The 70,480-nt window shown below is 43.3% G+C and overlaps 7 protein-coding genes across 8 annotated transcripts; 4 read left to right on the forward strand and 3 right to left on the reverse strand.

Annotated features, from left to right (window-relative positions):
* Positions 1–12,561: 12,561 nt before the first annotated feature.
* Positions 12,562–21,607, reverse strand: LOC131269050 (uncharacterized). Its single transcript, XM_058271362.1, has 4 exons — positions 21,569–21,607; positions 13,522–14,634; positions 12,862–13,470; positions 12,562–12,816 (listed from the first exon to the last, which is right to left on the reverse strand). Exons 1-4 carry the CDS (start codon positions 21,605–21,607, stop codon positions 12,562–12,564), a joined length of 2,016 nt encoding a protein of 671 aa, XP_058127345.1.
* A 9,508-nt stretch (positions 21,608–31,115) lies between these two features.
* Positions 31,116–35,304, reverse strand: LOC131269609 (syndetin). Its single transcript, XM_058272068.1, has 4 exons — positions 34,974–35,304; positions 32,141–34,852; positions 31,937–32,049; positions 31,116–31,867 (listed from the first exon to the last, which is right to left on the reverse strand). Exons 1-4 carry the CDS (start codon positions 35,022–35,024, stop codon positions 31,525–31,527), a joined length of 3,219 nt encoding a protein of 1,072 aa, XP_058128051.1. The 5' UTR covers positions 35,025–35,304; the 3' UTR covers positions 31,116–31,524.
* Positions 35,305–36,187: 883 nt separating this feature from the next.
* LOC131269611 (inhibin beta chain) lies at positions 36,188–38,492 on the reverse strand. The gene is made up of 2 exons (XM_058272069.1): positions 37,185–38,492; positions 36,188–37,111 (listed from the first exon to the last, which is right to left on the reverse strand). Exons 1-2 carry the CDS (start codon positions 37,560–37,562, stop codon positions 36,287–36,289), a joined length of 1,203 nt encoding a protein of 400 aa, XP_058128052.1. The 5' UTR covers positions 37,563–38,492; the 3' UTR covers positions 36,188–36,286.
* LOC131269612 (galectin-4-like) lies at positions 37,928–39,489 on the forward strand. The gene is made up of 5 exons (XM_058272070.1): positions 37,928–38,089; positions 38,160–38,332; positions 38,405–38,653; positions 38,722–38,884; positions 38,976–39,489. The coding sequence occupies exons 1-5, from the start codon at positions 37,998–38,000 to the stop codon at positions 39,259–39,261; spliced, it is 963 nt and encodes a 320-aa protein (XP_058128053.1). The 5' UTR covers positions 37,928–37,997; the 3' UTR covers positions 39,262–39,489.
* Positions 39,490–39,878: 389 nt separating this feature from the next.
* On the forward strand, positions 39,879–41,601 carry LOC131269051 (connectin-like). Its single transcript, XM_058271363.1, has 4 exons — positions 39,879–39,896; positions 39,979–40,774; positions 40,843–41,012; positions 41,095–41,601. The coding sequence occupies exons 1-4, from the start codon at positions 39,879–39,881 to the stop codon at positions 41,599–41,601; spliced, it is 1,491 nt and encodes a 496-aa protein (XP_058127346.1).
* A 4,189-nt stretch (positions 41,602–45,790) lies between these two features.
* Positions 45,791–47,744, forward strand: LOC131269024 (E3 ubiquitin-protein ligase Hakai-like). Of its 2 annotated transcripts, none has more exons than XM_058271333.1 (3): positions 45,791–45,988; positions 46,047–47,136; positions 47,199–47,744. In XM_058271333.1, exons 2-3 carry the CDS (start codon positions 46,116–46,118, stop codon positions 47,384–47,386), a joined length of 1,209 nt encoding a protein of 402 aa, XP_058127316.1. In that variant the 5' UTR covers positions 45,791–45,988; positions 46,047–46,115; the 3' UTR covers positions 47,387–47,744. The 2 variants fall into 2 exon arrangements, with proteins under 2 accessions (XP_058127316.1, XP_058127317.1); XM_058271334.1 differs by having other exon boundaries at positions 45,957–46,019; positions 46,082–47,136.
* Positions 47,745–48,694: 950 nt separating this feature from the next.
* Positions 48,695–56,444, forward strand: LOC131269694 (protein virilizer). Its single transcript, XM_058272185.1, has 4 exons — positions 48,695–48,932; positions 49,233–53,989; positions 54,092–54,993; positions 55,146–56,444. The coding sequence occupies exons 1-4, from the start codon at positions 48,873–48,875 to the stop codon at positions 55,694–55,696; spliced, it is 6,270 nt and encodes a 2,089-aa protein (XP_058128168.1). The 5' UTR covers positions 48,695–48,872; the 3' UTR covers positions 55,697–56,444.
* Positions 56,445–70,480: the final 14,036 nt, after the last annotated feature.

Genomic DNA, 70,480 nt, shown 5'->3' on the forward strand with positions numbered 1-70,480 from the left:
AGGGGCGGTAAGGTTTCGCGGTTTGCGGTGGGCAAAGGTAAAGCCAGCAGCGTCGTTCGATGTATATGTATCGTGTCACACTAGATAACGTATATGACCCCGTGTAAGACCTCCCCCCCGCCGCCGTTCGCAAACGAATGGTGGATTTTGAGCCATCCACCGAAATATTTCTCCAGTGTCTACGAGGTGTGCAAGTGCGAGTGTTCACAGGGTATTTACCTATTCGTTATAGAAGCTCGCCGAAACTACAACTGGGCGACGATGTAATAGACACTTTCGGGATGTTCAGGACACATCCAAAATTATGGTGTTAATATAGTTTTCATCGGATACAACTGAATTCTGGAGCTAAATTCCATCGAGGCAGCTTATGTCCTAAAAGCTCGTTGATATTCTCTTGGAAATAGAGTATCATGGTCTAAACAATCTGTTGTAAGCCCTTGTTTGCTATGAAAATATCCATTTCTAACTCATACCCTCTGATACGACTATGAAGTTTGTACTTTAGTTAATAAAATAACTTCATTTGAAAGAATTATTTCTCATCTTTGCGTTACAGTATTCAGATAAATTGGACAGCACTGTAAAATTTTGTTGTCTAAACCAAGAGTTGGCACAAATTTTCTGGATGGCGCCAGATGATGAAAAAGAACCCGAAACCGCGGGTCAGTAACCTAGAAACGATGATTACATGTTTTGAAACAGAAAATAAAACCCGTTTTAAATCGACAAACACCAATCATAGCTAATAATATATTTTGAACCCCATTTCCGTCGAGTTTTGCACTTTTCACCTTATAACTATTTGTTTTTTGTATTTTCAATTCATCTCTTTTATTCTACTGGAAATAAATACTCTGCTCAAATTATTATACTAAAGGATATTTTTACCACCACTGTTACAATAGTGTGAAAATTTTAGATCATTTGCAAATAGTAAAAATGTGATCTAAAAAGTCAAATATGATTAAATTAGAAAGTTGCCTGCTATTGAACACCTCGTTCAATAGTTTCCTGGTATATTTCTAGGAAAAGGAATTGTGTCATCAGAAAACAATTACAATTCTCATATCAGGTATCAGAAAAAAACACTCAGGAATTACTAGACGCAAAAATATTGAACAGAAGAGAGCTAAAAGAAAAAAGAAAAGAAAAAGATTTTATTCAATTGGTAAATGTTTCGGAAAAATCAGTTTATAAGCTCAACCAAGTAGAGTGTACTCTTAAACGTCGGAAAAGAAATAGTCAACCTGACTGGGAAATCGTAAAAACCTCAAAACCAAATCTTCAAACTCCAACAAGGTGTTTTTCAATTTCATTAGTGAATTATAAGAATGGAAACTGGTTTGTTTTAATTACCAGGATACGTAAAAACAAACTAAAACCAAGCGCCTCCCCAGTGTAACAATTTTCTTCTAACGAAGTTTAAGGCTACCTTATCGAAGATATCGACTCGGTTTCGCAGTGTAACGATACACTGATGGGTGTAGCTGTACCCGGTAATGTAGATAACAACTAATTTTCATTTTCGAATTGCTTTTACGCTTAGCCTTGTTCTCAAAAACTGGTCTTAAATGTTCATTCGTTCTTTCTTTATGTTTCAAGACAATGTTCTGTATAAGAAAAGCATATTTTAACAGCGAATGATGAAAATTAAAACTAGTTTATACTACGAAATGGGTTACCTGTAAAACTCGAATAGTGAAAATCATTCCAGATGCACAATGGATCGTTGTATGCGCCTCTTCAAAGAAGTCTTCAACATAGTAACAAATAGAGAAATATCAGGGTATTCGGAAGGTCTATCGAGAAAAGAAGTGAAAAACCAAAGCATAAAGCATACAACAGGACGTGTATTTGCACACATGTCAAGTTTTAACAAACATTTTCTTTTCCACCTCGACCGTCTGGCTGAGGCGACGTCGAAATATGCCTCCATATCGTTACATGCGCTGCCCAAAACTGGAAAACCCGACAATGAAGCAATTATTATGTTTATCATTCGTACGTCATCATTCGAAAAATCGAATATAGCTTTCATTTTCCGTATCCTTCGCTCGCCTATATTCGTCTGCCATTCATTTCACGCTGTGGCCGGGGCCGGGTATTTGCCCGGGCCCGCTCCAAGGGACCCCTACAAATAGCCCTCTGTGCACCGGAATACTCGTGCAGGACATTATTTTTAAACTAATTGTCACTCCCATTCTAGATTAAAGGAAAGGTGACAGCTCGCTCGGAACAAAGGGTGAGTGAGCCGCGCAAAAGGAAACAAACACCGTCCCACCGACCGGGCTCGAGACCTCGGGCAAGGGAAGGGGTGTGGGGAGGGGGCGAACCCGGGAAGAGGCCGGAGAGAGAGAGAGAGAGACAGAGAGGGGGGAACAGAAGCTGGAGCGTGAGGACGAAGGGCAGAAGAATTCCCGCAGGGCTAATCTTTCCTTTTTATTTTCCATTGATTTGTTTTGTTATCGATGTCAGCCGTGATTTTTAGCTTTTTGTGCCGCCTCCCGTGTGTCCCCGCTCCCATTCCTTCCCTCGCGTCGGATCCCGCCTCCTCCGGCGTTTGTCAGGCCGAAAACCGTGGCTTGTTTAGGTTTCGGTATAATTATTATTCTCCTTTTAAATCATTCACTCCAGCTTGCTTTGGACCTTGTGCAAGGAGGAAAAAAAAGCAAGCCGACCTAAAACCAGTGCTCATCACTTACATATGACGGTTCGTATTTTTTTTTTTTTTTTTTGTTCGTGACAAATGCGTCCGATTTCGACTCTGCCAAGCCCTATGCAACTGCATACATTTATTTTGGCACTATATCGCATTTTTTTTTCTTTTTATAATGTGAAAAGCGCGTTTATTATTTCTTTGGAAAATTCGTTGAAAGATTCGCACACGTTGATGGCACTTGTGAAAACTTATCAGTTCCCAACTCAGTATGGACGGTCCATTACTCTGTATAATAACGATTCTGCATTTGAACAAACACAAAAAAAAACAAACAAACAAACAAACAAACAAACAAACCACCAACTCGAATGTTAGAGAAAACCGCATTTTCGAACTGTCAAACTGGTCTGGAAAGACTGAATGCATTTTGTAAACATTGGAAAATCTATGAAAAGCTTACCTTGGTTTTATTCTAAAATTAATTCCAAAGAGATGCGTGTGGAATATGTTAACGCTTTATTTTACTTGGAATGTATTTTATGTATCTGAATTTAGTGTGAGAACTCCTGTGTGGTTGCTTAAACTGGATCGTTTACCCCTTTTCGTACCGAGAATTCAATGTTTTCCAATATTTTCAACAAATTGCTTTGATCGGTAAAAAAGTTCTCGAACGGGAGCAAACTTATGATAATAATTGCAAAAGACGCAGTGATAGTAGTGCTTGTCAAATAGAAGTCATTTGCGTACTGAATGATTCAACCATAAAAGTCCACAAAAAAGACTAGCTTCTGAACAATACTAAATTTACCATGTAAGACTAGTATTATGTACAACTTAGGAAAATGGAGTATCAAACAGTGACAATTATAAAACGCGATTGTGCGTTACAGTGCCGTTGTATCGGTGAGTTTAGCGTTCATAATGCACACATAAGTATTGCGTTGGACCATCCGAAAGGGGCTTGCAAGAAGAGCTTGCCTCGAGAGCCAAACACAATCCCGTAGCTCTCGAGGGCACAAAGGACGCGTTTAGACGTCCCAGGCGAACTCGTTCCGTTGGCACTGTTGGGTTTGAAAATCAATAACCTACGTTCCCGAACCGAAGCAACCTTACAACCAGCAAATAAGCAGGAAGATTTTCAATGGCGCAAGAGATCTTCTTCCGCTGCTTTAGCTGTTCCGGCATCCTCCCGCTTCTGCAAATGAGATTGTTTGTTCCGCCCTAGGTGAGAGGGGGGGGACCTTCTTACACGAAAAATGGTCGAACTACTCAGTCCGGGTGATTACTGGCGGGCGGCGTGTTTGCGTTTCGCCATTTCGCCATTGTCGAGGGGGCCAGGACTCCAGGGATGCAAGTGGATGGCTTCAAGTGGAGTGGCCTTTTTTTTTTGTTGTGTGTGTACTTTGTTCATGTAGCCTCTCTTCAGATGTGCTGTTCCGTCCCGCAAAAGGGACGAGACTCACGGAATGCTGATAAGGTGACGTAGAGGGAGTGAGAGGGGAGTTAAAGGGGGGGGGGGGAACAGAATAGGAGTGTGATATTCCCGGCGAGCCTCGAGTCGTGTTTTCAACTTAAACCTTTTTTAAATATTTACAAGCCCTCGTCATGCCGTGGCTGTGGTTGTTCGGAAAATCGGAGTGCTTCAGTTCAAACAAGGAACGAATGCGTTGATGGAAAAGCGGTCCCAAATAAGCAGCTAGTGAGCAAGCAGGCAGTCAGCTACATTGCGCGTCTACCTTCTTGCTTTTTTCCTTCGTTTTCTTTTTTGTTAGTCAGATATATTTTCTTACGAACGAACTGAACTCTTACCTACGTGGAAAGGAGTCAGGATTGGAAAACCGCTGGGTTAGAGGAGCAATGCCCCACCAGGTAGCATTGTTAACCCCTCGTACAACAAACCTAAGATTGCTCGTTCTCGTAAGCTATTTTTCCTTTGCCGCACCACAAAGGGAACGCCTCCTGATCGAACCGAAAGAGGCGGAGCTTAGAACCAGCGCGAGCTAACGAAAGGCACCTCGGCTCGACGTATCGTGCCGTCCCGCTCTTGCCTTCCCATTTTACGTGCGTTGTTCAACCGCTTCGCTTCGTGCCGCCTCAAAACACACAAACAGAACCACGCACAAACGCGAGGACACCGAACCGCTGGCACCCAGACGAATTCGGTAGCACGACAACTGACGCCGACGTCGGGATGCATCGAATCGAGCCCGTGGATAGATCAAACACAGCTGCCTCACACAGCATCAGCGCTTCTTTGTGTGCCGAAGTTTTCCCCCCGCTCATCTCATCCGCTTTCGGTCCCTTGCGCGTCCTCGTCCGACCCAAAGCTATTGACCAAAGTTTCCTGAACCAAAAACCAAAAAAACCATAAAAACACCACGACGACGCCAATAAAACGGCAAGGAACTACTGTGTTACTATTTTACGGGCCAACGGCGCAAACCTTCCCCCCCCCCCCCCCCCCCCCAAAAAAAAAGGAAAAAAAATGGCCCCCAACAACCAATCGGGCACAAAATCGAAGAGATTTTCCCTCAACCCGAGGGGCACTAATGAATATGTTTTCGTTACAGCATAGTTACTTTGTTCGCACATTCCTCGGGGAAAAACGGTTGCCGGATTTCAAACAAAACCCCCTCGTCCGCTGGTAACTTTTAACTTTAAAATTAAAGAACATAAATAATCTACAAATGATCCCGGGAGTGTGACTATTTGTAGATTTTTGAAATCGAAACACTTATACGGTTTGAATGTACTTTAACTAGCGTATTTTTCCGTTTATAATAACCCCGTTAACCGGTCGATTTAAAGTTTGACGTTTCGAGACTTTTTGGCAACTTTGTTTATCACATATTTGTGGACAACTGATTGATTTTAAAATTAATTTTTGGTATTCATCTTCAAAATCGCACAATTTAAGCAGCATTGCCACGCATACGAAGAGAACTTCGTATAAATCCATTTTCAAGTTTGATGTGATTGAATACACAAAAGTCATACTCATAAAAAACAATTCATATTCGCAAACGGCAGCAACAACTTTTTATGTATAGAGTTGTGGTATAAACCGAAACCTATGTAAATCTAGTGAAATAACACTCCAATATTGTCCACTATAAGAAATAAACAAACTGTAAACTGTAAACACAAAAGTGAATATAAATCATGCAGCAGAGAAGCATTTTAGATCGCCTCCAAAAAGATCTCCTATCATAGAGTGGAGGGTACAACAGGATTAAAAATGTTTGAACTGGTGAAAATAAGAAATTTTGTTGTTGATAAATATTGAATAATTGTTTAGGGGGGTCGTTATACACGGAAAATACGGTACTTGTACTGTTTGAAGCTACAATTTTAGGTCATCTCCCAACGGAAAGATTCACTTTATAGTCATGTGTATTAACACTTTATAGTCATGTGGGTCACGAAGAACAAAGTTAGCATTAAGCATTGCAACATTATGTAAAGAGTGTTAGAAGACGGGATGCAATCTTTATCTGCAATCAAATAAAACTTGACACAAGACATCTACAATGTTGCACTGATATGAAGTTATGGCTTGTTTACTTCACTGGCAGACGAAGGCAATGCAATGAGGAGCTCAAATGTTATTCCATTGCAATGAAAGATTGCATTTTTCTTCTACCACCATAACAAACTGTAATCAAGCACGTCGTCAAACGAAATAGAAAACATGGAATTCCAATATAGAGTTTAAATCAAATCATTTCCTTTAGGTCAGTAACGAGGCCGAAAACATTTAATTTTGGTTGTTATGAAACATCCCATTTCCCAATTGTAGAACGCATCAGCTTGATGCAATCAGGAAGAGCGATCCAATAATATACCGCCGGGGTTGGCAAGAACCCCTTATCGTACAAACGGAGGAAAAATAAACGGAATCTCTTACAAGGCATTCCGCGGGCGTCTAATTTGTTCCTGCGTATCCCGAGGTTTCCGCGATACTATCAGCAATCGCTATCAGCTAACAACAACCTCTTCGGCAGCTCATCATTCCCAGCAATTCGCCCGCCTGATGCCGCTGCGTAACGAAGTGCTCGTTAAACCCGCCTCAAAACGACACAACCCCAACAACCGAACAGTGAAATATCAAATATAAAATCTCCGAACGCCGGGGAAAAAAGAACCGGGACCGGTGCTCGCAAAAGGCGCAAAACGAGAACGTTACGCCGCCACATCATCATACTAATTATCCGAGGTACGGCAACGCAGGCGACGACGTTTTGGTAGCAAGAGCAGGGGCAGCGGCAGCAACTGCAGCGCTAACGATAAATGCGATAAACATCATTAGTTTCACCAGTCACCGGCGCCCATTATAACGACTCGGATGAAACGGGGTTGCCGAGGGGGAGGAGAGGGAGTTCGAAAAATGCATCATTTTCCGGGCATGCTACTGGTATTGTATGCGACCATTATGTCATATGTCTGGCTGGATATTACTTTTACATTTTTCCAACTTCTCCACTGCAAAACCAATGTTCGTGGAAATTTATTCCACTTAGTTCTCCGCTTTGATGTCACTTAAATCGAAGGTACTTAGTCAATTCCTTCTCGGTAACAATCTACGTAAGGAGGAAAACTTCGGAGTTGCGGCAGAACAACATTCTTCCCAAAATTTGAAAGCACACGGCGTTCCATATATTCTCATACACTTTTCTCATCGAGTCTTAGAGTTCACTCCATAGCTCATAAACTTTCTACATATTTGTTATATATATTCTACTGTGTTTAGATAAGACATAAACATTTTTATAGTCAATAAACGATGACGTAGTTCCAGGATAAGGTGAAAAAAAACGCTTCGGTGACATGCTAACAGAGTGTTTGTCTTTTTCGTTAAAAACCAATTGTCCTCAGACTGTTCAAAGTGACAGATATTGGTCTAATAGGTCCAAAGATCTTACATATATTAACAGAAAAATTGGACGTTTCGTAAAGGTCGCGATGGTTTAGGGAGGGATATTTCAAAATAGTCCAAAACTACCGCTAGTTTGCGTCCAAAAACGGTTGGGTCAACGCTCTTAATTCTATAATCGGGTATTTAGAGCACACCGAGAAGACAAACATATAAAAATGTAGGTGAAGGATGATAAGGTGTTGAAAGTTCTTTTAACACTGCTTATTTGATGCTTATCTGCTAACGTGCAAGTTAGACTGACTTTTTTTATCTAGCAAGAGTGGCTTAATAGTACGGAAGAAGACTTTAGTATATCTCAATCCAATGAAATATTTTGAGTATCCATATATTCTATCTTATATAAACAAGCAAAACATGACCACTTTGCCCAGTCCAATACCTCGAATGTGAGAGAAAATAGCAATGGAAGTTAGTTGTATGTCATAATTGATGTTTTAATTTGTATCAGCCTATATTGAACACCGTGAACTGGCGCTTTTTCGCAGTGTCGTAAACACAGACCTAGTTCTTCCTACACGAAGTAGGATCAAGCAAATCTGGGTTGTAGGAAAATCAGGCATAACTCAAACGTATCAGAAACCAATCAGGAGTCACCATCCGGCACAATTTTCGCACTTCATCCCTTTAGGGTTCCTTGCAAGCAAACACCCTCTAGCATTGATTGAAGTTTCCCATATGGTTACCAGGATTTAGCCTACCTATTTGCTCATTTGTGAACTCATTCATATTCAGTGGCGCATATTTTCACTATCAACTCCAACTCCATCCCAATGTTGCGTCGCGTACTCCTACAGGCGCACTCGCCACTAGTACGACTTCTCGACGGAAAAAAAACAAAGGTACTTGACGTCTGTACTGGCGCCAGCTGTGTCCTGGTGGCACACGCAAACCGGCTACTTTTTCCCAAATGCCAAAGGAAAGTGGTCGCCAACGCGTGCTGTTTTATTTGTTGCCGAAGGCGAATGTTTTTGCGCAATCAAACATTTGTTCATTTAACTTCGATATCCGACTCCTGCTGCGAGTGCCCTAGTGCTCAGGTTCCTGGCATACTTTCCCCCTTTTCGGTCGCATCCCCTTCGACACCCACCCCGTTTTACAATGAGGATCACGCACAGTTTGGCGGTGTTTGAAAGGGAGTTTGTTGGTAAAAATCAATGTGTCTGGGCCCCCTGCCCGGTTTACAGCTCAGCACGGTCGTGTGCTACTGGTTACATTTCGACACCCGATACGCTTAATATCCACGGCTCGAAGTGGAGTTTCCAAGGGGTGGGTGGTGAGCGGGAGAGGCTGTGTAATTTGAGCCACTCCCCGCACCGCAGGACTTGCGCGCTAAACACTCAGGTCCTTAACGGCGCAGACCGCACGCTGATTTCAAGGACCTTCGCAAGGACCGTCAAGAACTCCAAACAATAGGCAATAACCGCAGAACCGGGCACATGTTGCTGCAGCCCTGCCCACCCCTGGGACCGCACTTTGAGATGCATAAATATACATTCAAATCGCAATCGAAGCTCGAGTGACCCATAGACCTCATGTGGCGAATAATATTGCCACCGCACCGAGAGCCGGCCGAGAAACCGCAACAGCAGCAGGCAGGTGGGCTCCGCAAAAGGTACACACACCGAGTGTGTCAACACTTGATAGTAGTGCCTTCAGAATATTCAAGATTTGGTGAGGAATTGGTCATCTATAAATAATGCGGCCTTAAAACATACCACCAAAATATTAGGCACAGGTGCAGGTGTACAAAACTCCTGATCAATAGTTTCGCAGCTTGTTCACCAAGTAAATATATTCTAGATATTAAGTGTTCTTCTCGTTTGAAAAGATAGTAGAGCTAAATCTTATGAATCTTTACGTGAGATTCATTCATATGCATCTTTCACCCCGGATTCATTCGAATTGATGTAGAACCCTTAGGAACTCTAATTTCAAAACATTCGTGAACCTCGAAACATTCAAGAATCTTCACAAATCTTTCCTAACTATTTCCCAGGTCTTGGTGATTATTTGATTGACGTGGATCAAGCGACAAAAAGCCAAAGGTGTCTACTCTTCGTATTTTGTTGACTTGTTCCGTAATTAACAGATTCATCGATCTCAGAATGGAAGCAAAAACTCAATCAGCTGCATGAATCTAAATCTGGATTACCCAACTACAGAAGAAAGTCATTTGTTTTCGGTCCCGCTAACGACAAACGAATTTGTAAAAGACATCAGAATCGAACAGAAATCGAACCAGACTGTCTCAAATAGTAAAGCTGCTCCAAAGTGCATTCAAATGCAACCTATCAGTATGTAATTGCAGCAATTGTGAGGCTTTTTCCGTTTCCTTCTTCAAGGACGAATGCTGCCACTGATTATTTAATCAATCCTTGATTAAATCAACTTCATTGCTACCGTCCGCATCTAGCTTTTGGAGACCAATAGAGCGAAGACACAAACCTTTCGCCATAACTTATGTTGCTTGGCGTTGAGTAATCGTTGTACACAACATTGCAAGCAATTTCTATGCTTTTCTTATGTTGGCGCAAGAAGTTTTTCAATTTTTCGCCTTCGATGCCCTATTTACAGCTCGATATGAAGGCTCTATGTAGCATTTCAAATGTACTTACCTTTCAAATCGAATATTTCGATACCGGTTTGGATTTATAGCTTACTACGTCAATCGCATGAAACATCTTGGGAGCTTTGAAACATAAGCTTTCCTTTTTTGCAATGCTGTTTCTTGCATCGAACAATTGCTACCAACCTTTAATAAGATTCTGCATCTTGAAAACAGGAACTGTTGATAACCTGAAGGAATTCATGTGCAAAACAAGAGTGTGAACAAACCAGGCTCACTGTGGGTCTCTTCCAGAAACAATTATCACAGTGCAAGCATACAATTGACTACATTTGCAGTGGCTTAAGAAGAACATGTTCTGGTTAACATGAGCAACATAATACAACTTGTACGACCACACAAGTAGCAAGTATGAGATGAAATGCCAAACAAGTAAGAATTACTTACTGAACTCACTGTTCAACAATCGCTAAATGCGTGTAGTAGTCCGTAGATTAGTTGTTAATCATTGTTATTATCGTTATTTTGTTTATTATAGTTGTAAGTTGTGCACGTCCTTTTTGTTTCTTCTTTTTTATTAGGTTAAGGTTAGGGTTATAAATCAAAAACAATTGCAGGGTTTTTTTTCATTTTTTCAAATCTAACTTGTCAATATGATCACTGATCATCGATATAATTTAAAAATATGGAGTTAAGGATATGTATCCAGTACCGAGAAATCACTAAGATACAAATATTGTAGAAACATTATCTTAAATAAAACAAACTGAAACTGTATGACCCCACCTTGGTGCATCCCCTCTCTTTGTGATACAACGAGTCCAATGGCTTTGTTTGCTAAATAAATTCTCTGCTAATTTACCAGGGACGATTAAAACTTTTATTACGCAAATTGAAGAGTTGATAATGGGCTCACATTACAGCGATGGAATAAATTCGGCAAACATTCGCACGTTTGACAAAACGAAACGAAACTTGCATAGGATTCGCTCTAAGTATTTTTAAAATTATTCCACTTTCGCCTTCTCATCTCCCCCACCCCCCTCCACTGCATAATCTTTATCATAACTATCTACCGCAGCATATTATGATTCCTTAGTGCTACACCCCCCCACTATCCTAAATTCTAATACATATGCCAATGAACACGTTCATTTTGTAGCGTACTGTTATTTACGAACCTTATTACATCAAAGAACGCCAAAGTAGAAAAAAGAAATTCGGTCCCTTTTTGAGTAGAGTCGGTTTGTGTGTTGCATTATATCGAATTTTGTTTACACTATTCTATCGAGGACGGCAGCACGGGCATCGAACGTAGGAGTAGCATCGACGGCAGCGGGAAGCTACAGACATTACCTAGAGGGCTAGAGCTATTCATTTGTTAAAAACAAGTTGAGCAAATGCTCCGTTCCGGCAGCGTGAATGAAACATGTGGTTGTTAAATTAACCTAATTAAGTTAAGTTAAATATGTCTACACTATTATCACATTTAAAATCGATTGTTAAGGAAAGTGTCAAGCGTAAAACATGTATGGTTGCATGGCAGTTTGTGAAATGGTATGTCATTTGATTGGATACATCATAGCGGGTTTTCGCAAAGGAGTGTAATCGAATTATTTATAATTACACACACATAAGGGGGGGAGATGTTTCGTCAAAACCATACAGTTGCTTCAGTTGAGTTGACGTGCCAGAATAGAATTGTTACAACACCCCGCAACAATGTATGTTCACACAATTTTTGCTTGAAACGAACTGAAAAAAAAAGTCCACACGATCGGCTTAGATGAAGTGGAAAGCTTCCGGGCCATAGCAGTAACTTTGAAAACAAAACACACACACACACGCACAAACAAATGAAGGATAATGTTCCCGATAGCACGGCTAACTGGTATTTAGAAAACACGCAGCTTAAGAAAATATGGCATCAACATTCAGCAAACACATCCCAGGCACCAACTTATACTTGAAGCAATTGTTTACAAACTTTTCCTCGTTGTTTCTCGTTCTCTCTTGCTCTTTCTCTCGTTCTTTAACTATCCCTCTCTCTATCTATTGTTTTCTCTATAACTTTCTCTATCGCTACATTTTCCTCAATAGTTACTTTCTTTCGTAATCTTATTCGAAGGTTTGTATAAGTTGGATGCAATTGATACAAGCAGTTATTTAGTGTTGTTTTGCTCGTCTTCTCGGCGTGTGGACGAGAGTTTTCCACGGCGCGTCCATAGTTTACTGGTTTTTCGTTGCTTCTTCCTAACTTTTTGGCTATGTATGACTCAACATAAATCTTCCCTAACGCCACCCGCACATATTATACACATACACACAAATATACATTCGCACACGGTCGGAGTGCTAGGAGAAAGAGTCCGTGGCTGTTCCGTCCGCCGCAGTCGCTTATAGGGAGAGAAATTTCAGCAGTGCGTCGTATATGAGACGGGGATTGATGTCCGAGTCGGCCGTATAGCGAACGCCACGCAGGTTGCCATCGTTGTGCGAGAGTACGCCGTACTCGCCCACTATGAAACCGTCCGGTGTCTTCTCCTCGACACGATACTTCCGATAGTTGCGCCCCTCCACCACGTACCCCACCTTGGCGTCATCGCCGGAGCCAACAACCGGTGTCAGCGGCTGGACAGCTGCAGGCGTTTGCTGGTCATCCGGTTGTTTTGTCTCGTACACCGTGTCGGCACCGACGCGATGGGCAGCGTCTAACATTTTCTGACCCGCCAGCTCCCCTTCGTCGCTGCCCGTGGTGTGGCTTTGTTTCGGCACGAACTTCCCGATGGCGTTGTGTATGGAGTCGGTGTCACTGTCGACCGTCGGTGCGTTCAGCTGGTCGTAGGGAATTTTGTCGAGTTCGTTGAACACCAAGCGTTGCCGTTGGTGCTGCCCAAGCCCGTTCGAGTCCAGCTGCTGCAGTTGCGGCGCACCGGTGGTGGTGGACGGTATCACACCAGCAGGTGAGGTGTCATCGCTCGTGGCAGTTGATGAGACTGTAGTCGCGCGCTGCTCGTCCGTCGAATCGGTGATGGCGTAGGCCGTCTGCCAGTAGCTCGATGGTTGGGAATAGATTTTGGCCGGCTGCGAGTACACCTTCGCCGGTTCGGAGTACACCTTCGCCGGCTCCGAGTACACCTTGGCAGGCTCCGAGTACACCTGGGCTGGCTGCGAGTACACCTTTTCCGGCTCGCCGTAGATCTTGGCCGGCTCCGAGTACACCTTCGCCGGTTCGGAGTAAAACTGCGCTGGCTCGGAGTAGAACCGGGCGGGCTCGGAATATACCATACTTTTGCGGGTCTCCTGCTCAGGGGCAATGTCGGCCGGCTTGACGTTGCCACCGAACGAGGACGGTGCAACTGAACTGGATCGCTTCCGGTTCAGTGAGTACTCGTCGTTAACGTCTCGCCAGGATTTGACCGTCGGTGTCGTTTCCCCCAGGTAGCTGTACGACAACGAGGACGAACTTTTCATCAAATCCTTCCGCTCGTGGTAGACGATCGACTGGAACGTCCCCTTCGTGTCTTGTTTCCGCTGCATTCGATTGCGTTGTTGCACAAATGGTGATCCGGCACTGCCTTGCATATGGTCTATATCTGATGGCGCTGGTGTCGTCGGAGAAGCGGGAGTCGCCCGCAGTACCTCGCCTACTGAATCTTGTCCCTCCAGAACGGTTTCGTCCCTGTTGATTGTCGGATCGAGCTCTTCTACAGACAGTTCGCTTCGATGGGAATTTGAGGAGTGCAACATGCCTTGGCCACGTTCGTCCGACACTTGAGTCACCTTTGCACTCTTTGCGCTACGAACATTCGACCTCGGTACAGGCACCACCGTTTCAGTCGATATGGACTGCTCATCAAGGGATACATCAGTAACTGCAGGAGGCGAGGAATCACTTCCATGTGAAGCTGTACTTCCTTCCGTAGGTACTGCGGTGGTATTGGAAATGTCATCTTCCATGGCACCTGCAAACTCTAGAGCCATTGGAGCGGAAGCCAATGTTGTTGCCTCAGGCGGGGAAACGGTTGTTGTTTCCGACTCATCTATAGCGTTCGTTTGCAACGTTTCCGACTGCGCTGCGGATGGCAAGGTGATGCTCTCCGAGTAGCCAACCTCAGCGGGAGACTGGCGCTTGGGTTCTCCACTGGCGATTGTCGGCTGCTGGCGCTGATCCCTACGATTACCATAGAATTGCGTACTACTAGGGGACATGTCTTCCTTTGAGGTAAACAGCGCCTCGATCGGCAGAATCGTATCATCATTCTCTGGCTGCTCGTAGAAGAAGTGTCGAAACTTCCGGACACCTCGGAAATTCCTAACAGGTTGCTGTTGGTGTTGCCGCATTGCTGTGGATGGGTTCTGCGGCTCAACCTTCGTGCTGGTCGGTGTCAGGAGAATCGACAGGAACTCCCTTCCAGATATTATGTCACTCGATGCGGACACACTGCCTACTCGAACGTTGGTGAAAAGCTGTGAAAAGAAATGGAAAATGATGAGTCTGAGAACTGATTCCTCGATTACATCATCACATAAGAAATCGTTCCCGAGCAAGTCAAGCTGTGTACCCCGGAAAGGGTCGAAATACCATATCAGTACTCTCATCTTAACAAAGCACAGTGGGATACGGTAGAACAATCAAGTGGACATTTCAAATTTTTGATGAATTTCTCGAAGGTTTTGAATGTTTTTGACAGAACCTGATTAAAAAAACATGAAAAAAATATTTTTATTTCCGTTGGAAATTCAGATGGCGCGTCGGTAGTAAAGGCGTGGTACTAGAAATGTATGCAGTGAATTGACATAATACAACAATTCCATGCGATATTTGAAAAAGCTATGTCTCTTACGTCGTCATAGCATTACTTTTAGCGCCTTCTTTCTATTCGATTGATACGCTACCATAGCTTTGGATCATGAAGCACACACCACACCAGTTGAAAGGTCTTAACTTAAATTTCAAAAACCGGAAAATGAATTTTTCAGTACATGTGTTTTCTTATGTAGTTAAAATCTGATTTTCTTCATTTTCATTACCAACGTGTGAATTTTTTTTATTTTCAGCAAAACCATGTTACCATGTTCAAGCAGTTGAAATGATACATGACAATATTATAGCTACATTCTTAAACATCTTTTCAACATGATATAACTCTAAGAAAACATTTAATTCGTTTTAAATTGACTAACCCACACGTATTTCCAAATTACTTCAAAAACATTTTCGAAAATGACAGGTTTTAACTCTTCCAACTTTAGCATACAACAGCTAGAATATTGAACAAGCAATTGCATTGAAATTAAGGCCTTTTCTTAGTAGACTATCTGACTATCACTTAAGCTTGTTACGTTTAACATACAAACACTTCGCTTTTGTTCCGAAGTGTCCACCTATTCTCACCACGGTGCCACGCCAACAGAACAAGTTAGTGCTAACCGTCAACAGTCGGCGGGCTCGTTATTCTTTTAGGCAGTTGGCATTTCCGCATCAAATCATTGCGTTCCATGGCTGCAGCAACACTCCACACTCCCGGCGCTGCCGTAAAACCGCTCCGAAAATACTCTATAATTTGCACGGTGAACATTGTTCCCTCCCCGAAGAGCAACCATTAAGTAAGGACAGGAAACTGACCCAAGCAGAAGGCGAGATTCCCGGCAGATAAATCATGCAATTGTGGCACGGGCGAAAAGGTGTGCCCGAAGCTTCGGTTGAAAATGATATGACATTTATATGTTTGTTTTAGCCTTGTTGTGCCTGCAAACACTAACGACAACCAACAGCATAGAAAATAAAATAAAAAAAACCTTGTTTACCTTAGCAATAAAATTAAGAAATTTTACAAGTGAGTTGTTTCACCACTTAAAAATCAGCATAATTTACTAAATCAGCAACCGCACACTAATTATACAGATGAATAAAAATGAATTTAAAAAAAAAAGCTACCAGGTGTGAGGGATGGAAAGCAAAAATCAATCACATTCGATTAAATTACTATTACTAATTTGATCCACCGATTAGGCCGCGGCGACCGATTCGACTCCCTTCTCAAAGCCATCCATCTTGTCGTCCCTTCCTCGGCCGGCGACGAACCATGGCGTTTCGGTTCGCAAATACAACAAAGACCTAGAGCCTACCGGATGGCGTCCGGCAGGTCTGGTCAAACTTCACACCAGTCGGTAGCGTCAGCTCGGGGAGGCGACAACCGGTCAATCAGGGGGGGGGGGGGGAGCCCGGGCTACCTACCAGATCGGCATCGACCAAAATGCTCCTTCGTCCGAAAAGATCGAATGCCAGCACAATAACAGCAAACCATGAAGTAGAACGCGGTTGCTTCGGAGTTGCGACGAACAAACAAACAAGGGAGAAGAAAAACGGGGAAGCGGAGCAGGGAAGGGGGCAACAAAAGCGGAAAAAAAAGAAAAAGAAATCCAAAAACCCACTGGTATGAAACATTTGCGATGCGTTCTAGTGTGTAATGCCCCTACTACGAAAAGGCACGGGGCGAAAACTACCTTATGGGACGTGAACCAGCGCGCGCGAGAACTGATGGGTCGTGCGCGAGTGGGCAAGAAGCGGCCACATTAATTTCACGGCCATTCAAGGCCGTTCAATGTCGTTTTTGTGAAGGCACGCAACGCGTCGAGGTACAACCGAGAGGTGCACCGGAGGCAGGAAAGGTTTCAGCGTGCCGTTGTTGCCCACCCGGTCGCAATAAACAGAGAAAGAGATAATGGAAAGGGCGGTGGCCCGGGCTCAAAATAACTGCCGAGATCTTCGCTTCGTTGCCAAAGCCGCGAAGCACAACAACCAAACTGGAATGACCATTCGGATTTCTCCAAGCAAGTAAAAACGTCTCGTTCCTGCAGTAATGAAACCTCCGGCCCAACTGGTTATACATTATTGGCATATATCGAATGCGATATGTATAGACATTTATATATATGTATGTAGCGTATACGCGTAGTCCCCTTCTAGTTGCCTGAAACAAAAGCTGCCCAGACGCTGGACGGGTTTCTTATTACCCGAGGCGGCGGTAATGGCGGCAACACCCGGGAGAACTTAAATCGAAGGATATACTGTGGTAAGCGACGAATCACATACGACTACAAAAAATATCAATCAGAACTATGCGGGACAGGCGAACGGCCATGTCGTTCTGCGGTCTTTCTACTGCCCTTGGATCTGCCACTAATAAGTCAATGAAGCTTGAAGAAAAAGGGTTAGCCATTAGAACCGCTATCTTTTTCATCCTTATGTCTGCTTTTTCGCTATGACTCAGAGCTTAAAATATTAGAGAGTAGTAGTATGCTAACACATTGTCGGCCGTACATCGTTCGTCCTGGCGCATATTTTGTCCGCTCCAACAACACTTGATCTAGAAAACAAACCCATTTGGAGCTCTGATGCTCGACTCGACTAACAGGATAGGGCACACAATTCAGGAATCATTCACCACGACCCCATTATTGCACGTGCTGACGTAAAGACAATCGCATCGGAGAGTAACACAATGCAAGGGTTCGCCGCAAGTCGCTCGATATGGCTCGATAGAAGTAAGGGAAAGTGTGGTAAGATGCCCCGGTGGGGTAAAATGCACCGGTACCTTTTTAACTGAATTAAACAGTTGAACACAATTAAAGGTAATAGAATGTAAGGTAAATTTCACGGCTCTGTATTAAGATTTAATACAGACATAAAATTCCGCAATCCCTACAATAATGCAATAAGCTATAACAAATGTTACTCAACAAATACTGAAAAGAAATGGATTGGAATAATTCTTACGTTCCTGTTGTGGAGACAAACATTGAAACATCATCAGTTAGGCAAACATTCAAGCTTTCAAAATGTTCTCAGTATGAAACTGCTCCAACTAAATAAACTAAAAGTTGCACATATTCTGCTTCCAACGCAAACATGATGAATTATCGATGCTTTATATTGAAATATATGAAGTAAAGTTCATTTTACTTTACAAAAATTTTACTAAAAAAATGATGCCTTGATATATATTGAAAAATGAAATAATTATTAAGGGCGTGCGTTCCACTACACCTTTTATTCCATTTTGCCACATGATTTTAAATTTCGTGTGGTAAAAAGTGCTATAAAAATTCTTCGTTTTATTGACAATCTGTGAGTTTTAATGTCATTTCACAATTTTTTGATAGTAGAAAAGAGAGAAGAAAATCTTTCGGAGAGTTGAATTATTTTTCTTGCGTGGATTGCCGGAAATAAAAGTTTAGAGCTCAAGGGGGGCATTATTGCCTCACGATATCTTACCAAGAAAATCTCACTCGCTCGCTGTTACTCGGCAAAGCGCAACGCTGTTGTCGTTTTACGTCATACATCGACACTTCCGCAGTGGTACGGCACGCTTCCCGAAATCGATCCAAATCGATCCTGTCCTCTTGGAATGGCTTTCCTAAAGCGCCATTAAACCATTAATCGTGACGCAAATCATCCTTTCCAAGCGCTGAAGCGAACCGATCTATATGTGATTTGCTGCTGGCATGCCACGTGGATGACGCACGTAAAAAAAGGACGCGTCACCATTTGTAAATCTGGGTGCGGCCTCAATCTTCAATCGGAAGGATCGTGATCTCCCCAAAATAATAACCCGAGGCGTGTATGGATAAAGCGCAGGAAGGTGATTCAACGGATCTATTTAAGCGCGTTTCGTCCTTCTCAATTATCCTAACACGGTTTTATATGCTGGAGGTTTTTTTAGATGTTGATAAACAGCATTCCATCTATACACCGACCTCTGATGGGTTTATGAAACGTGAAGACCAACGCTTGTTCGAAGGAAAAGTTGGCCAATGTCAATGGTAACAGTAGCTGGCTAGATTGGCCCCTTCTATTCATATTTCGCTCCCTCTCGCTCTTTTCTTCTCTTTCTTTCCCTCTTGTTTCATCTCATTCCATCACTTTCTACAGCCTTTTTCCCTCAATCCAGGCTTCGGTGGGCCGTTAGAATTAGAATCGCTGTCGGAAATCCAACCCCGGCGAGTGAATCCGACTCTGCTGGACTCATTTCAGTGCGGCCTTGCTCTCGATGCTGTATGACACTGCTTCCACGGGTACAGGTTCCGAGTGCAAGCACGCACGCCTCACTTATCCCACCAGGTCCTAGGGGCCGAACTCAATCCATTCGGCTGTTGCGGTTGCAGCTACAAACGGCAACACCGTTATCGCCGTATCTGGCCAGGGAACCGTATTTAAACAACCATCAGGCCTGATTTAAAACCCACACTGGAATCGTTTTGCCAAACAACGAGAGTTTGCAGTGTGTTTCCTGTCCTGTGCAGGGGAAGGAACGTGGAACGTGAGCTGTCCCGGATGTAAACACCCTCCGGTCCAAGGACCACCGTACCTGCCGGGGTCATTCATATAGGTACCAAACCGCTCAGGAACCAACGATCTTAGCTTAGCCCAATTCGCCCCAACAATAGAGCAAACGGAAATGTAAGTGCTGGTGTGGTCGGCCTGTCTTGGAGCTCGCAAAAGTGCCGACGTATTACCACCGTCGCGAAAATGCACCGAGTTGCGAGTGCGGCGTGGCGTTGGGCGTTGGTGTTTTGCCGCCGTTGTTCTATATGTATGCTCACGTTCCGGCATTCCTATGTGTAAGTAGAAAAGACGCAAGAAACCTGTTTTTCCTTTCAAGTTCAAACCGTACCGACCAGCTCGGTCGGCCCCGGAACGGGGCGAAACATATTACAAACCGAGCTGGGCGTTTTGGACGCTGTTGAAGTATTCGTTACGGTCGGCAGCGAACAGCCACGCACCGCCTCTGCGTTCTACTTTATGGCAGTTCCTTGCCTGGTCCCAAAACTATAAACTCAATAGGACACGAGTAAGGAAGGCGAACAATAACATTCAAGTAATTTTGTCACCAACTACAAGCGAATGACAAATTGAGTATCCACGGGGGATCTTCATTGCTCTGCATCACCAGGTGGAGTATTATTTACGACAAAGCAAAACGTGCCAAGTCAACAATCATCAGATGGATAAGATTGGACTTTTTGAAAGTAACCAAACAAATTCCCTCCTTAGTCCTTAAGCCACTCTTTAGACAGTTTGTTTTCGTCTTCCAGACTTTATTCGAAGGAACTCAAGTACCTGCACACTTTCATACGACAATCCATTCTGACGCCCAGCTATGTCCCGCTCCCACCACCACGAATGCTACAAAGCCGCTTGTGAGCAGGTTTCAATAAAAAAAAATTAAATCAAGGTGGAATACTAATTACTCTACCCGCTAAGAGTCCTCTCCTATCTAAGAGACACCGTGGCATAATAAAAAAAAACGCGATCAAAGCCGCTGGCTCATTCCTTCGATGTGTGCGACTGGGCGCATTACCATTCCCAGAGGCACTGTGCGTCGATTCGCTTAGCATACCATCAGGAATCACTTGGCGAAACCACTCATTCTAGTTCGCCTGCCTATCGATCTCACATTGGCACACATTCTCTTTTTCGTCATCCGACACATTGACTTTCTTTGGTTTTGTGATTATCTTTATCATTGAGGAACCAGCCAGGGTTGGGGTTTTTGGAAGCCCAAGAATCCGGCAAGCAAGGTGTTACTTTAGAAGTTCATGTCCACCCGCGACGCATGGTTTGCCACAACGAATCAATAGAAGGTGGCAAGGTGGCAAGGTGTGTAGTAAGCGAGGGTGATTTTAACTCTTGCGACCGTCTCGCGTGCAACTATGCACCGAAAAGCGTGTGTGCACATGCGGTGAGGGCCGTCTTCACGACTTCCATTCGCCGACCCATAGGCCAATTAGTGGGCACTTTTCCGCAGCCCTTGGAGCTAGCCCACTTAAGCGCGAGGCGTTCTTTCGCGCCGAAGGAAAACGCTGCTGAAGCGTTGCGTTCTTCCCTTGCCTGACCTTGGGCCGTGCCGTTTCCTAGCCGCATACCAGCGCTCGGAAATCGATCCTATCCTTATGCAATGGCATGTCGTGGTATGTAGATTTGGCATGACAGTACCGGACGCGCTATGAGATGAGACCCCGTTTCTTGAGGTCCTTGTGTCAAAATGAAACAATCAATCCGATTAAGTTCAGTGTCATGCGTTTCGATAGAAGTACTCACGGAATAGGCCAAGAGAAGAAGTAAAACTAATTAGGAGAAAAACTATGTGAAAAAGAAAGTAGATAAAGAATATTCGCGTACTAGCAGAATAGGAGAATGGAAGAGGATCAGAGAAAGAAGGAGAAGAAGCAAGACCCGAACGAGATGGAGAAAAACAGGTGGAGAGGGTCTAATGAATAGCAGAAAATCCCAATTCCCGTAACTCATTCCAGAAAATCCCAATCGCTGGTGACGTACCCATGCAGTAGACTCTCGGCTATGTAAGGTATTCACAAAAGGGCGCTAACTAAGACTTACCAATGAAAAGCACACAATCACAGTAACGATCTGTTCCATCCTCCTGGCAGTATGATAAGGGTTGGTTGTTCTATGAGGCTGCTCCAGTTGCTGATGTTTGCTGGACACGGTCAGAATCAGGCCCCGTGACAACTAAGATGAGCTCTCCTAATTGCCCGTGCTCCTTGAGGGGGGGGATCTGGATGTTGGCAAATACTGCCGAGTTTGCGCTGGTTGGTTGAGCTCGAGCGCGTCCTGCTAACGGGTCGGAAGGGTCCTGCTGAAGGATAAAACACGCGGCCAATTTGGAACTGCTGCTGCTGGATGCTGTGATCCTACCACATCCATGTGGTATCCACATACACACGCACACACAAACACACTCTGAGTACTGAGACACAAACCGGGCGTTCGATCCTAATGTTTCCTTCTGTTGAAACCAGTTACTTCCGGCGGCGAGGAAGTATGGCAAAGAATTGAAACAGTAGTCTGTACTGCACGTCACGTCACAGTACAGCTAGCATCATTGTCACTTTCCCGGTTATACTTGAAGTGCAAGGCGCAAGGGTGTCCAGAGAATAGCTACTCCCTTTGTTTTCTTCCTTATCCACTCGTTCCTGCTGGGTTTCTTCTCACCGTTTCGATAGTTCAACTTTTTTGGGGAACTATCTTCTTGTCCGTTTCTCGGTCTCGGTCTCTTGGTTCCTAATAAAACATTCCTGCTAGACTCGTCGCTGTACCCCCCCTCCCCCGTGTTTCCTTTTTTTCTTCTCGTGTTCGCGACATACACGCGCACAAACGCACCGTACCCGAATGCTGCGGTTCTAGACGTTCTAAGGGCCTAGAGTGAAGACTCTTCTGCCGTGTAACCGGGTCCACTGAACCACTAAAATTTGACTGAGCCTGAACTGATGGGGCGCCTCGAAACTTTTAGGTCAACACACCGCGAGTGGTTTGAGTGCTGCACATGACTGGTACTGGTTGCTACTCCTGTGCCCGCTCGAGATGGCGTACTACCATGATGCCTTGGGCAAATGGGCCACGGGTTAACGAATGCGGTTGGGCGACACTGACCATATTCCGAACCCTAACGGGTGCGAGCATGTGTCGGCATACTTCCTTTTTTTTTGTTTTGTTGACACTGACTGCAACCCTAAAGGCTCAATGCACAAAGTTGACAGGATCGGATGGAAAGGCGAAAGCTGTTGACAGGTTGAGCACGCTGGGCTGAGGAGCACATAGGTTGATTGGTGGATGACTCCTCCCCCCTCTCTCTCTCTCTCATGGAACGTCACGCGCTGCTACTTGCCGAAAAACAAAAAGAACCTGTAACCGAGGGAAAGCGATTGGGGTGTAAGGACCCAGCCGACACGCGGGACGCGATTCCGGGTGACACTTACGGCGGCACTCTAGACAGGCTGCTGGATGACCGGTGTCACGCTGATGGAGTGGAGAGCAAAACCACCCAGGCAAGCACTCGGCGTCGCGGATCGCCTACGAGTGGTCGGCAGTGCTCGGGCGGCACGAGCACGTCGGCACAGGATTCGGACTCGGAGCGCCACACACGTGCACTATAGTGCTGCTACCGGGCGTATGACGGAACGCATACCACTTGCACGGGCCGACGGTGACGGTGACTGCGCCGGATGCCCGGATAAACCTGTTCGGCTGGAGCCGATGGAAGGGCCCTCTAACCACTACCACGAGGCGGGGTCGCGCGCACCTTTGAAATCGGAAGTGAAGTCGCGGGCCACGATTCGAAAACTAGCAGCAGCGAGCAGTAGCAACAACGAAAAAAAAAACAAAACAAAACAAAACAAAAAATAAACCCAAACGGAGCCAACTCCCGTGGCATCTACTCGACAGCGCGAACGGTTCTGCACTGACAAACGCTAAGTGAAACAGAAATTAAATTGGCACGATATACATAGTTTGTTTCCATTCTCACTACTGTCGCGGTTTGCCGACTCGTCCTCTCCTCCTTCCCTTCCTGCCCCCCCTAGTCACCTGATCGATCCACTGGCTTTTGCGGGGGGGAGGGGGACGGGGGGACAGGGGGTATGGAAGGGAAAGGAAAGGTGATCAGTGGTGACGGTGGTGGTGGTGGTGGAGAACGTTCGGACCAGGGTGTGGTAGAGCAGGCAGACAGGAAGCGAAGTACGAGGAGGAGGGCAGAGGGAGTGTGTGGCGGGGGGGAGGGATGGTCGAAGGAGAACAAAGTGGTCGCACGCCAAACGGTTTTGCTCGCTCTCGTTCTCTCCGGTGGTGATGGTGGTGATTCGCAGCTCCCTTCGCTCCGCATCCGATGGTTTCTTCCAAGTGCGCGCGCGGTGAAGGTTTTACGTGGCCGGCGAATCAGGACAGGGCCCGGAGGCGACCACCATCAAGGAATGCGTGCGGGGACGAGGGTGGGGTGCGGGGGAAAACCTAGAGCACAATGGCAGCGCAGCGAAGCACTCCGGACGCTCCAACTCGAATGGTTCCGCGCACTCGCACTTGCTCCGCGCGCTGTTGGGCGGAGCGCGATCGAAATTGCGACTGCGCAGGGGATCCGCTCCCAAGCAGGAAGAACGTCGGGAAGCGCCGGAGAAGCGACGGGGCTGGCGAGGTTCAATCCTCGCTATAAAGATCCGCAGCTCCGGAAGGCTGGTTCGGGTCTCGCTATGCCTAGGGTCAAGTTTGGCTGACTTCACAACGCACCTATATCCCGGATCTTACCATCGCGGCTCCGAGAACAGGTTTACTTCGGTACGGATTGCTTCTTCTGGGTGTGCAGAATTGCGGGTCATTTTGTCTAAGTCCCCATGCCGGGAACCGCTCCGGACGCTTCCGGTATCGAAACATCAATGAGTCCATCTTAATTCTAGCCAGTCAGGGATACCAACGCTACCGCGGGCAGAACAGGGGGCCGCTCCAATATAATATGCGTTCGTTCCATTTCCATTTCAAATCACTGTAGCAGCGAAGGCGATCGCCTTTCACCCGGTCGGTCGCTCAGTCCGCGTAGCTGTTGCCAGGGCGAGCGATCGCCCGAGCTCTACAGTATGTCCCATAAAAATATGCGAATGCTTTCAATGCTTATATTTGGGTACCATTAAACATTATTATTATGTGTGTGTGTAATCATCTGGTAGTACACTCTGAGACTATGTCATCAGAACAGTGGTTCTCGAGTAATTAAGTTGAGCAAAATGTTCATAAAGGAGATTGTAACTAGTTTGGTATTCGCCCAAAAGCTTGTGACTTAAATTGTACCGATTGTGGGATGTCACCTGGCTACCGTTAACCCTTTCTAACGAACACTCCTTGATGGCAGTGGCGGATTTACATTCTTGGTGCCCCCGCACTACCGTAAAAAGTGACAGATTTTCGTCTTGTTTATATGCTTTTCAATAAAATCAATGTAAGATATTATTTTATCATCAAAAAGTTTTCTGGCTGACTCCTCGAAGTTCTATCTATACGTTGTTTAACAAGTCTTATGGAATAAAGAATTTTTATTAAAAATGGTATGCAGAACAAACGCATTGCTTATATTGAAATTGTTTAAGTTTTTCATTCGCATTATTTTATTCTTATGCTTGATATATTCTAATATTTTGTTGTTTTGATGCAAACACATGCTTGTTTACAATTAATAAACTATAAAAAATGTATCCTCTGTTACTCTTCAACTCTGATTATATACCGGAACAAATTTTTCTTTATTTTATTATGGTTCTTAGCATTAACTTTTATAGGATACAGTAAAATTATCCACTATTGACCTGTTACAATTTATTACTTGTCGATCATAAGAGCAAATTAATGAATTCTATCAAGTATTTGTTTAGGTATGAATTTTACAAGCTTGGCCGCTGAAGCGGCCGCTCAGTCCGCGCACCGTTAAACCCGCCACTGCTTGATGGACCACGTCTCCGAAAGCCAGGAAGTGGCCATCCACGGTCCACCCACATGCCGTAGGTCATCTGATCAATCAGAGGTTAGGTGAGATAATATCGTATCAGATCGATCCAGAAATTGGTTAAGGAAGCAGATATTTAAAAATCTACCATGCATCGGTTGATCAAACATACCTTGAAATGTTCTTCTAAACTCTAGAGCAAAAGTGTCACCTTGTAACAGACCGAATCCAATGTCCAAACATTTGGTGTCAACATTAAAATAAAAGAATACCGCCATCGTATTCTCTGATGAAAACAATGTTCATCATCGATCCCGTATCTAACACATGTACAGACAAGTTTATATCGCCGAAGAAGATTGAGGATGTTCTAGAGAACCTAAAATTCAAGTTTACAACCTAATATGCGGCCAAAGTCATAGATTTTAGGGTGGTTGCTCCAAATAGCTTGAATATGTTTCCAGTTTTTAGCAAAGTTGAATTAATATTTAATACCGAGGTTAATATGACCATTTCAAAGGACCACGTTCTGCCAATGAGGAAACCCAACTTTGGAGCACAAAAACACGTCATTTTCTAATATAATGCAAAGCACCGTGACGCACCTCGAAAAGGGCTGAAGCGTGGCTGAAGAAAAACATAGAATTTTGGGAAATTACCCTTGACCTCGCACCAGCCCAGACTTGAATCGTTTGGATTAAACAATCTGGGCATATGTTCAGGTTGAGGATGGTGAACGTTCTAGCCCCATTGTTGGATCCCTGACAGCTTCAATTGCCAAGGCATGGATCTCTAAAAATCTGACTCATACATTGAGAAGGTATGCTCTCGATTCCGTGCCCGTTTGGAGAACGTGATCGAGAAAAATGGTAGACCTATTGACTATAACTATTTTTTTATCATTTTGTATGAAAAAAATTATTTCGCATTTTTTTATGGGACATACTGTACTTCTTCCCTCGGTTGGAAGATATATATCGGCAGGCGGACCTCGCAAAAACAAAACCTGAAGCTCTCCAAACGGGGGTTTACGTACGTTACGCTGCCCTTCACCGAGCCACTTTCAGCTGCTGCCAAGTTCAAGGGTAAAAATAAAACCCTTCGCTGCATGTACATTGAGGGTGAGGGGGTGGGCGGGGGGGGGGACGACTTCCCGTCATATGCAAAAGGAATAGATGATACCTGGAACGATCATATTCGTTTTATTTTTAGTACAGCGTGCGGTATTTCCAAGCGGAGAACACATATGGCTAGGCGCACAGTCATCGAGCACTGCACAACCCTTGCAATCCCCACCCTTCTCCACTAGTCGGAAGTTCCCCCCACCTCCCCGTCGTTCGCCACGCACAAACTGTCCTCAAGATCAAGGGCTCCAAAAACTGGTTTAAGAGGCCCGTGCTCTCGCCGGATCGTCGATGCAGCACCGTTTATCGCCTATGCTGCACGCATATGCGTCGGGAGTCGTCGACTGGCGATGGGCTTGCCCCCCATTGCAGCATCCGACGGTCGCTGCGCCTCGGCCTTGCTTGATTGACACTGGTACACTGCGGCGGCGGAAAGGTGGAAAGGAACGCAGAAAACGCAGAGGCCATCCAACCCCGACCGCGCAGAGAGTTCAGTGAACGGTGAGGAAGACGCAGCACTCGTTTTTCGCTCACCAGCTGCTCAGTACATCATCGTATCATCGCCGTCTGCGACAGGGAGCAGCGATCGAACAACTGCAGCCGATGCGATCTCACTCGCAGGATCTTTGTCATCGTTAATAAAGTGTACGATGTTTAGAAATACCCCAACTACAGCCTCTAGTATCTGGGGAGAAAAATATATATAAATCTGGTACTTCAAGATACCCAGAACATGATTTCTACGACTTCCTTATATGGCAAGTTAAAAGCGACACGCGAATGCAACCTGACGCGTGTCACAATGTGCGATCGATACCGAGAGGGGATATGGTAATTGGTCAAGGTTTCTTGTGGAGCAGCTATTCTGGCTTCTGGCAATGAATTCTGAACGAGAAAAGTCCGCGTCTGAGTACTGGTTGCGATAGCGCATCTGCTATGTGTTATCGCCCGGATAACTCACGCTTCAATTAGGGCTCTCTCTTCCTATTGGGCTAATTACACAAATCCACCTCTTATTCCTTCGCCAGATATAGAAGTTCTTGGTAAATAACCAAACCATACCAAACTTATCAGCTTCAACATTAGACTGGTATGACAGAGGTGGAGTAAGCTATACAAAATAGTTTCCATACCAAAGACCATTGTTGAACTTGTTTGTTTTACAAGAGCTTGAATCGAGTGTACATGTATGCAGTATTGTCATACAGTTGTTATGTTTTTCAAAAGAAATATAATCCATAAAAGTATTTTGTTATTCTTGCTAACTCGGACAAATATTTTGTAACGAAAGTTAATTGGTCTACTTGGGAAATATCAGGAGAAGAATGTATTGCTGTAGTTTGAAACAGCTTTGGTTTGTTTTTTTATCTATATCAAATGAGATGGTTCCAATTATTTCTATATCTACCTTTTCCACTATTTGCATGTTTGCTTTTATATGTAACTCATCATATTCACTTAAGCAATCTTAACAAGCTAAATTAGTTTCCTAATATCTAAATCTTGCAAACCGAGAGCGCTAAATCATATATTTGATATTCTATTGTTAATAGAATGGTTGTAGAAAGTGTAAATAACATTGAAGAGTTTAATTTGCAACGAACAAAAGGTTATAAAGGGGGAAAAAACCAAATTCAACGAAAAAAGTATAAAAATGAATTTTTAGATGTAACACATGGCAATAATTACAAAATTGATAGGGATTTAACAACACCTTCAAAACATTAAATCATCTATTAACGTTTCGGGTTCTTTTTCGATTCGGGGTACAACCATTTGAACTTACTCCCCTGATTTTCCAGCTGGCCATTTTCCTTTCTTGGGACATGCCCATCATTTACTTTAATATTTGCTTCCTCGTTAAGCCGTTTCATTCTCTCTGCCTAGGCCATGGTTTGGTTTTTCCTATAGACCTAAACAAACAATTTATCAACAAATGCGGTGAGAAATCAGGTTTAAATCATTAGTATTTACATATTACTGTTATAAATTCCAAAATTGTAGCACTACATACCGATTATCTGCCTAAAATTTTACCTTTTTATGAAAATTTACCTAATAATTACCTTTTTATGAAAATATAGAATATGATGTGGGAATAGAGAAAGATAGATTTTTCCTTAGAACTCGGGACCGTTGAACACTTTCTCGTCACGCTGGAAAATTAAATGGTCACCGAGCATTTACCAATTTATTTATTAGAATTATCACCCACACAGTCGATGTGGCGCATGGCTATCGTTTTAATTGATCTGTTGAACAATCTGCAACACGCACTATAATTAGGCGTGTAGCAGGCGCCCGAGGTCAATTCCTTGTGGTTAAAAACAATTAACTGGAGCGCCAACCAACCTGTCTGAATGAAAGGGTACTTCAGGCGCTTGAATTATAGTCAATTAGACATTTCGTTTACTCTGAAGCCCGTTTCATTGGTAAATGATGCATAGGATTGTCAACCGAGCCCCGACGCTGTCCACTTATGAGAAGACTTACTACCGATGCCAAGGAAAATCATGGAAATTAACGGACGGAAAGCGCTAGCGGACAGGAAGAAGATAAAAGTGAGATCATTTTGAAAGTGTTTATACACACTCAGATGAGATATTTGAACCTGTTTCGAAAGCATTGGAAAGGTGTCTGTTTACTTAGTTCGCGAGGTTGTTGACTACGATACATAACACTTAAATGCAAATAATTGCTATTTTGAATGGTAAGCAATTTTTGATTTTAATATCTCGAAATATATTAAAATAATTAATAAAATATATTAAAATAATGACGAAAATATTAAATTAATTAATTGTATGAAAAATAACTGTTTTCCAAACATCACAATATTATAGCGCGCTAAAAGGAGCGGACAAAAATACCGCTGAAAAGCTTACAAACAAGATTCCAAAGCAATGTATTCTAGTGTTAAGAAGCACACCATAACGCAACTGTGCTCAAGCACAAACATTATGAAAAATGGATGCCATATGCAAGGAGAGTTACATTAAGGAGTGGTGTAAGGATTGTAAAACACATGGTACTTTGCTGCAAATTTCTTCATCTGCCCTAGACTGCCAACTGTCCAAAGGATATTTAACCATTCCTCGTGAAATGAAATGAAAAATTCCTATTGAGAAATAAATCTAATTTAACGTTTGACATGCAAATCCTAGCACAATTTTCATAGGTTTTTTCTTTTATCTCAACATTTTCATGCGCATTGCAGTATTTTCAATTTAAAATGATTTAGTAAAACATATAAAATTTCCAACATTTTCATGAAGTGAAAACAGAATTAAAATAGCCAATATCGATTGGAAAAACCGAGAATGATTATGTCGGCTATTAACGAACCTGACTTTCATTTGATTAGTTCAGATCGTTAGATTTCTCGTGCTTGTTCGATAGATCAGTATTTGCGGCAAATTCCATGAACAACTCCTATGAGAAGATGTTGTACCTGGGCGTACCAGCATTGCGGAGTACCAGTTTTCAAATGAAACGGTTACCATTTACCATATGATTCAGGCGTGGAATCCTAAGTTGAACGCTGGGTCCAGGACAAAGTGATCACGCGCAATGTGACAGTACCAGCAGTCGTTAAAACTGTAGCCGCATGGACGGATTACTGCGTACCGGGCAATAAATATGAATATTATTGAGGCCAGTAGCGGTCCAATGGACCAGGTAGTGGATCAGGCCGCTCTGCTTTAGCAGCGTGCACTGCTGGAAACTGAATCAAGAATGTGCGAACAAAATTTACGTAACATTAGTAATCGGAAACGGCATCCGGTTATAGCACCCTAGCAGCTATTCTACTCTCATTACCAACAGAGTTTCGACGACCGCTCGTTTATAGTACCCACTTGCTGGAAAGCGTGGGCCAGAAAATGCAATTGAAACAGATCGATAAACGCACCTCCACGTTATTCGTGCCGATTTGCATGCGATATGCGCTAGGACTAGGTTTTACATTCTGTTATATGGCCTAAAGGAAACGGTTTGCAGTAGATCGCATAGTCTAATGTAGTCATCGGGGTTGTTATTGTGGCTAATCCTCATCCAAGGTATTCCACAGGCTACAAGGTCTTGCGGAAGAAACAGAATCGGTTACATTAAAATAAATCTACCTCCTGTGCATAGCGGTGTTTGCAAAGTCATGCTCCTAGATCACAAGAAAACGTTTGATAAAGAAAACAGTAAATACATTTTCGAACAAGATAACGAACCACATATTTTTTCGATGAAGGTTCGTGTTCCTTCATATCACTGTAATGTTTGTACTTCTCCCTTAAAAAAGATATAGCGATGCGCAACGTAAATAGTTGTGTACGAAATAAAGTTGCGAAAGTAAATATTCACAGTTAGTCTTTGAAGCTAAATGCTATGAGAAGAATACAAACAATTGATTTTACGATTTATCTACAGCCTGTTTTTCTCTATGAAATACTACTTTCTACCATGAAAGGTGCATATATAAGAGATATTTCGACATGTCAATATCATTTATCCAACGAAGAGATATTTATCAGTATGTTGCGTGTTTTGGTATAGGTGTATGTGTTTTTTTTATTTCCAACATTTCTACATATCATAACAGTCGTTCATATATTTGCAGTACAGACTTGCAGATCTCATGAACCAGAAACACATTCACAAAGCATACTTTAGTGGAATTATTATTTATCGTTCGACTGGCTCATCGCTATCAAATTCAAACGTAACAACGAAAATATAAATTATTTTTTCATAAACAAAAGCAGAAATAGTAATTTATTACGCGAACATATTATCGTTAAAAGTATGAGCGGCTGATAGCGCCATCTATTAAACGTAAGAATGATTTCGAGTCAATTGAGATTACAGAAAAGTGTAACAGAGATTTAGGTATGTTTTAAAACAGATTGGAACCATATGTTGCAAACCAAGGAACCAATTTAAACAAAAAATGCCACCTTCTACGATCCTTCTCCAGCCTGCCCGGACGTTGCTAATGAAATAGAACTATTATCATGGGTCGATTCTACCAGTGCTAGCAAACGTTGTCGCGTTTTTTTGTCACTACTGCAAGCGCACTGTACGAGGCCAACCAAATGCTTAGTAGAATAACCATGTGGTTCCAGAAGCCACTCCTGCAGTAAATCCTTTGGTAGATAGTACGCTTTGACATACTGCTCAACATAAGAACGATGTTCATGATGCCTGCCGCCAGATACTATCTCCAGTAGCGACCAGAAGTGAATAAAGTCCAACTGCATGAGTGCTCGCCCACCAGCAGAACACTTTTTGGCATTAGAGAACCTGAAGCAGAAAACAGAAAAAAATAGTAAAATAATATTACATAATACCAAACAATAAAGTACTACTTACCCTTCAACAAGAAGATGCGTCAGAACATGGACAAAACTATCCCAGAGCACATCTCGAGGCAAAGTTACCGAGGATATTTCATCTTCCAGCTTCATGGCAAAATACTGTACACCCTAAAACAAAACAAAAAACAAAAATAACATTAGTACGGGTGAGTATATTTTTGGGTATCGCTTTAGAAAGATAAAGTAAATTATTTCTTACCCGATTTATGGTGTCGACATATGCAGAGTGTTGAACATTCACAAAATTAATGTCCCATTTCACCTTCGTCATCATCTGCAGTATGCCCTGCAGATCGACGACTCGCGCCGTAGAGCACATAACAATGGGCTTGCGTATGTCGGGAACGTATTCGGTCGTCTGTACGAGATACTCTCGAAGCGATGCCTGCGTCCAACCACCATCCTCCGATGACGTATCGCCCGGTTGTTGACCAACATCTCCAGTTGGCGTTGCCAACAGTCCCCCGAGATAGTTCTCCATTTGACGAAACTGAGCTACCAATGTGAGACAGCTCTCGGTAGCCACGATACGCTTATGGATTCCGTACATCGTATCCGGATCGCTCAAATCCGCTCGAACCATCTCATCCGACAGTGGCCAGCTACGGCGCAGCAAGGGCAGTAGCTCTACCTTTATACGCTGCAGGGCGGCGCGCAATCGCGCACTGTACAGATTATCACGTGGTATGCTCAAGTCCGCCGAGAAAAGATCGTGTACCGAAAATATGTAGTAATCGATCAGCTCGGCCATCGATCGTACGATGTGCGGTGTGATGCGGTGAAGCAACTTGCAGAAGTAAAGGTACCGTCCGATACAACGCAGCACCGTGAGCGATGTGTTAACAACTACCACCGGCACATTGGATGCCGTAGAAGCGCCCGCATTCGTGCTGGAAGTAGCTGTGGTTTTGGAATGGCTTTGTGATGAAGGTGATTCCTCGACCGAAACGCCCTCGAAAGAAGCGGCGACCGGGGCGGGTGAAGATGGCGACTGCTCATTATTGTCGCTACTATCCTCCGAGTAGTAGTAGGACGACTCGTCTGCTATGCCCGCCAAAATATCCTCCTCTAGCATCGTACTATCGAAACCACCATCGAATGGGGAACTTTTTTCGGTGAATCGAAGAAAGTAGACGCAGGATCCGTACAGCGAGCTCTCGTCCTGCGAGTGCATCGAGGAAGTGCTATCTGGTATCAGATCAACTCCGGGCGCTCCCCGCGCTGCTACATTATCTCCACTCTTGGACGCCCCGGAAAGGCTTCCGCGAACGCCCGTCATAGAAGCGCCCGCACGATTAGCGGCGGTGCGCGCGAGTGCATGCCGGAAGTTCTTGTATTCCTGCAGCTGGGTCACGTCGTGGAAGCTGCTAATCGGGACCCAAACTTCGTGGTCGAAAAATAAACCAACCTCTTCCAGGCAGGCAATATGATAGCGCTTGAAAAATACCATGCTCTGCTTTTGCATGGCACCAAGCAACTTTTCCGAGTGGCTGTCGCAAAACTCAAAACCAACCTTTTTTAGACGCTGAACGATAGCAAGAATCTGTACAAACTGATCGTACTTCAACGAGTGGAGCCGGCTGGAGCTGATAAACACACACACTTTGCCTTGCACGTCGTTCCACAGCCGAAACTGACCGCTCTCCAGCTTCTGTTGGATGTACTCCTGATGGAACGAGGACGCCTGCTGCACTGGAGTCTGCGTTTGCAATGACTCTCCACTACACATCGCGGCCGGAGCCTTTTCGTACAAGCTGTGATTTTGATGCCAGCAACGTATCTGGTGGTAGGACACAAGTATCTTCCAGAATGCCCTACACAGTGCCGTGAGGCAGTGTACGTATTTATCAGCCGGTACGCAGTCACACATCTGCTCGTACGTTAGTTTCTTGCTCTCCTCCACGTTTACGTCCATGTGCTGCTTCAGCACGGTGTAGGCGGCCGTATGTACCGAGGATATGAAGTTCATATGCAGCTGATCCATTGCAATCAGTTCCTTCCCAAGTAGATGGTACGCTTCCTGCAGCTTACGATAACGTGTCGGTTCGAATTCGGACGGTATTTCACTCAGCACGCAGTCAAGCTGCACTTCGGTGAGCAACAGTGTGTCCTGCAGCTTGTGCGACAGCGACTCGACGCACCGATACTGGTAAAATCGACGGGATAGATTTTTATTTTCCAGCAAAATAGCGATTGCACCCCCATAGTCAGCATCTGTGAGCCGCCGTTGCAGCCGCTGGTCGATCGATCGCATGCTTTTCAGAGCGTTCATAATGCGGAGGAGATTCACCAACGTTTGGCGTTTTTTGTAGGCGGCCAATATCTCCAGATTCGTCGTCGTCAGTAGCAGCTTTGCTGTATCCAACTTAAGCCGCGCAGTCCGGCACATGCACACCGTTTCGCGCAGCATTCGCTCCGTATCGCGGATCCGTTGAAATTCATCATCACACGCGACACGCTGCTCAAGGATCAACTGCAACACCTTCTTCGAGATTACACGGTGCTGACGCTTCAGAATACCGATGGACGCTTCTATCGATTTGCAGCTGAGCTCTTTATCTTGCTCGGCTATTTTCCTAAGCTCGTGTAGTCCGGTGTTGCTATTGCCATCGAAATAAATCACTTCCGTTGACTCGAGCACCTCTTGATCTGACAACTTACTCAATCCGAGGGCATCAGAATCCCCTACACAGAATCCCGGTTCGTCGATTGCATCACCGCTGGCAATATCACCACGGGCGATTTCCTTCGCCCAATCGTAGCATGAAGTGGGGGCAGCGGTTGTATTGATTGGATACTGTTTACTACTGCCCGATGAGCCGATAGCGGATGCGTTGCGAAGTGACATCTGTTCTCTTTGTTGATTCGTATAGTAATCCGTAAATCCCATCTTCGGTATCTTGACCTCTTTCTAAAGAAAACGATAAAATGGGTAAGTGAACGATGTTATGTGTTAAAAATTGAGACATAGATTAAGAAAATAGAAAGGTAAATGCCACTGTGTCCATTGAAAACAACACGCTGGTACCTACCTTGTTTATAAGCTCTAGCACTTTATACTTTATTTCCTCCATTTTCTCCATGTTTATTGATGATGTTATCACTGATCGACTATGAGAAGAATGGAGCGTTTCGAAAGAAATTCTTCAAGCTATCCGCACTGGTTGGGTGGCTTTTAGCTGAATCCACAAATCTGCCATGAACACATTTTTATTCACGAAACATTCTGACCTACTTATGCGTCATACAACACGCCATATTTTATCACATTTGCATTCCTCACCCGAATCGAGACATACACATTTAGCATCCAAATGGTAACAAAAAAGCTGGTTATGATAGTTTCAGGCCTTGCTTGATAGAAATACGTATTAATTGTTTGTGGTTTTCTAAACCATGACATTCCGTTGTAGTGTTGAAAATTCGCACTGATTTACCGGAACTAAGTCTTATTCCTTAAGTCACCGCTACACCGTGCGTTCATCCGCATTTATCGGCTGTAATTTTAGTGTAATCCCCCAGTAAACTAAATTAAACGGATTATTAAGGATCTCGCCTATAAAAAGAAAATCGCATTGAAGGTATTTAATAACCAGACAGAAAATTTACTGTTCTTGCTTGTATTATTGGAAGCGGAAATGATGTACATGAATATACGCGCGGTGTCGAGGAAGAAGGGACGGTAAATAACAATACCAACAATTAATGTGTCACTAGATCATTTGTTTTCATGGTTAAAATGATAAAAATGTTTTTTTTTCTTGTTATTTTTGTATTTTTACATGTGGACGTATAATTCCCATGAACCCACTTTGTGAGGAACTGCCAGTTGCCCCATCACTAGTTTTGTTTATATTTGTAACAGTGACAGTTTTCTGTACTTTGCTGTGAAATTGTTTCTTTACAGGTACTCCGCAATAGTTTACTATTTTCCAAAACATGCATAAAGCTTAGGCAACAGCTACCGAAACAGAAAAAGTATCCCGATGTGATTTCAAGCATCAATCAACAATATAAATAGCGATATAAACAGAACGATAGATCTGTTCTAGAAGCGAGATGACGCTTGTATGAGATGAGCAAAATGCCTGCTCACAGTGAGCATGAACGAGGTGAGTTGAAAAATATTCACATGCAGTCCATGGGAGTGAAGGCGCACAAAGAGAAACGTGAGTTCAAGATACCATACCAAACCAGGTATAAGGCAAAACAAAACTGTAATTTAAAAATTCCAATTTCTAAATGAGTCTCATAAGTTTATTGGCCACTAATAAGTACAATCACATTTATCTTCCTTACATCCTTCGGACAACGTTGCATCGTAGAAAGCCGTTTCGATTTAAATTTACGGACAGCCACACTCTTCAACGATCATTTTTGCCAGGTCCTGTTTAATAATGCGTCCATCAGGGCCATAAAATATAAGAGACATCGGCGAATACTTCACTGGGGCGCAACATTGATGAATGCCGGCCAAACCAGAGCCACCACCGCCGTTGGCTCCACTTCCCGACTTGTGGTGCATTTTACTCAATCCTCTATGTCCACTGTTCCCCTGCCGACGATATTGATCAATTACGTAGTGATACTCAGTGCTGAATTTATCTGCTAAATGGCAACTTCCCTTGCAGTAGTTTGCATAGTAACCGTGTGGCCGTATAATCCAGTCGTCCCACTTCAGCGCCTTAAAATCTACGTAAAACTTTTGCTTACAACACTGCTCATTGGGTGCACCACTGCAATCAAGTGCACGCCGTCGCAATCGTCTAACCTGCGTCGTAGCTATACTGACGAACAAATGAGGACGATTGTAGTCATCATCTGTGACTTCTCTATAAACTGCTTTTCCTTCCTGGCTCTTAGCATACTTTGTTTTTACCATCGATCTCGGGGCACCATTCATCATGACCAATGGTTTCTGTCTTTTGCTGTCGTACAATCCGACACGAGAAAAGTGATGCAGATGATGATGATTGGATGCATGCTCAAAAATATGAACCCGTATTTTGTTCCCACAGCCGGAACAGTCTACAAACAACTTAAGACTATCGTTACGCTTTTCGCCGTGCCATTGTCGGACGGCACTCGTCAGATCGATCTGCTGCCATCCGAGTCCCGATTCTAAGGGAATGGTATGTTTCGCAATCATCTCCGTGTGCTTCGAGAATTCCTGTTACAAAATTATGAACAATTGTAACACGTGTAATAATTAAGGGGATAGTTTCATGTTTTTTCCAACATACCTCTTCTTTGCTCATCGTTTCCGCAGGCTTAGAGCCGTTGATAATGCGAAATACCCACAACACGAGAGCCTTGTTTGCACCATGAATCCAGTGGTTATCATTGCCCGTTATTGCAGCTCCTTTATTAGCTTTCTTTGCTTTCAGTTTTAACTCCAGTCGAATCCATAGCGTTGCATTGTACACGCGCATCGTCCCATCCATCGATGATGGAATCGAATTCAACGAAGGAAATGTAAAGAACTGATGTCCAGGAATGGTCTCACCTATTTCAAGAAACTCATTCAGTGAAAACAGCAAGTAAGGGAATTCATTTACGTTGCATAGATGATTTAAACGTGTATTATTTTCAAAGGATAAATAATACAGATAGTACATCATATTTTGTATGCTTATCTTTTGCTACAAACATATCACAATATGTTACAATAGAGTTTGACATATCACAAAATGGAAAAGTTAATACCTTTTTCATAAAGTTGCCTGCCTGTTCCAAATGTTAAATTCAAATAATGTTCTCTTTCTTACCGTGTAGCGAGTTATTCTTATAGAATCTACTCTACTTCCTGGATCATGGTTCATAAAGTATCGTATAACATAATATAAATATATTTTTAAAGAAAAAAAATTTAAACATATCCTCATGATAGTGTTAGTGCTAACACGGTTGATCTACGATACTGGAGAAGGTGTTTGTCGCAGCACCACGTAGCTATCAGCAACGATAAAAAATATCGACCAGCCGTATCACCCCTAGAAATTCTTTTTCAGTCAAGTTGGTTACTCACTATAATCAGGAGACGTCCATCAATCGCAATGTTAACTACCTTCGCTGGTATTTTGAGCAGTCCGGTGGACACTGGGCACATATTTCATTTTCGCGTGAAGTCAATCGACGATGCTGAAAGGTATGGTATATTTCGAGCATTTACCTCAATATTTTTAATAACGAGCATTTTTTACTATTTCTGCAATTAGAATCAACATTAACTTGCAATCGGACAAAACAATGGAAGCAGTGATATTATTACATTTATCAATTCGATTCGAAGATCAATGTATAGTACAGAATGCAAAGTTAGCTGGAGGCTGGTGCGATCCTGAACAGGTCTGTCACCTGGCGTCAAGAGGCATGCAGAAGATAACATCTGGTAAATAACAGATCTATACTAACAGTTGTTTTATACAAATCATGAATTCGCCACAACCAAATTCCCATTTAGGTAAACTATTTACTGTGTACATCCTGGTGAGCGATCAACAGTTCCATATCGCATTTGATGGTAGTCATGTGTGCTCGTTTCCCATCAAAGGACCGCTGTCTGAAATAAAATGCGTAACGATTACGAAAGATGTCCATCAAGTTATGTGTGCTGACCATCGCCAATCGTTCCCGTTTCCTTTTCCGGCATTGCAGTCGGGTGATAATAGCTATTATTTTTCAAATGATGTACCAAAACCATTCACGCCAGGTATGGGGTTACTGACTGCTTCGTTTAATCTTTATTTTAATAACTTCTTGACCATGCCTCTTTCACAGGTCATGTCATAATCATAACTGCAATTCCTTTTGGCAATCCACGTGGGGGTTTTATCATTAAGTTTCAAGAGAATGGCAGTAAAAAGCAGCTCTTACATTTCAACCCTCGGTTTGATCCGTACTATGTGGTGGTTCGCAATTCTCATGCCACAGAAGCACTAGAGTAAGTATTCCAGTATTGATTTTTGATCCCCGTTTTGGCAATCACACTGTATTTCAATATTACTCAAACTGTTTGTACTTTCCGTTTGCAGTTTTCGGCAAGAAGAACGTTCCGGGGGATTTCCTTTTATCATCGATCAACAATTCAAGCTAGCCATTGGTCTGGCGGAGCAAGAGTTCAAATTCGCCGTCAACGGAAGTATCTTTGAGACATACACTTATAAGACTCACCGTCAGCTAGAGGTGATGAACGGATTTCGTATCGAATGCACCAATGGACTTCAGCTGGAAGTAACGGCTGTAGATCATTACTTTACCGGATTACCCGATTGTGCTGGTTTCGAAGAGTTTTCACATCCTGATGTAGACATTTTGTAGCATTATTTTGTTTCCGTGATGTCAAGAACCGTGGAAAACACTACGTGCCATTTACCTTCTTTGCGATAGAAGTTCAAAACAGGCATGCGCTCTGAAGTAGTTTTTTTATTTGACCAATACGTCATGCGTTGTTCCTACTTTATCCATATTGTCATTGTTAGTCAATCATCAAATCGCTATATCTTGGTATTTGAAATACCATTACCATAACCAAAAAATACTTTACTTTCCAGCTAATATTTGTAATTTAAGAGTTTCGGTACAATCTTCAAACTTACCAAAAATAAAACTTAATACATTAAAAACCTGTAAAAAATATCTGACAAGATATCTGAATTCATGTTGCTAAAATACTATTAATTTATGCCGTCATTTGTTACATTTCATATCTGCAGAAACAATTTTCACTAACACAGTGAGCGTTAAATTTGAAATCGTACAAACCCTCACTAGCTACTCGTGATATCCATCCAGATAGATAAGGATACCCAACCTTAGATAAGATAAGATGCGGTTGGAAGTTTGTGATTCAGGAAAGTAGAGTGTTAGTGACACACCTGAGTTTAACATCGTAACAAACTGTTTCCAGCTATAAAATAATAATCATTCCCATCAAAATGTGGAGTATATCCATGGTATAACTTTCAGTTTTGAATTCGTATTTTATTACCAGCCTCATGTTAATAATCAATTGTTTAACACAATTTACCTTTACAGTTAGTGGTGCTTGTGATGTATGCGTTTGCTGCAAATGCTGCTGATTTTGAAGATGGTACATCAATTTGTGACAAGTGCACTTGCATGGTAGAAAAAAATTCCGCAACAACATTGAGCTATGATTTTCTGGATTGCTCTCGAAGCAACCTGTTTCATATGTTGAACAACTGGCCTGAACGTTTTGAAACGAACAACCCACAGCGAGAGATAGTATTTTCTTTATCCGGTAACGACATTATTCAGCTACAGCAACTACCTCCTACTAGTGCAATCTTGGTATTCAGCTGCCGTCATTGCAAATTAGATAGTCTTGCGAGTGGCGTGTTTTTAGATACCCCCAACGTTTTGCGAGCAGACCTAAGTTGGAATAAGTTAGATGGCGATGCACTCAGTTCTGATATTTTCCGTGGGCCATATAATGCAGAAGAAAACCATGCAATATTATCATTAGATGTATTGGACCTGGGAAATAATATGATAACGCATCTAAACGATGATACATTCAAATATGTCACCAGCTTAAGCCATCTATCTTTGGCTAACAACGCCCTTGGGCAACTATCGGATTCTACTGCCGTTGCTTTAAAGCAGCTGATTCGCATCAAATATTTAGATTTGTCATATGCTTCTCTCACGGAGATTGACTCTGAAATATTCGTCGACATGCATGATCTACAAGAACTGTTCCTTCAAGGAAATAGATTAACAGTTATCCCAGATGCAGTGCTTCATACGACATCGCTGATAGTTCTAAACATTGGGGAGAATCCCATTTCTACGCTGAGCATAGATAAACGTAAGTACAAGCTGAACATAAATGTTTAACGTATGTCTCTTTTATTAATGTATTATATCATTTTACAGCACTAGATACCCTACTTCATTTAAACATAAGCAGTATGACCATGTTAAACAGCATCAACGTGGATACATTTCAAAATGTTAAAATGCTACGAAGTTTGACGAGTCGAAATAACACTGGGTTAGAAGTCTTTGATTTGACTGTATTGAAGCATGTAGCAAATTTACAAGAGGTAAGACACTTACCAAAGATATTTGAAAAGATGTGTCCCTGCATATAAAAATATAACATGTTTATTTATATATTTTTTTCAGCTGGACTTATCTCAATCAAACCTAAAACATCTTATTCCACCAAAAGATACATACGATTCCTCAACTAATCGGAATGAATTAGATAACTATACCAATTACCTAGAAGTATTACTTCTAGACCAGAATCCATGGCATTGTGATTGCGATTTGCAGTATGTGCTCGAACGGATTGGATTGAAATTAGATTCTGAAGAGGAGTCCCGTTGTGAGACACCTAATATGTTAATATCGTTGCATCTATCCGACTTATTGTACATCGACGTATGCGATGTTGTCATACATGAAACTACAAAAAGTTCTGTGTACGAAAAACCGGCATTCCTCCGTCCCAGAGCTATTTTCTTGACATTATTATCAGTAGGAATTGTAGTAGGTGTAGGAATTGTTATTGGGCTAATTATTGTTTGTCTTAAGCGACGACTTAAAGATAATGGAGTTGGGTTTGCCTCGCCGGTCCGGTACACATCAGTTCGCGAAAGTACCACTTCAGCCGTTTATCAACTTTAATAAAGTACATACGAAATTGTGGTAGCTTAATAATAATAGAGAAATATATTAGATGTATAACTAATAGAGCAATATAATAGAGAAAAGTAAACTGTAAAAGAGAAAAGTAAATCCATAATAAAGGAATTTTAAATACGTTACTACCTGCATTCAATTTAATGCAACTAAAGCAAACTAAAAGATGATTGGATTTTTGTACTTTTTTGGTTTTCCCAATGTGAGTTTATTGATTGTAAAAAAGTTTGATTTGCTAATTTATTCATTTGATTCATTCATATTGTTAATAGTTAAGCTTATACAGTGTTGTGTAGGCACCTTGGGCGCGCGCGTAACGCTTCCGCTCAACCCTGTCCTTGTTGACTGGGTTTTCGATGTGGAGAGTCCTTACCGTGGAGCGCTCGAGAAGATCGGCCCCGAGCTCTCTCGCTTCCCAACCGCGCACGGGCACGGACGTACGGCAGCGCTGGCCGCAATACACCGGATACACACACACGCGCGTTATAATTTTAACTTGTAACCTTGTACGTAATTAGTAATAAAGTTTTAATCATTTTATGTAAACCAACAAACCATAACAGTGGCGACGAGGAAAAAGAGACCAAAGATTTTTGTGTGTGAAAGTGAATAAGTGCGTGTGTAAAAATTCCGCCGAAGAGCAAAAGACGCCGTGAAGATTCAAGTCCGGCAGACTTGGACATGGAGGATGAGAATCGCCGTTTATCGCAGCCCGCCGAGGTTCCAGCATTTTTGCAAACGGCAAACGGCACGCCGCTTTGGCCAAACGCCCCAACGACGGAGCAGCCACCGAGTGTCCAAGCGACGCTAAGCCAGCATCCACCATCGCTCCCGCAGGCGTCACTAAGCCAGCATCCGCCATCGCTCCCGCAGGCGTCACCAAGCTGCAATCCGCCATCGCTGTCGACCGCGTGCCCACATGGAGACCCTCCGATGATAGAAATCGTGAAAATTTTGCAACAGCAAATGCAGCAGCAGCAGCAGCTCATAACAAAATTAATGACGAGCCACCAGCATCCAGCCCCCTACCCGCAAATGCCACCACAGCCGCAGGAGCAGCACCAGCCGATGGCCTATAATCCGGAACAAATAATCGACTCGTTGGCTGGGAACATCACCGAGTTTCGCTTCGAGGCCGACGCCGGGGTAACGTTTGAACAATGGTACTCACGATACGAAGACCTTTTCACCAAGGACGCTGCCAGGATCGACGATGCAGCAAAGGTCAGATTGCTCATGCGCAAGCTGGGGACGATAGAACACGACCGGTATGTAAGTTTTATCCTTCCCCGGTATCCCCGGGATTTTACGCTGGCGGCTACAGTAGAGAAGCTAAAATCAATTTTCGGGAGGGCAGAATCCCTTTTGAGCAAGCGCTACAAGTGTATGCAGCTTTTGAAATCTCACACAGAGGATTTTTTGGCGTACGCTTGCCGGGTCAACCGAGTGTGCGTGGACTTCAAACTCAATCAGATGAGCGAAGAACAACTTAAATGTCTAGTTTTTGTTTGCGGACTCAAGGAGGAAACGGACAAAGATTTCCGATTAAAGTTACTTACTCGCATAGAAGAGAGAGAAGATGTAACGCTTGAGCAACTATCCGCGGAGTGCAATCGTATTGCAAATTTAAAACTAGACAATGCATTGATCGTCGGGGAAGCAGGAGAACGTGTGCTCGCCTTACAAAATGACGGTCGGCATCATGAGCAGAAGATGCGCGAGAGGGGGCCACGTTCCCGCTGGGGCAGTAGTGATGATCGGTCAGCCAACAATATTAAGCCACCAAGCGCATGTTGGCGCTGCGGTGTTTGGCATTGGGTGAAAGATTGTCCGCAGGCTACCCATAAGTGTCAAAAATGCGATAAGATCGGTCATTGTGAGGAACGCTGCCGCTCACAAAAGTACCACGTACGTCGAGAACAATACCGACCACAACTGTCTACTAAAACCGTTAGGGTGTGCAGTGTACAAATCATCAGCAAGCACGCGAAGCCGGAGCCTGAGTACATGATTGCGAGTATAAAGCTCGAGGAAGCCATTAGTTCCGTAGTCGTACATTCATTAAACGCCTTCCCAATCAATTTTAGAGAAGTCACAACGGCTACGGGAAACGATACCCTGTTGCGTGAGGTTTATCGCTACATCACGAATGGCTGGCCAAATAATATCACATATGGCGCAGATTTGGCTCGATTCTACAACAGGAAGGAAGCACTTACAACCGTGGATGGCTGCATCCTTTTCGGGGAGAGGGTGGTGATCCCTACATCGCTACAGAAAAGATGCCTTACTCAACTACATCGAGGACATCCGGGCATCCAGAGGATGAAGGCAATCGCACGCAGTTTTGTATACTGGCCATCATTGGACGGGGACATTGCTGATCGCGTCGCTGCATGCGAGGCGTGCCAAGACGCAGCTAAGTCTCCACCGGTAGAGACATCATCGCGTTGGCCCAAACCATCTGGACCTTGGGACAGGGTTCACATCGATTACGCGGGACCAGTCGATGGAGCATATTTCCTGGTCGTAATCGATGCATTCTCCAAGTGGCCCGAAATCATAAAAACTGGAAGCATCACAGCGTCGTCAACGATAAGTATTTTGCGAGGAATATTTTCAAGATTCGGACCACCGGTTACACTGGTCAGCGACAATGGCACGCAGTTTGTTAGCGGAGCTTTCAAGGAGTTCTGTAGCAGCAACGGTATAAAACATATCACAACCGCGCCATTCCACCCACAATCGAATGGCCAAGCCGAGCGGTTTGTGGATACTCTAAAGCGTGCCTTAAAGAAGATTCGAGTAGGAGCCACATCACTCGAAGAGGCTTTGGATCTATTCCTTCATACTTACAGATCCACACCGAATGCAGTCCTGGAACAGCGCACTCCAGCGGAGGTAATGTTGGGCCGGGAGATCAGGACCATTCATCATTTGCTGCGCCCTTCAGCATCATCAGAGTCTACGGCAGAGAACGGTTCTCTTAAATGGCATCCGGGCGATCCAGTTTATGCCAAGGTGTACCGGAGGAACTCTTGGAGTTGGATCGCTGGGAGAATCGTCCGCAGCATCGGACGTGTTATGTTCGAGGTCATCACCGAAAACCAAAGGAAGCTCCGTCGGCACGTGGATCAACTCCGTCGACGCACTACGGCTTCTTCGGATCATGCGGAGCAGGATTGGGATCAACTTCCACTTCACGTATTGCTGGACGCGTGGAACTTGCCCGGGATACGACAGACATCCCACCAACCTGGAGCATCGGAGCCCTCGGTTTCATCCCAACCGGAGGTCGAATCATCAGCATCGCTAGCAGCGCCACCGCAGCAAGAGGCGCGACGTCCGCCTCCTGTCACAGCGAACGACAACTACCAGCAGCCGCTACTACCACGACGTTCTTCTAGGAATAGAAGACTGCCTCGTAGGTTCACCGCGTATCGGCTGACTTAAAAGGGGGAGGTGTTGTGTAGGCACCTTGGGCGCGCGCGTAACGCTTCCGCTCAACCCTGTCCTTGTTGACTGGGTTTTCGATGTGGAGAGTCCTTACCGTGGAGCGCTCGAGAAGATCGGCCCCGAGCTCTCTCGCTTCCCAACCGCGCACGGGCACGGACGTACGGCAGCGCTGGCCGCAATACACCGGATACACACACACGCGCGTTATAATTTTAACTTGTAACCTTGTACGTAATTAGTAATAAAGTTTTAATCATTTTATGTAAACCAACAAACCATAACATACAGTAACGAAGATAACAGTCTTTTTAAATCATAAAAAATATGCAACTTTCTAATTTGCAATGTGAACGTGTGCATTGGTTGAATCGAGTTTTATGTGAGTAGGAGTGGCATCCAAGATGAGCTAACGAAAAGGAAGTCTTCGTCGTGATACTCATATTGAATTTGATTACTACAACACTAGATGGTTAAAACAGTGTTCTTCCTGGCAAAAGCTACAATTCGCTGGGGAAATAACGAGAGATTTCACTGTACTTCTATTGTTCAAGAACCCTTGGTAGGATACCTAAATAAGAAAATGTCAAAAGTTTGACAGTCGTTGAATCGTTCCAACCTCCTTTGATCAGATGAATTTTCTTTTAGAGAAATCTGACAAATAGAAGTCGCGGTGTTTCGGCGTCATAGCTTGCTGTTCAAGTGAATACAAAAATAAATATTCATCATTTTTATTAAGCTCTGTACAAAAATTACGATTGTACAAACAGAGAATACGCCTGTAAATGTTTTTGTATTCATTGTTCAATGAGTGAATTCGTTTTAGGATAGATATTGTAGCAGCTGCTCAACTATTTACAGGTTGATACCGCCAGCTTAGCAGAAAACGCAGCATATCGAATTCGAGAAACTTTGTGGAGTAAGTTTTCATAAATCCTGGACAAACAAGAGTAAATAGTTATATCCGTTTTTCACAGGACAAGAAACAGCTCATATTTAGAGAATCGCTTAGTCCGGCAATAAATCAGCTTTAATCATCAAATCAAATGGACTCGGATGATGGTGGATCGAAGCGGTCAGGGCGCGGCCGTGGACGCACACGGGGCACTCGGGGGCGTGGACGCGGTCGTGGTCGTGGAAGAGGTAAAAAAGCCACACGCGTTATATCTTCTGACGAAGAGGAAGATATACCTTCGCCTAAGTTTTCGCCGGCAATCGACAGTGACGATGAAGTTCCGGAGAAAGTAACGTCAAAATCGATCACTAAGCAAACTGTTGCAGAAATTGAACCTCTTGATGAACCGCCACCAGAGCAATCGCAGGCCCCGGTTCCCATTGAACCGGATCTAGAAGCGCTTTCTATCAGCACTCATACTGCACCGCTGATAATCGACATGGAGGCGGACATTTCGCAACTCGAAGCACCAACCTTCACTACAATCTCGCGGGGTCCTCCGGAACCTATGCTACGATTGAACTGGAACCACAAAGTGAATCTCATAGGTGAAAAGGTGTTGAATCCGATGATATACTGCTGCGACCAGTGTGACAAGCCGATCTTAATTTATGGCCGTATGATCCCATGCAAACACGTCTTTTGCCTACGTTGCGCACGATCCGACACCCTAAAGGTCTGTCCGCGCTGTAAGGAGAAAGTAATCCGAGTCGAACAGACTGGTCTCGGCACAGTGTTTATGTGCACGCACGGTGGTACTCGCTATGGAAATTCAGGCTGCCGTCGCACGTATCTGTCGCAACGCGACCTGCAAGCGCACATCAACCATCGGCATGTCACCAACCCGCCCCTACCGCCGCAACCTCCGGCCACAAGCCTTCAACAGCCACAAAACGCCACGCTTCCGGTACATCCTATGGAGTTATCGCCAATAACCAAGCATATGGCAGAAAAGATTGGCAGTGGTGGGACAGCACCAATGCGTAAAAATTCCTCCGAACATATGAACTCCCCTCGTTCTGGAATGCTGCAACATCGTAGTAATATCGCTCCAGGCACAGAATTGGGGGATAATTATTACACCTATAGTCCGTATTCAACCGGAATTTCTGGTAAGCTGCTTGAATAGTAGAAAAGTCCTGTGTCTGATTCGGTCGTTCGTTATTTGATCTAGGCGGTTCGCAACAGCATCACATGCCATCAACCACGTCCCAGCAATCGCCTGTACAACAACATCAACCCCGCAACACCGGGTATTCACCATTCGGCCATCAAACAATGTCGCCACAGCAACAGCAACATCAATCCTCTTCTTCAACCACAACCTCATGGAGTCAATCTGCCAGCCAGTACTATCGGTAAAACATCCTTTAAGAAACAAACCATATAAATTGTACTGTGCCCAGTTTTTTTTAAAGCGCCTTGGGTTTAAAACAATTTTCACGCATGCAATTGGCTGCATATAACGACTTTTCAACGCTGAAAAATTAATTTAATGATTTTTCAAGGCACAGTACTTAAGACTGCCAGCAATTCAATATTGACCGTACAGGTTAAATTAACTGCGCGAGTCTCACTACGGTATTTAATTTTTCAAAAGCCGAGACTGAATGAGTTCAATTTAGCATATGGAGTTAATGGATGTATGGTATATTCAACGTGGTCTTATAGAATACTAGACGCAGAGTGTTAGAGTAATAAAATATAAGAACCTGAATAACACTACACTCACTGATGTTTATTAACTCTGGTAGATTCAAGCTCATGTTTTTAGTCCAATCACTTGATTGCATCTTGGGGGAAAAATGCTGCGAAGTCGACTAGAAAGATATTTGAAAATGAAAATTCATACAGTGTTCTTTTTCAAATGAAGCCAAATAACTCATAAACGTACTTATCGAGCAATGCCATTGCATTTAATTATGCTAAGCGTTCACTACGGTTATTTTACTAAATTTAATGTTCATTTAATGTTTTGTCAATATGCTTTTCTCGCTACTTTATTTAGATATGTTGAATGTATCGTAGAACATATCAATGCTCGATGTTACTAATAACGCTAGTTAATCATTTATCATTAAATCGCACTCGTATTTACTTTTTTAAGGAACGTCTACCAACGGACTTTTACCAGAATTTGCTCTAACGGAAACAAATTACGTAGAAACTGACCAAATCGCAATTATTAGAAATTATTTCATTTGTATAGCACATTCACATTAGTCAGCTATTTTGTATTGATGTCACAGCCTGAATCGCTTAAGCATCTTGTTCATCTCAACCACAGGTATATTAACCTTGGAGCCATATTTCAATAAACAAATAGTATGCTTCTCATTTGCAAATTAATAATAGTTAGTACGCAAGCAATGGGTACATGGTAATCGAAATTTCGTTTAGTTTTTAATGGAATCAATGCGATTTGTTTTGAGAAAGGGGGTTCGGTTAGAAAAAGATGAACTTCGTCTTAGAAACCTTGATACAAATGCTAAGCAATAGGTGCACCTTCATTATCTTCAAACCCCTTGAAATGAACGTAAATCTCTTGATGGATGAACTATTGTACGTCAAATTGACCGGGCTAAAGCGCCCTCTAGCATGAAAAGGCGATACCAAAAGGAACGCCTGGAATCCATGAGCCGCCATCACAATTTTCCTGATTGTCGAGCCGTGCGCGTGGCTGATTCGCTGTGGTGTTAAAAAGTGCACCTTTACTGCACCGGTCAGTCTTTGGTGTACTTAAAATCATTTGGTTCGAAGCCAGCATGTGTTAGATAAGTTAATTAGTTGTGTCTTTTGGTAATTGTAGTGCTAAGATCGATTTTAGCACCGTTCCTAGAAGATCGCCATGACTGATGATCTACCAGAGCTACTGTTCTTCGATACGTTCTCTCACGATGGCTATGAGGTATGTTGTTAGTTGATTTTACTTTGCTTACATTAATCCAATATGGCACTATCGTTCCTACCCCGAATCCAAAGTGAAATAATCCCTTAACCCCATTCCTGTATCAGGCGTCCGTATACAGCTAAATGCGATGCAATTCCACTTTGTCCCTCCGGTGATGTCATTGCTTTTGAAATGTACACAAAATGGCGTTTAGGGTAGCGAAGACAATGGAATTCTATTTTACTTCTCTTCTGTCTCATAATGTGTGTGTGGTTTTTTTTTATAAATTTGCCTTTGTATCCCGTTTTGTTTATGCAGCAAAATCTTGATTTGGTGCAGTTTCCAAAACCGGTTTTCATCACGGAGGTACGGATTATTCCGCTTGGGGCACGCGTGCATGCAGACTTTCCCGGTGGCGTCCGTCTGGGTGCCACAAATCCATCCAACTTTAACATCGAGCTATTTGTAAATGATCTCAGCAAACCGGGCGCTCCAGTCTTTGAAAGCCTAGGAGGGCTTGATTACAATCAAAATAATTGTATTCATCTGGAGTGCGGTATTGGGTATGGTGAGGAATTTGTCCGTCGCATTCCGACCGACGGTTTGGTATTGAAAGGATGGTATACTACGCTAACGCTGGCCGTGTACGGCATCTTGACGACCAACATCGCCGAACCGATCGTTTCTCCACGAGAAACGACCCCACAGCCGAACGAATTACTGAACACCATCGTGGTGCACGACCATCATCACCATCATCGAGTTCATGCGGGAGATGTGATGGTAATAGGAGGCGTGGGTGGAGGTATCGCGGAGCCCGGATGCGTTGGCGATTGGATTCAGGAACCGCCAATGATACAACCGAACGAAACAGTCTTTGTGCAAAAAGAATATCCGGACGATGACAGCGAGGATGCTCCGAAAGATCCAAGACCGTATGCTAGACGTGTTGCGGCAGCTGCAGCAGCCGCTACTATTGTGGCAAGTGCTGCCAGCCCACCGGAACCGATCTACGAACCACTGGAGGCTGGGAAAATCCTTCCAGGGGAAGATTTGATACCGGAGAAGCGTTCCAAGTGTCACGGCATTGGATCGGGTCGTTCAGTCGATCATCAGATCCACCCGTCACAATACGTGTACGATCTATCGCCACGGGTAAGACGCCACAGTAGCCGGGAGGAATTTTCTTCCCGTTCACCGAGTCTGTGCAAGGAGTATGGGCCTGTTCCGGGCAAACAACAGCACTCGCGCGATCAATGGTCTCGCAGTCCGGAATGTGTTGAGCCAGCACACCCACCACTACCGCCCTCTTCCTCGCATCGTTCGCGAAGATTACGGAGCGATTCATTCGAACGATTACGCCGCGAACCATCATTTGAGCGGCACGACAAGGAAAGCCGACGAAGGCCACATTCGCCGCTCGAGTCGCCGCTTCGACCGCGCTCTCCGGATCGCAATGAATCGTCGCCGGATGAAGACGACGACATGGATGGTAGCTTTGACCGTGGCAGCTTCAGGCGATCCATCATGGTTGATTCGGCAGATTCCCTCGCTCAAACACTGAAACATGCACCGACTGCGGCCGGCAGCTCTGTTCGCAGTAGTGGCGCGATGAATGTGGGAACACCACATCACCACAATCATCAGTGTAACCCGCAGTGGCAATCCCATCACCACCAGTCGCACCATCGCCACCATCATCATCACCACCATCACCATCATCACAACCACCACCAACAGCAGCAGCAGCAGCTACAGCAGCATAAAGAACTGCATAAGCATCAGCAACCGGCACTGCCACCGCAGCTGGGGCCGCTCGGTTCCGATCGGGAAATTTTATCGCCCCCTCCAGCCGCCTCCGAACCGGCAGTCTGCGTAACACCCGTAGCATCGCCCACCACGAGCGTTCCGATGCAACCGGAGGAAGATAATGTGTCGGTGACGGAGCAGTTTGAGCCAATTCTGAGCGATGAAGAAATTCCGGAAGACTTCGACTTCGAGATGGATGATTACGATTTTGCTGACGAATACGGCAAACAGTTCAATCCGTACACGGCCGTCCTCGCGCGGTACGAGCGTGCCGAAGATCCGTTCGGCCGATTAGGCTCCGTCGAGCAGAAGATGATCAAAACCGTCGAACATTTGCTCGGCCAGAATCGCTACAGCCGCGCAGCGACAAACGATTTTCTCAACGAATCCGCCGAATGGAAGGAACGCTTTGTGGACTATGCGGAGCAACTGGTGCACAGCTTCCATCAGCTGCTTGCCAAAGACGAGGCGCGCGATGCATTCCAACACCTGCTGGAACGATGGATTGCGGCCGGATGGTGCGGCGTGGACAACCTGATTAACTGCATTCGCGTCGGGCTTGATTTCGAACGAGCGATGGGTCAGGTGCAGCCGGCGTACAAACTGCGACACATGAAGAGTGCGATTCGACTGGCCGAATTTCTGGGCCCCTACGAGAGTTTCATGCGCCTAGTGCTTGCACAAGACGATTTCAACCTGTTCGATCGCTTCCTGGGACTATACTCGCAGCACTACATGGCACTCTCGATCAAACTGATCATCATTCGGTCGATGTACGCGTGCCTTGACACGCGTTACGCGCTCCACTACTTCCTATCGCCGTCGTACAATGGGTTTCAGATTTTGCTCGACCTAGTGAAGGAAAACCCGTCGACCCGGATCAGCTTCTCCTTGAAGTCGCTCATGCGCAAAATCATGCTGTACGAAAACTTGGAGCTCATTCACGCCACCGTTATGAAGCTGTACGATACCGTCGATGAGTCCAACGAACATTTGGACAAAGAATGTGTGGACCTGCTAGAGGAGTGCCTGACGGAGCTGACCAAAACGATAACGCTCAACGAAATCTTGCTCTCCCAACCGAAGCGGTTTCTTCCCGTCTCGGCGAAATTCGAGATACACAAAGATATCGCCTCGTCCATCAACGTGCACCGGACGTTGGTGCATTTCTTCAAGATACACAAACTGGTCGAGTCGATCACGCTGCTGCTGGACCTGAACATTACGCCGCCATCGTTGTGCGAAATCGTTTTCAACCTCATTGCCTGCATGCTCAAGAATCTACCGAAACTCCGTTACCTGGCCGATTGCATTCCGTTCACCAATGTGCTGCTAAAATGGCTTTTCGCCTATCAACCAGCCGGGGCCGGGAGTGGCACCGAAGGGGAAAGTACGCTGTCATCCAATCCCGACGTATACCTACCGGCCGATTCGAACCGTTCGCAGCTGCTCGGACTAGAGATGGCCTACAAGCTGCAGGCACTTTACCATCTCGACGCAATGGGCAGCACCAAAATGCTGTCGCTAAGGGGATCCGGGTGTAATTTGCTACAGAACGTCGACGAGCTAGCGCTCGAGCGCGACATTGTGGTCGAATCGTTGCAGTCACTGTACCATCTGGCGTGCGGCAGCGGTAAGCGGTACGTCGTGGAAGTGCTACTTATGGAGCAAAATCTGGCGTTACTGTTGGATCTGGTTGAAGTTGAAAAGCGCACCCTAAGCAAGGAAGATTGTACCTCACCGAGCGTTAAGCACAAGTCGCCAATTATCAGCTACTGCATCGACCTGCTGGATATCGTAGTGCGGTTTGCTGAAGCAGTTAGTTACCTAGCGCAGCACGGTGCTGCGCTGTTGAATCTGGTGAAGCAGCATGAGCAGTTTGAGCCGTCGGTCAGTGCAACGTTGCAGGAGCTTGCAGTGTATCTGAAGCCGCTGGAACTGCACGATTTGTTCTCCTACGTTGACATCGCGCCTCTGGTAGAGCTGATGAAGCGTAGTCTGGAGTACGTGACCTCATTCCCTGGCGACCTGATTACGGCGCTGCGGTTGGTACGGTTACTCGGCATCCCGCCGTACGATGATTATGACCAACCGATGGGGCATGCCGAGTTCAAGTTCAAGTACACACTACTGCAGTTCTACTCGACCGACGGTCAGGCCATGCTGATGTCGATCCTTGAGAAGCTGAATCACTATTTCGACCAGCCGGCCATCCACGCCTCGAGTCTCGCGAGTCACCAGGGTGTGCTGCTTACCCAGATGCTGTCCCCGCTCGTCTACATCCTGCGCAAGCTCGTCACCGACCTGATCGAGTGCCGCAACACGGAGTTCCGCGATCTGACGCTGATCGAACCCTTGCTGCGTACGTACGCGCTGATGCAGAGCGTGCCGACCACCGCCCCGGCTAGCGCGGACGCGCGCCAGGTGCAGAAGGAAATTATTCGCATCCTGCTCGCGTACACGCAGCCGACGCCGGCGGAAGGGCTGGACACGAACAACATCCACCGCAGCCTGTGGACGCAGATGGTTGGCGAGCTGGTGCGCTTTACGCTCTCCGGGCCGAACTACTTCATTCCGGGCTTGCTGGTGTTCTCCGAGCTGCTGCCCGTCCCGCTGCCCATACAATGCCGCCAGGTGCCGACGCATGCGGAGATCGGGATGATCATCAAGGAGCGGCAGCTCTGGTCGGCCCATCTGCATCCGCAGAGTCTGGCGATTGGCGAGCTGATACAGACGATTTGCACCTCCAGCTACACGCCGCTGCTGGTCATCCTGAACCGGGTGTGCCTGCAGCTGTCCGACCTGGCGCCGAACATGACGCTACTGATCTCGAAGTCCATCGCCGACCTGATCGTGCACGAGCCGTTGCTGCCAGGCGGTCTCTCCAGCACCAGCCACGCGCGCCTGCTCAGCTTCCTGTCGTCGCTCGCCTGCCATCCGTCGGTTAAGATATCCGTCCTCTCGATACTGCCCGGGCGCATCATGGACATGCTGATGGGGGTGCTGCTCGAGCCGGGCCAGACGCCGGCCCACCAGCAAACGCAGGAGCACATCTACCTCGTGTTTCAGAACCTGTTCGACAGCGAAATCGCGCTCATGTTCGGGCCGAGCATCGATCCGGCGCTGCAGTTGGCCTGCTCGCTGCCACCGAAGGACATCATCGAGCTGTTCTGTGCGACGTGCGCCGAAAACGTATCGAACGTGGACATCGGCGTTGGGGTGCTCATGGCGGCCGTGCGCACAATGATACTGCTAACGGAGAACGAGTAAGATATCCCCCAGAGCCTTTTACCTGGGTGTCATTTCTTTTCGATTTAAGTATACCAATGGAGTGATTGCCTTTTTTTTTTTCTTTTTCCTATTCACAGTACCACGTTCGTGTCGATGCTGTCGAACCTGATGCGCAAACGAGACGGTTGGTGCACGGTGCTGCGCAAATTTGTTCGCAAAGCGAAGGACAATCCGGAACAGTATCGACCGCTGTTCGCGTTGCTGAGCGAGTTCTGGCGTTTGCTGGCGACGATCGAGGATAGCACCGATGCAAGTGCGCTGAAGCGCACGGTGAAGCTGCCCATTACGCAGCTCAAGCTACTGTTGCCGATAGGGGATGTCCGGCAGGAGGAAGGCGATGAAGATCTGCGCCCAGCACTTTTGCATATCGAAGACATGCTAGTGCTGTTTAAAGCCGATAAAACATTAAAACAGCTGCTGCTGTCCCGGGAGGAGAATACCAACGTTCGTGGAATTAATGATATCGATAACGACGAACCCGTGGGGCGGTCCCCGATGGCCGATGAATTGCCATCGTTGGCAGCGGACAATTTAGCGAGCAACCTAGCGTTTCTATACGAGAAGCTTCTGGCAACGACGAACAATCACGATGCGGAAACGGAATCAAATTGTACTCCCGATTGGAGTACGGTAGCGGTCGACCCGTTGCCTCAAGCGGAAGGCATCGTCACCCAATACGGTTCCCGGAACGTGTACGTGCTGAGCGAGGACTGTGACGATCAGTTGAAGCTGAACTATTGGTTAGGTTTCGCACCGTGCGATGACGATCTGCAGCGTGAGCAAATTCCGTGCGATTTACAGGACCTTGCGAAGATGTGCCTGTCGGGAGAAACGAACCTTACCGCCGATTGCAAGCGACTGCTGCATCTGTCCGCATCGCCGCACTCCAATCGGGACCGGCTGACGACCGCACCGTGCTTCCGGACCCGTCGCGTCGAGGTCGAACCGAGCACTGGCCGGCCCGAGAAGAAAATATTTGGTATTTATAACAACAATTATATCATGCTCTCTAATACCTTAATGAATTTGATTTCTGATTTTTGAATTGATGATTTTTTTTGATTGATGAATTTGGAATAATAAACATAGTGTGTTACTGATTGCTTTATCTGTTATATTCTGGCTTTTTAGCGACTCCCCTGCGTGGACGCGGATTCTCGCGCGCTCCCACGACCCGCGGTGATCTTTTCAGATCGAGACCACCGAACACCTCCCGACCGCCCTCGCTGCACGTGGACGATTTTCTTGCGCTCGAAACATGCGGCGCCCAGCCGACTGGCCCGACCGGGTACAACAAGCTGTCGCGCGATATCATCACGATCCGTGGCTCGAATCGCAGCCGGGGGCGAAACTACTCCGACCGCGGCCGGTCCGGCGTCGGTGGAGGCAATGTTTCGTCGGTCGGGTCGGGCGCCGGCCACTGGCAGAATGGTGCCGGCGGATGTAGTGGCGGCAATGGGGGCGGTGGTCTTGGAAGCAGCTCCGGCTGGTCCTCGTCGAACTCGTCGCAGATGCATGAGAGTGGCGGCAGTAGCCTAGGCGCGGCTGGCAAACATTTTGGCCACGGTGGAACCGGAAACAATAGCCACTATCGCGATACCAATCACTTCGGTGGCTCTCAGCGATCGCGCTCTGGACGTGGTTTTCGCTACAGCAGCAGAATATACACGAGGCAAATGTAGGTAGTTAAGGTATGTTTAGCTTTGCATCCGCGGCGTGACGGGGATATGCGATTTTTTGTTTTTGTGTATATTAACCCTTAATCTCCTAAGACTTCATCGCGAGAATGATCAGCATCAGCCGGAATTGATATCGATATGCCCGGAATATTGATATGATATATATTGATTTATGGTATATTGCACTCAGCTAATTTCAAAATAGGATAAATCTTCAAATATATTTAACAACACTAACATTAGCTTTACAAACTTTACCCACTTTAGCAAATTTATTTTTCAAATATCTCGAAAAACAAACATTCGACCGGGTTTTCCGAACAAAAACATACTTTTCTTTGCACCCATTAAACATAAGGGTAAACAAGTATGAGATTTTTCACGGGTGCTTTTCTTTCGGAAAAAAGATGTGGTTATAATGAGATGTATGTTTGTAAATGAGACATTTGGTCTTTCACGTTTGTTTTTCTTTCCGTGCAATTGAATGTAACTTAATGAACCAAAATCACATTTCCTAGATTCCTTACGAATTCATCGATTACAACTCAAATGTGAAACCCTCTGTTTTTAGTATATACTACACGTATTTTTGTAACTCAGCTGCATTTATACAAATGCCGGCTTTTTAATTTCGGTTTCGAGTATCTTGAAAACGGTTGAATATTTTTTTGCAAACTAAACCAAAGCTTTAATTAGGCCTAGTCTCAGTGCTCTATCGGGCGATTTTTATCGCACGCAAGTGTTTCTGTTATTTATCGAAATTCTAAAAAAGTTAAATGAATTTTATGACACCAGCCCTTAACGCTACAGAACGCTCGAATGGACAAAGCGTAGAACGGAAACAAATTAGGGAATGTTCAAAAATGCATTAATTTGAGAGGGCAATTTGCGACGTAATGTACGTTACACGTTACAATTACGCTGTTTTTTCGGGGCTACAACAAAATCAATCGCTGATCGATATAGTTATCGGGCTGAAATTGCTCTGATCAGTACTTGTACGCTGTTTCGCAGACTGAACCCGGGATGAGGTTACCTGGTTGTATGAAACTGGGAGGAACTGCCCACGCAAATGGTTTTGTAAGTGGGGGCATAGAGTTGAAAAGCGTGGACCATGAACAAATTACTTTCAAGAAATATGATCGATCACTAATCGATCGTATTCTTGTGAAGTTTCAACAGTAAACAATAGTCTGATTTTTTACTTTTGTCCCATTTTGCCGACTGGACCCGGGATAAGGTCACCGCGTAGTTGGGAGGAAATGCCCATGCTACAATTAGTCTGTAAGCATAATCTTAAGGTTTAGTTAGTATTCTTCTACTCTATATGGCTTTGTAGAGTTGAAAAGCGTGGAAAATGCCCCAATAACTTGCAAGAAATGCAATCGATTCCTGATCGAAAGACGTCTTGTATAGTTTCATCAGTACTTTTACTGCCTTAATTCTATGCCCCAATGCGAACTATGCCCCAATAACTTGCAAGAAATGCAATCGATCATTGATCGATAGAATTCTTGTAAAGTTTAATCAGAATCCTATAGTCTGATTTGTTATTTTTGCCCCATTTTGCCGACTGGACCCGGGATAAGGTCACGATTACGTGAAGCTGGGAGGAAATGCCCATGCTACAATTAGTCTGTAAGCATAATCTTAAGGTTTAGTTATTATTCTTTGACTCTACATGGTTTTGTAGAGTTGGAAGGCATGGATTTTGCCCCAATAACTTGCAAGAAATGCAATCGATTCCTGATCGAAGGACTTATTGTATAGTTTTATCAGTCACCTAAATCTAAGTTTTAAAATGTTATGCCCCAATGCGAACTATGCCCCAATAACTTGCAAGAAATGCAATCGATCACAGATCGAAAGAATTCTTGTAAAATTTTATCAGAATCCTATAGACTGATTTGTTACTTTTGCCCCATTTTGCCGACTGGACCCGGGATAAGGTCACGATTACGTGAAGCTGGGAGGAAATGCCCATGCTACAATTAGTCTGTAAGCATAATCTTAAGATTTAGTTATTATTCTTTGGCTCTATTTTATCTTTGTAGAGTTGAAAAGCATGGAGAACGCCCCAATAACTTGCAAGAAATGCAATCGATTCCTGATCGAAAGACTTCTTGTACCGTTTTATCAGTAACCAACCAAAGTCTAAGTTTTAAAATGTTATGCCCCAATGCGAACTATGCCCCAATAACTTGCAAGAAATGCAATCGATCATTGATCGAAAGACTTCTTGTAAAGTTTAAGCAGTAGCCTATGCGTTTTTTTTTATTTTGGCAATGAAAAATATGCCCCATTTTTCTGCCTTTGTTCTATGCCCCAATGTGAACTATGCCCCAATAACTTGCAAGAAATGCAATCGATCATTGATCGAAAGACTTGTAAAGTTTATGCAGTAGCCTAAGTGTTTTTTTTAATTTTGGCAATGAAAAAAATGCTCCAATTTTCTGCCTTTGTTCTATGCACCAATATGAACTATGCCCCAATGTGAACTATGCCCCAATAACTTGCAAGAAATGCATTCGGTCACTGATCGAAAGACGTCTTGTATAGTTTATTGAGTAACCTACGCTTTTTTATTTGTATTTTTTTTTTAAATTTGGCAATGAAAATAAAGCCCCATTTTTCTGCCTTAGTTCTATGCTCCAATACGAACTATGCCCCAATGTGAACTATGCTCCAATAACTTGCAAGAAATACAATCGATCATTGATCGAAAGACTTCTTGTAAAGTTTAAGCAGTAGCCTAAGTGTTTTTTTTAATTTTGGCAATGAAAAAAATGCTCCAATTTTCTGCCTTAGTTCTATGCCCCAATACGAACTATGCCCCAATGTGAACTATGCCCCAATAACTTGCAAGAAATGCAGTCGATCATTGATCGATAGAATTCTTGTAAAATTTTATCAGAATCCTATAGACTGATTTGTTACTTTTGCCCCATTTTGCCGACTGGGGTTAAGGTCACGATTACGTGAAGCTGGGAGGAAATGCCCATGCTACAATTAGTCTGTAAGCATAATCTTAAGATTTAGTTGTTATTCTTTGACTCTATATGGTTTTGTAGAGTTGAAAAGCATGGATTTTGCCCCAATAACTTGCAAGAAATGCATTCGGTCACTGATCGAAAGACGTCTTGTATAGTTTATTGAGTAACCTACGCTTTTTTATTTGTATTTTTTTTTAAATTTTGGCAATGAAAATAAAGCCCCATTTTTCTGCCTTAGTTCTATGCCCCAATACGAACTATGCCCCAATGTGAACTATGCCCCAATAACTTGCAAGAAATACAATCGATCATTGATCGAAAGACTTCTTGTAAAGTTTAAGCAGTAGCCTAAGTGTTTTTTTTTAATTTTGGCAATGAAAAAAATGCTCCAATTTTCTGCCTTAGTTCTATGCCCCAATACGAACTATGCCCCAATAACTTGCAAGAAATGCAATTGATCATTGATCGATAGAATTCTTGTATAGTTTATTCAGTAGCCTAAGCGTTTTTTTTAAATTAAAATAAAGCCCCATTTTTCTGCCTTAGTTCTATGCCCCAATATGAACTATGCCCCAATGTGAACTATGCCCCAATAACTTGCATGAAATGCAATCGATCATTGATCGATAGAATTCTTGTAAAGTTTAATCAGAATCCTATAGTCTGATTTGTTATTTTTGCCCCATTTTGCCGACTGGACCCGGGATAAGGTCACGATTACGTGAAGCTGGGAGGAAACGCCCATGCTACAATTAGTCTGTAAGCATAATCTTAAGGTTTAGTTATTATTCTTTGACTCTAAATGGTTTTGTAGAGTTGAAAAGCATGGATTTTGCCCCAATAACTTACAAGAAATGCAATCAATAACTGATCGAAAGACTTCTTGTAAAGTTTAAGCAGTAGCCTAAGTGTTTTTTTTTATTTTGGCAATGGAAAATATGCCCCATTTTTCTGCCTTAGTTCTATGCCCCTATATGAACTATGCCCCAATGTGAACTATGCCCCAATAACTTGCAAGAAATGCAATTGATCATTGATCGATAGAATTCTTGTATAGTTTATTCAGTAGCCTAAGCGTTTTTTTTAAATTAAAATAAAGCCCCATTTTTCGGTCTTAGTTCTATGCCCCAATACGAACTATGCCCCAATGTGAACTATGCCCCAATAACTTGCAAGAAATGCAATCGATCATTGATCGATAGAATTCTTGTAAAGTTTAATCAGAATCCTATAGTCTGATTTGTTATTTTTGCCCCATTTTGCCGACTGGACCCGGGATAAGGTCACGATTACGTGAAGCTGGGAGGAAATGCCCATGCTACAATTAGTCTGTAAGCATAATCTTAAGGTTTAGTTATTATTCATCTACTCTATATGGTTTTGTAGAGTTGAAAAGCATGGATTTTGCCCCAATAACTTGCAAGAAATGCAATCGATTCATGATCGATAGAATTCTTGCATAGTTTCAAATAAAAGTCTAAGTCTTAAAATTGTATCCCCCAATGCGAACTATGCCCCAATAACTTGCAAGAAATGCAATCGGTCACTATTCGAAAGACTTCTTGTAAAGTTTAAGCAGTAGCCTAAGCGTTTTTTTTTTTATTTTGGCAATGAAAAATATGCCCCAATTTTCTGCCTTAGTTCTATGCCCCAATGTGAACTATGCCACAATAACTTGCAAGAAATGCAATCGATCATTGATCGAAAGACTTCTTGTAAAGTTTAAGCAGTAGTCTATGCGTAGTTTTAATGTTGGCAATGAAAAATATGCCCCATTTTTCTGCCTTAGTTCTATGCCCCAATATGAACTGTGCCACAATGTGAGCTATGCCCCAATAACTTGCAAGAAATGCAATTGATCATTGATCGATAGAATTCTTGTAAAGTTTTATCAGAATTCTATAGTCTGATTTGTTATTTTTGCCCCATTTTGCCGACTGGACCCGGGATAAGGTCACGATTACGTGAAGCTGGGAGGAAATGCCCATGCTACAATTAGTCTGTAAGCATAATCTTAAGATTTAGTTATTATTCTTTGGCTCTATTTTATCTTTGTAGAGTTGAAAAGCATGGAGAACGCCCCAATAACTTGCAAGAAATGCAATCGATTCCTGATCGAAAGACTTCTTGTACCGTTTTATCAGTAACCAACCAAAGTCTAAGTTTTAAAATGTTATGCCCCAATGCGAACTATGCCCCAATAACTTGCAAGAAATGCAATCGATCATTGATCGAAAGACTTCTTGTAAAGTTTAAGCAGTAGCCTAAGTGTTTTTTTTTATTTTGGCAATGAAAAATATGCCCCATTTTTCTGCCTTTGTTCTATGCCCCAATGTGAACTATGCCCCAATGTGAACTATGCCCCAATAACTTGCAAGAAATGCAATCGATCATTGATCGATAGAATTCTTGTAAAGTTTAATCAGAATCCTATAGTCTGATTTGTTATTTTTGCCCCATTTTGCCGACTGGACCCGGGATAAGGTCACGATTACGTGAAGCTGGGAGGAAACGCCCATGCTACAATTAGTCTGTAAGCATAATCTTAAGGTTTAGTTATTATTCTTTGACTCTAAATGGTTTTGTAGAGTTGAAAAGCATGGATTTTGCCCCAATAACTTACAAGAAATGCAATCAATAACTGATCGAAAGACTTCTTGTAAAGTTTAAGCAGTAGCCTAAATTGTTTTTTATTTTGGCAATGGAAAATATGCCCCATTTTTCTGCCTTAGTTCTATGCCCCTATATGAACTATGCCCCAATGTGAACTATGCCCCAATAACTTGCAAGAAATGCAATTGATCATTGATCGATAGAATTCTTGTATAGTTTATTCAGTAGCCTAAGCGTTTTTTTTAAATTAAAATAAAGCCCCATTTTTCGGTCTTAGTTCTATGCCCCAATACGAACTATGCCCCAATGTGAACTATGCCCCAATAACTTGCAAGAAATGCAATCGATCATTGATCGATAGAATTCTTGTAAAGTTTAATCAGAATCCTATAGTCTGATTTGTTATTTTTGCCCCATTTTGCCGACTGGACCCGGGATAAGGTCACGATTACGTGAAGCTGGGAGGAAATGCCCATGCTACAATTAGTCTGTAAGCATAATCTTAAGGTTTAGTTATTATTCATCTACTCTATATGGTTTTGTAGAGTTGAAAAGCATGGATTTTGCCCCAATAACTTGCAAGAAATGCAATCGATTCATGATCGATAGAATTCTTGCATAGTTTCAAATAAAAGTCTAAGTCTTAAAATTGTATCCCCCAATGCGAACTATGCCCCAATAACTTGCAAGAAATGCAATCGGTCACTATTCGAAAGACTTCTTGTAAAGTTTAAGCAGTAGCCTAAGCGTTTTTTTTTTTATTTTGGCAATGAAAAATATGCCCCAATTTTCTGCCTTAGTTCTATGCCCCAATGTGAACTATGCCACAATAACTTGCAAGAAATGCAATCGATCATTGATCGAAAGACTTCTTGTAAAGTTTAAGCAGTAGTCTATGCGTAGTTTTAATGTTGGCAATGAAAAATATGCCCCATTTTTCTGCCTTAGTTCTATGCCCCAATATGAACTGTGCCACAATGTGAGCTATGCCCCAATAACTTGCAAGAAATGCAATTGATCATTGATCGATAGAATTCTTGTAAAGTTTTATCAGAATTCTATAGTCTGATTTGTTATTTTTGCCCCATTTTGCCGACTGGACCCGGGATAAGGTCACGATTACGTGAAGCTGGGAGGAAATGCCCATGCTACAATTAGTCTGTAAGCATAATCTTAAGATTTAGTTATTATTCTTTGGCTCTATTTTATCTTTGTAGAGTTGAAAAGCATGGAGAACGCCCCAATAACTTGCAAGAAATGCAATCGATTCCTGATCGAAAGACTTCTTGTACCGTTTTATCAGTAACCAACCAAAGTCTAAGTTTTAAAATGTTATGCCCCAATGCGAACTATGCCCCAATAACTTGCAAGAAATGCAATCGATCATTGATCGAAAGACTTCTTGTAAAGTTTAAGCAGTAGCCTAAGTGTTTTTTTTTATTTTGGCAATGAAAAATATGCCCCATTTTTCTGCCTTTGTTCTATGCCCCAATGTGAACTATGCCCCAATGTGAACTATGCCCCAATAACTTGCAAGAAATGCAATCGATCATTGATCGAAAGACTTCTTGTAAAGTTTATGCAGTAGCCTAAGTTTTTTTTTATTTTGGAAATGGAAAATAAGCCCCATTTTTCTGCCTTAGTTCTATGCCCCAATGCGAACTATGCCCCAATGTGAACTATGCCCCAATGTGAACTATGCCCCAATAACTTGCAAGAAATGCAATCGATCATTGATCGAAAGACTTCTTGTAAAGTTTATGCAGTAGCCTAAGTGTTTTTTTTATTTTGGCAATGGAAAATAAGCCCCATTTTTCTGCCTTTGTTCTATGCACCAATATGAACTATGCCCCAATGTGAACTATGCCCCAATAACTTGCAAGAAACGCAATCGATTATTGATCGAAAGACTTCTTGTAAAGTTTAAGCAGTAGCCTAAGTGTTTTTTTTATTTTGGCAATGGAAAATAAGCCCCATTTTTCTGCCTTTGTTCTATGCACCAATATGAACTATGCCCCAATGTGAACTATGCCCCAATAACTTGCAAGAAACGCAATCGATTATTGATCGAAAGACTTCTTGTAAAGTTTAAGCAGTAGCCTATGCGTTTTTTTTATTTTGGCAATGAAAAATATGCCCCATTTTTCTGCCTTTGTTCTATGCCCCAATATGAACTATGCCCCAATGTGAACTATGCCCCAATAACTTGCAAGAAACGCAATCGATTATTGATCGAAAGACTTCTTGTAAAGTTTAAGCAGTAGCCTATGCGTTTTTTTTATTTTGGCAATGAAAAATATGCCCCATTTTTCTGCCTTTGTTCTATACACCAATATGAACTATGCCCCAATGTGAACTATGCCCCAATAACTTGCAAGAAATGCAATCGATCATTGATCGAAAGACTTCTTGTAAAGTTTATGCAGTATCCTAAGTTTTTTTTATTTTGGCAATGAAAAATATGCCCCATTTTTCTGCCTTAGTTCTATGCACCAATATGAACTATGCCCCAATGTGAACTATGCCCCAATAACTTGCAAGAAATGCAATCGATCCCTGATTGAAATACTACTCATTAAGTTTTATCAGTAGCCCAACATCCGCGTTTTCCACCGGCTTTGAGGAGTGGGTGAAGAGGTGGAAGCATTGCATCAGAAGGGGAGTATTTTGAAGGCGATGACCTTCATTTGGGTGAATAAAAAAACAATTAAAAAAAAAGAAGCAAAATCACTTCATTTTTCGGATACAGAGTTCTATGCCCCAATGCGAACTATGCCCCAATGTGACCTATGTCCCTATGGAAACTACGCCCCAATAACTTACAAGAAATGTAAGTAAAGTTTCATCTCATTCAGTTGTTTTAAGCTCGAATTATTCGATTCAAGGTTTCAGATCGAGGATAGCATGTATCATGCTCCACTAACTTTGAACCGAAAAATATCGATCATTGATCGATAGAACTGATGTGAACTTTTATCGGTTAACTTTATTATATTATTGCAATTTTTATTAGATATTAGTTTTTGGCGCTCGTTCATGATTCGATGCGGTGTTCTTGAGCGAGAATAGCATGTACCACGCCCCAAAAACTTTGCAAGAAATAGGATCGATCTCTGCTCGATTGCAGTTTTGTGAAGATTTATCACTTCATCAAGGTTTGTTTGACTTTTGATAAGTAATTGTTTCCTTCATTCGTATCTCCATTTGTGTTTCATCGAGCGAAAAAGCGTGTGAAATGTCCCAACAGTTCAACTCATGCGAACTTAATTCACATATTAGGTACTTGTTTCTAGCCCCATTCACGACACGATTTATACTATGCCCCATTAACTTTGCAAGAAAATACAGAAAATCTTGTATTATGATTTTCAACTTTATGGCACAATTCGGTATTATTGATCGTTCTTTTTGTTTCCTAGTATATCCGTTATGCATTTGGTGAAATTATTGTTGGATTCGATGAATTTTGTGTAGATTGGGAAATTGTCAACAAGCATTCTCTTATTTGTATCATTTAACAACTCAGATAAACATTCATGGATACTATTCATTCAATCTATTGGTTTGTTCTTTTCGTTAAATTGTTTATCCTCAAACGAGTAGTGAACTTTTGTTGTATATAGTGATTATGCCTAATGTTGTTTAGAACGCTTACTGTTCCGGAACAAAGCATAGCGATTATGCACAATTATCGTTAAAATTTGATACAATTGTACAATACTGCTAGATAGTAAGAATTCCCGATATTGTAAGTTAAAATATGTAAAAATATTGTTAAGCTCATAAACTCAAACGTTAAATGCAATGAAAAGAAATGTTTCTCTTGCTTTCTTCTGAAATTCATTCGATTGTTCGAAAACGATGTGTATGTGTAAACATGTTAACCAAATCAAGGTTGCAAAACATGAACAACAAAACGTACCAGCACCCGGCGAAAAGTGTCATTAGTCGCGGCAGCAAACGATAAACTCTCACAACATCGCATAAATTCCCCTCGTGGGAAGAAAGCACCACAACAGATACACAATTTGTACTTTTCTGTTTTGTATTCACTAATTTCATAATTCATGTGGAGAAACGAAGAATAGTATAAATAAAAGATCATGTATTTAGCCATTCTACAAAAATAGTTAAAATGATTTGTAATGTGCGTTTAATACTTACTATATGTAACATCCTTTATATTCCATCCTTGTCGCCAACTTGTAGCATCCTTATCATTTTACTGACTCTTTATTATCAGAACCTTATACTAGCTGCTTACATCCATCACTTATACTGATAACGCATATACTACCCTGTTCTTGTAGACTGGAAAACAAACGTGAATATTGTAAGTTCCTTTCCCATTTAGAGGTGAAAGAAGCCACCCGGCTCAAAACCTCTATAAAACATATATACTACTACTACCTCCTTTCCCATGGTAATCTTTACAATGCCCCTTCGTTGTTTTCCGATAAGATACTTCTGAAATGAATTTGCATCGTTGCGTAAATTGTGCACAGGAAGCTCCGAGATTTCTTTCTCACTCAAACTCGGAAAGGTAAGACAATTCTGTTTGTTTGTGATAATAGTTAATCGTCGCTTGACTGTGCGTTAATACCTGGCGGTCTTTAACACTTGCACACATTGCTAGTTGCTATATTGCTTTTTAGTGGTCAAAATTGTAGCGCTATTTAGATTTGAGTGTTAAGAACATTTCATTGGAGCAGCATTCAATAAACATGCAAAACGATTATCCGACGCATGGATGCTGTACCATTATTTTAAGAGGACACGCAGCAAAAGGGAAAAGAACACAAACAAGAGAATGAACGTATCGTATGAAGCTATCATCCAGTAGTTAGAGAGTGGTAGCGCAACAACGTGGCTCTTCCGAAGAAATTTGTGGATCGCCCAGAAATCGTCATCACGATCGTTGTTGTGGTCCCTCGTTGATTGAATAATAGGTTTCCTGAAAAGTGCTTCTGATTCAATTACAGCCAAATCGTCTATTTCGGTCGGCCCGCCGCGGGGTGCTTTATGCTGCGTAGTGCCCGTCAGCGGTTGGGAACGTATCGCTCCTAAGCTGCTGTGATTTTCTTCTAAAACCCTGCACGCGATCTCTAGTGGAGGCAATTTTATCATTCTTTAATGCCGAGTACACGCACCGTGAGTGGCGGTGCAGGAAAAATGCTCTAGGGTTGTGGTCATTGTGTAGTTACCGTAACATGCACTCACGGTTGGGGTCATAATGCACTCACCGAGCCAATATGAACTCCATGAGGAATCAAAACACGAAAGGCGATAGGTATAGGTTTGCAATATATTAAGAGATTTTGCAATTGCGAATTTTCAAATCATATATCTCATGGCAACGGAGATGTATCACACTTTTCGAGAAATTCTACAGCGGAACACCGGCTATAACTGTTAGGACTACTATTTTGTGCTATTGTGTACTCACGTAAAACCAAGTTCTGTTTCACGCATGATATTAAATATGAGATGAAAATCGTAGTATTTAGAGAATTAATTCTAAAAGCACACGAAAAACCGTCGAAGTGTTCGATGGAATATGCGAAACGGAACAGCTCGGACTAAAAGTTACACTCCGATATTGACTCGTCTCTTGTCTGGTATATATATTTCCGTCAAACTAAAGGTCCCATCCATCGGTTTGTACGTGTGTGTGTGTGTGTGTGTGTGGCCACCGGGTGGAAGTTTTTCACTTTCGCAATTGAGTGAATTCGAAGGGACCGGTGTGTGGAGACGACCGGTCCGTCGAACCTTCCGACGTGACATGAGAAAATAAGAAAGTTCCTCGGCCATCGCACGGTGGTGGAAGTAAACACCGGTGCGTGAGCGAATACACAACTTATGAAATTCGCTTCCAGTTTCGGTGCGTTGCATTGTCAGCTTCTAAGGATTTTACTACCTGGCCATGCCAAATGTCATGCTTCCAGTTTTCGGACCCATATATCCCTTCCCCCCAGGCTCATTAGCATACCTATGGCAAATTTCTATTAACTTAAGCATATGCTGCAGAAGTATACTTCACGCCAAGTAGTTCCGGAGCAGCTTTGCACAGTAATGGTGTGGTCGTAAGAGGGATGCGATAGGTTTTTTTTTTCACTGGTTGCCAACCCCATGGAGGTTCGGCCAGTCAGCTGATTTTTTCTCGTTCGTCGAGAGCCTTTGCTGACCATTTGGCAACAACAGATAGCTGTAGCTTAACTTTACAATAACTTGTATACAGTCTTACTGCACATAGAAACCTTTCTCCACGTTTCCTGGAGTAGCAAAAATCTTCTGCCAGAACGTGAACAAGCCATGCACACCCGTTATGAGGAGTACCCAAGGCAGGATGATCGCAAGAGAATGTGACAGATGGGCTATTGCACTCTCGGCACATAACTTACCCTGGAAACGGTACACGACTTTCTTTTTTTTTCTGATTTCATTCTTTATGTGGCGAGAAGTTTGAACGGGACAGAGGAAAAGAGAGAGAGAGAGAGATAGAGTGATAGGCATGGAATGAGGCTACGGAGGTATGGAGGTCATACCGGAAAGTCAATCCCGTCAATTGACGGTGTCGTTATGGTCGTCGTCGTCGTCGTCGCCGTCATCATCATCATCGTGGTTTTGGTGGAAGACAGAAAAGAAACTTCAATTAATAGACTCTGCTGCTTCTCGCTCTTATGCTACGCTCGATTACTCTTAAGCGTTTTACTACGGGAGGATTACGCGGCTGGACGGTACCCCGGTCCGGGCAGGGGAAAAGCGTGTGTGTATGTAAGTTGGTTGGTGCAGCAGCAGAAAAACGGAAGTCAAAACAAAATTTACTCAGCCGACCGAGCGGACTGTGCGGCGTTGAGGACAAATTTAAGAAATTATTGCATGTTCCAACATCGACTGCTTCCTGCTTGCATTAAAGACCACTGGGTTACCCGACAGGTCTTCGCCGGGTGTTTCTCCTATAGATTGTGATGGATTAACCGGGCTGGAATTGCGTGTCCAAGTCTTGACAACATACTCAACGCAACTGATCGAACACAGTGTAAGCTGATCCGAATATACGTAACAAAATATATGTATTCGAGAGAAGATTTCGCAAACATCTACAGTCTGCTGCAAGTAAAATCGGACACTCGAAAAATGAGAAGGTCTGCTGTCTTTCCGCAAGCCTACAGCATTCCCGGAACCGAATATTGACCTTCAACGTATACAATTCTTTTCGTTAACTCTTTCACTACGTAAGAAAAATGAAAACGAAATCAAAATCGATTGTTTTACTGAGATTCGGCGCAAAATGTGCGCGAAGACCCGAAAAGCGGACACGCAAGTAAAATCGGACAGCTAGGTTTCTTTGCCGTTTGGCGCACTGCAAATGACTTTAGGTTGTTCTAGTACCACAAATATGAGTTGGCCACTATTGTTCTTTGTAGTTGCAAGGTAGACAACACAATGAAGAAACAAAAATACTCAAATTTTATACAGAAGCAACAAACTTAAACTTGTTAGTATCAGATGGGATTATGGCCCAGATTATGATCAGTAAGTTGATCCAAACATGAAGGGAAACTACTTACGAGGAAACCAGAATAGGATTGGATAATCTTGTGAAATGAAAGTTTGTTAATTTCATTACTGAAGCCCTGAGTTTAACGAGATCAATGAAGCATAACCCAGTAACCCACTTGGAAACGTGGGAAGAAGAGTTCTTAAAGTAAGAAAACAATGGTTAAATGAAGAAAATTCATCATATATATTAACACAGTCAAAGGTATTAACCATTAGCTTTCATATCAGTTAAAAAAATCTTGAAGTTTGGACATGATTGATCAATCATATGGTATCGTAGCTCCGTCGAAGTTCCTGGGAAGCTGCATGTCATACACGGCATCATGAACAAGGTGTATTACATCAATATTTTCAAAATTAAGTTAAAACCTAGCACCTAATAACTAACATTTGAAGTAATATTTTGTATTCTATCAAGATTATAATCCAAAACACACATTGCTGGATACTAGATTATGGGTATTATTCAACTGCCCAAACTGCTCACTACCGTCATCCAATAACAATACACTTGTGGGTAACAAAGCACTTGTAGGAACTTATGGTGGTGGTTGTACGACTACAAACCAATTTAAAACTTCTTGTGATAATTGAAAGACGTAAACTAAAGAGTTTATGTAAAGAAAATTACAAAAATAAGTTGGAAGCACGCCAAAACGGCTACAAGTTTTTTTAGCTACAAGTGAAAACTTGAGAAAATGCTGAATTTGAAACACCTGTTTTGATTATTTGCATTGCATAAAGTGATTTATGTTAGAAACTTATGATAAAAAATCATTTTTAGTTAAATTTTAACTAAAACATTACAAATAATCCACAGTGAAATAGTAACAATCTTTGTTTGCATTCTCGTCAGATTATCGTTATTTTTTATGGGTTTTTTGTATGATAATTTGGGTACCTATAAATCAAGTGCAAAGAACAATAGTGGCCAACTAATAAATGTGCAGGTACAACGACATGCGACCACTTGAAGTGCACCAAACGGCAAAGAAACCTAGCTGTCCGATTTTACTTGCGTGTCCGCTTTTCGGGTCTTCGCGGATATTTTGAGCCGTATCTCAGTAAAACAATCGATTTTGATTTCGTTTTCAATTTACTTACATAGTGAAAGAGTTAATGAATAGAACTGTATACGTTGAAGGTCAATATTCGGTTCCGGGAATGCTGTAGGCTTGCGGAAAGACAGCAGACCGTCTTATTTTTCAAGCGTCCGATTTTACTTGCAGCAGACTGTACCTACTCCACGAACAAATTGCCCATGGTTCCCATGTTTTGTTTCTCAAATTGATTAACGAATCCGGTTTTCGTATTTTGAGATGGTTGTGTTGTGTGTTAATGAGCTATACTATATGTTTTTTTTAAGATTTCCAAAGTATTCCATATGTAAAATCTTCGTCTTATTTGAATCCAATCAGCTCTGTGTAAATAAATAAGTATAAACCCTCGACGCAGCGCATCACCTCTACGCATCTCATTTGGCTGTCGAGACGTACTACTGTGTCCAAAAAGTAAGGTGACATTGGATGTTAAATTTTGCGCGCCAAAAATAGCCCCTTGTTTTTATTTTTCGTATGTCACTATGCATGTTTTTGACAGCTGTGCCAAGTTTCAAGTC

Source organism: Anopheles coustani, chromosome X (assembly GCF_943734705.1).
Source record: "Anopheles coustani chromosome X, idAnoCousDA_361_x.2, whole genome shotgun sequence".
In the NCBI taxonomy this organism is placed as follows: Eukaryota; Metazoa; Arthropoda; class Insecta; order Diptera; family Culicidae; genus Anopheles; species Anopheles coustani.

What these genes read in the sequence shown, in the direction of transcription:
- LOC131269050 (XM_058271362.1), bottom strand. Translation starts at nt 21,607, where the DNA reads ATGGAACAGATCGTTACTGTGATTGTGTGCTTTTCATTG. An exon ending in TGATTGTGTGCTTTTCATTG is followed by an intron (nt 14,635 to 21,568) that starts GTAAGTCTTAGT and finishes TTCTTTTCACAG; the next exon opens with CTTTTCACCAACGTTCGAGT. An exon ending in TGTTAGACGCTGCCCATCGC is followed by an intron (nt 12,817 to 12,861) that starts GTCGGTGCCGAC and finishes CCGGATGACCAG; the next exon opens with CAAACGCCTGCAGCTGTCCA.
- LOC131269609 (XM_058272068.1), bottom strand. Translation starts at nt 35,024, where the DNA reads ATGGAGAAAATGGAGGAAATAAAGTATAAAGTGCTAGAGCTTATAAAC. An exon ending in ATGTCGACACCATAAATCGG is followed by an intron (nt 32,050 to 32,140) that starts GTAAGAAATAAT and finishes GTTTTGTTTTAG; the next exon opens with GGTGTACAGTATTTTGCCAT. An exon ending in ACGCATCTTCTTGTTGAAGG is followed by an intron (nt 31,868 to 31,936) that starts GTAAGTAGTACT and finishes TTTCTGCTTCAG; the next exon opens with GTTCTCTAATGCCAAAAAGT.
- LOC131269611 (XM_058272069.1), bottom strand. Translation starts at nt 37,562, where the DNA reads ATGATGTACTATCTGTATTATTTATCCTTTGAAAATAATACACGTTTA. An exon ending in AAACGATGAGCAAAGAAGAG is followed by an intron (nt 37,112 to 37,184) that starts GTATGTTGGAAA and finishes ATTTTGTAACAG; the next exon opens with GAATTCTCGAAGCACACGGA.
- LOC131269612 (XM_058272070.1), top strand. Translation starts at nt 37,998, where the DNA reads ATGTTAACTACCTTCGCTGGTATTTTGAGCAGTCCGGTGGACACTGGG. An exon ending in CATGCAGAAGATAACATCTG is followed by an intron (nt 38,333 to 38,404) that starts GTAAATAACAGA and finishes ATTCCCATTTAG; the next exon opens with GTAAACTATTTACTGTGTAC. An exon ending in CATGCCACAGAAGCACTAGA is followed by an intron (nt 38,885 to 38,975) that starts GTAAGTATTCCA and finishes TTCCGTTTGCAG; the next exon opens with TTTTCGGCAAGAAGAACGTT.
- LOC131269051 (XM_058271363.1), top strand. An exon ending in TACGCTGAGCATAGATAAAC is followed by an intron (nt 40,775 to 40,842) that starts GTAAGTACAAGC and finishes ATCATTTTACAG; the next exon opens with CACTAGATACCCTACTTCAT. An exon ending in ATGTAGCAAATTTACAAGAG is followed by an intron (nt 41,013 to 41,094) that starts GTAAGACACTTA and finishes TATTTTTTTCAG; the next exon opens with CTGGACTTATCTCAATCAAA.
- LOC131269024 (XM_058271333.1), top strand. Translation starts at nt 46,116, where the DNA reads ATGGACTCGGATGATGGTGGATCGAAGCGGTCAGGGCGCGGCCGTGGA. An exon ending in GTATTCAACCGGAATTTCTG is followed by an intron (nt 47,137 to 47,198) that starts GTAAGCTGCTTG and finishes TATTTGATCTAG; the next exon opens with GCGGTTCGCAACAGCATCAC.
- LOC131269694 (XM_058272185.1), top strand. Translation starts at nt 48,873, where the DNA reads ATGACTGATGATCTACCAGAGCTACTGTTCTTCGATACGTTCTCTCAC. An exon ending in ATACTGCTAACGGAGAACGA is followed by an intron (nt 53,990 to 54,091) that starts GTAAGATATCCC and finishes TCCTATTCACAG; the next exon opens with TACCACGTTCGTGTCGATGC. An exon ending in GCCCGAGAAGAAAATATTTG is followed by an intron (nt 54,994 to 55,145) that starts GTATTTATAACA and finishes CTGGCTTTTTAG; the next exon opens with CGACTCCCCTGCGTGGACGC.